Source organism: Macaca fascicularis, chromosome 19 (genome assembly GCF_037993035.2).
Source record: "Macaca fascicularis isolate 582-1 chromosome 19, T2T-MFA8v1.1".
NCBI classification, from domain to species: Eukaryota; Metazoa; Chordata; class Mammalia; order Primates; family Cercopithecidae; genus Macaca; species Macaca fascicularis.
Genome location: NC_088393.1, coordinates 49,900,100 through 49,972,188, shown reverse-complemented (window position 1 = coordinate 49,972,188; position 72,089 = coordinate 49,900,100). Strand labels below are relative to the sequence as shown.

The 72,089-nt window shown below is 41.9% G+C and overlaps 1 protein-coding gene across 2 annotated transcripts; it reads left to right on the top strand.

The window, feature by feature from the left end:
• The first annotated feature begins 53,506 nt into the window (after positions 1-53,506).
• Positions 53,507-69,199, top strand: LOC135968505 (pregnancy-specific beta-1-glycoprotein 3-like). 2 transcript variants are annotated; one of them, XM_074023763.1, is made up of 7 exons: positions 53,507-53,669; positions 54,944-55,303; positions 60,587-60,865; positions 63,562-63,840; positions 64,239-64,493; positions 66,575-66,655; positions 68,419-69,199. In XM_074023763.1, exons 1-6 carry the CDS (start codon positions 53,606-53,608, stop codon positions 66,607-66,609), a joined length of 1,272 nt encoding a protein of 423 aa, XP_073879864.1. In that variant the 5' UTR covers positions 53,507-53,605; the 3' UTR covers positions 66,610-66,655; positions 68,419-69,199. The 2 variants fall into 2 exon arrangements, with proteins under 2 accessions (XP_073879864.1, XP_073879865.1); XM_074023764.1 differs by lacking the exons at positions 63,562-63,840; positions 64,239-64,493; positions 66,575-66,655; positions 68,419-69,199 and adding an exon at positions 61,252-61,732.
• Positions 69,200-72,089: the final 2,890 nt, after the last annotated feature.

Here is a 72,089-nt window from a genome sequence, read left to right as displayed (position 1 = left end):
GTACCAATCCTTCTGTAACTATTTCAATCAATAGAAAAAGAGGGAATCCTCCTTAACTCATTTTATGAGGCCAATATCATCCTGACACCAAAACCTGGCAGAGACACAACAAAAAAAGAGAATTTTAGACCAATATCCCTGATGAAATTTGATGCAAAAATCCTCAACAAAATGCTGGCAAACCGAATCCAGCAGCACATCAAAAAGCTTATCCACCAGGACCAAGTGTGCTTCATCCCTAGGATGCAAGGCTGGTTCAACATATGCAAATCAATAAACGTAATCCAGCATATAAACAGAACCAAAGACAAAAACCACATGATTATCTCAATAGATGCAGAAAAGGTCTTTGACAAAATTCAACAGCCCTTCATGCTAAAAACTCCCAATAAATTCGCTTTTGATGGAACGTATCTCAAAATAATAAGAGCTATTTATGACAAACCCACAGTCAATATCATACAGAATGGGCAAATACCGGAAGCATTCCCTTTGAAAACTGGCACAAGACAGGGATACCCTCTCTCACCACTCCTATTCAAGATAGTGTTGGAAGTTTTGGCTAGGGAAATCAGGCAAGAGAAAGCAATAAAGGGTATTCAGTTAGGAAAAGAAGTCAAATTGTCCCTGTTTGCAAATGACATGATTGTACATTTAGAAAATCCCATCATCTCAGCCCAAAATCTCCTTAAGCTATAAACAAGTTCAGCAAAGTCTCAGGATACAAAATTACTGTGCAAAAATCACAAGCATTCTCATACACCAGTAACAAACAGAGAGCCAAATCATAAACGAACTTCCATTCACAATTGCTTCAAAGAGAATAAAATATTAAGGAATCGAACTTACAAGGGATGTGAAGGACCTCTTCAAGGAGAACTACAAACCACTGCTCAGAGAAATAAAAGAGGGTACAAACAAATGGAAGAACATACCATGCTCATGGATAGGAAGAATCAATATCATGAAAATGGCCATACTGACAAAGGTAATTTATAGATTCAATGCCATCCCCACCAAGCTACTAATGACTTTCATCATAGAATTGGGAAAAAACTGCTTTAAAGTTCATGTGGAACCAAAAAAGAACCCACATTGCCAAGGCAATCCTAAGTCAAAAGAACAAAGCTGGAGGCATGACGCTACCTGACTTCAAACTATACTACAAGGCTACAGTAACCAAAACAGCATGGTCCAGGTACCAAAACAGAGATATAGACCAATGGAACAGAACAGAGTCTTCAGAAATAATACCACACGTGTACAGCCATCTGATCTTTGACAAACCTGACAAAACAAGAAATGGTGAAAGGATTCCTTATTTAATAAATGGTGCTGGGAAAAATTGGCTAGCCATAAGTAGAAAGCAGAAACTGGATCCTTTCCTTACTCCTTATATAAAAACTAATTCAAGATGGATTAGAGACTTAAATGTTAGACCTAATACCATAAAAACCCTAGAAGAAAACTTAGGTAATATCATTCAGGACATAGGCATGGGCAAGGACTTCATGTCAAAAAAACAAAAGCAATGGCAACAAAAGCCAAAATTGACAAATGGGATCTAATTGAACTAAAGAGTTTCTACACAGCAAAAGAAACTACCATCAGAGTCAACAGGCAACCTACAGAATGGGAGAACATTTTTGCAATCTATTCATCTGACAAAGGGCTAATATCCAGAACCTACAAAGAACTCAAACAAATTTACAAGAAAAAAACAAACAACCTCATCAAAAAGTGGGCAAAGGATATGAACAGACACTTTTCAAAAGAAGACATTCATACAGCCAACAGACATATGAAAAAATGCTGGTCATCACTGGCCATGAGAGAAAGGCAAATCAAAACCACAATGAGATACCATCTCACTCCAGTTAGAATGGCAATCATTAAAAAGTCAGGAAACAACAGGTGCTGGAGAGGATGTGGAGAAATAGGAACACTTTCACTCTGTTGGTGGGATTGTAAACTAGTTCAACCATTGTGGAAGACAGTATGGCGATTCCTCAAGGATCCAGAACTAGAAATACCATATGATCCAGCCATCCCTTTACTGGGTATATACCCAAGGATAATAAATCATGATGCTATAAAGACACATGCACATCTATATTTATTGCAGCACTATTCACAATAGCAAAGACCTGGAATCAACCCAAATGTCCATCAATGACAGACTGGATTAAGAAGATGTGGCACATATACACCATGGAATACTATGCAGCCATAAAAAAGGATGAGTTCGTGTCCTTTGTAGGGACATGGATGCAGCTGGAAACCATCATTCTCAGCAAACTATCACAAGAACAGAAAACCAAACACCACATGTTCTCACTCATAGGTGGGAACTGAACAATGAGATCACTTGGATTCAGGAAGGGGAACATCACACACCGGGGCCTATCACGGGGAGGGCGGAGAGGGGAGGGATTGCATTGGGAGTTATACCTGATGTAAATGACGAGTTGATGGGTGCTGACGAGTTGATGGCTGCAGCACAGCAACATGGCACAAGTATACATATGTAACAAACCTGCACGTTATGCACGTGTACCCTAGAACTTAAAGTATAATAATAATAAAAAAAAAAAAGATGGAGTTCCTCCATTGTTGCCCATGCTGGAGGGCAATGGCACAATCTTGGCTCATCACAACCTCCGCCTCGTGGGTTCAAGTGATTATCCTGCTTCAACTTCCCTAGTAGCTGGGATTATAGGCATGCACCATGACACCAGGATAATGGTGTATTTTTAGTAGAGATAGGATATCCACATGTTGGTCAGGATGGTCTCGAACTCCAGATCTCAGGTGATCCACACGCCTTGGCTTCCTAAAGTGCTGGGATTACAGGCGTGAGCCACCACAACTGGCCCACACATTTTTACATAACAAGAGATCTTTTAGTGCACCGAAAGGCTGATGTTAGCTGCATCTTTATGACAACTTTTTCCTCAAATGTATGGAGTTTTTCTTTCAGACTTCTACTTATATACTTGCCTATTCTTCTCACTCCCTGTTTTAATTTAACGTAAACATGCAACGCTAGAAAATAGAATTGCTCTCTACCAGCTAAACAGGGGGGAGCCTGTGCAGTTTCTGACACTTCTTGTTGCACATGGATAAATATATCGGATATTATAGATACTCAGTTGTAAAAATCAACAAATGTGCTGCCTGGTTAAAATGACTAGACTCTTCTGGTTTCTTCTTTGATCTATTCTATTGTAGTTGGTTTGCATCTTGCCTAAGGTGTATATTCCAAACTCTCGATATTTTCATCCTGATAGTCATACTGGTAGTTTCCCTCATGTGGTGCAATCTACAAACATTTTTATTTGTGTGCAAATATTTGTGTGCAGCCGTCCTTCCAATATCAAATTGTTTCTCTTGGGCTGCAATTCAAAAACTCAAAGAAATGTAGGATATATGGGCCAGGTGCATTGGCTCACATCTCTAATCCCAGCACTATGGGAGACCAAGGTGGACTGATCACAAGGTCAAGAGTTCAAGACCAGCCTGGTCACTATGGTGAAACCTTGTCTCTACTAAAAATACAAAAATTATCCGGGGGTGAGGGTGCACACCTGTAGTCCTGTAGGGAGAACCCCTGAAACCATTGCTATGGAATAAAAGATGAAATGTTCCTGATTATTGTAAATACAAAATGGCTTGCAGGATTGTGTAAAGACAATGCCAGGTTGGGCTGCCACAATGAGCCAACAGTGCGTGATGTGCTTCCCCCTGCCGAGAGCCTATTAATGGACGTGTAGTCAGGGATGTTTCACATCACCAAGATTCCTATCCCAGAAAAGCAGATGTTCATAGCTCTGGGAATGGAATGCAACCCTTGTGGAGAGCCTATAAATGGACACATGAGGAGCGCCTGTTCATATGGATAAGATAGGGTTATAAATGCCCTTATTTTGCCACAGCTCTTCTAGGTCTCTGTAGGGTTTAGGCATACTCCCTTCTGATAATTTTTTGGTTTAACCAGTTGTCTAGCTTCACGCCCTGTTTCTATTGATTGTTAGCAACCAGCTTTTCCTGCAACTGTTACTGGTGATTAATATCATGCTAATCATACGATGTGGACAGACTGTGTTTCTGTATTAAGGCTCTGTTAGAAATTACTGATGCACACACTATGATGTAAATTCTTATCTCTGTATATTGTACTTGTGCATACCGATGTTATGTTAAAGAATTACTTCATCCCCATGTGACCATCTCACCTCATAATCAAATGACCCTAAATTCCTCACTAACCTACCCCCACCCTCACTAAACTTAATAACTAATGCTGGTATATCCAGTGCATTGGTGGCATCGCAGAACCAGAAGGCAATGACAACCCTGGACCCAGTTTTCACTATCATGTGTGTGTCTTTCACTTCTTGACCTGCCAATCTGCCTGGGAACAAAGAAAGAGGCCTGTTTCATTGTGGGCTGCTGGCCAGATCCCGCAATATAATCCCAGCTACTTTGGATGTTGAGGTGGGAGAATCACTTGAACCCAGAAGATGGAGTCTGCAGTGAGCCTAGGTTGTGCCACTCCAATCCAGCCTGGACCACTGAGGGAGACTCCATTTTAAAAAAAGAAAAAGGGGGTGGTGGTGCCAAATGGCCGAATAGGAACAGCACCAGCCTCCAGCTCCCAGCGTGAGCAACACAGAATATGGATGATTTCTGCATTTCCAACAGAGGTACTGGGTTCATCTCACTGTGGCATCTTGGACAGTGGGTGCAGGACAGTAGGTGCATCCCAACGCATGAGAGCAGAAGAAGGGTGAGGCATTGCCTCACAAGGGAAGTGCGAGGGGAAGGGAATTCCCTTTCCTAGCCAAGGGAAACCGTGACACACAACACCTGGAAAATCAGGTCACTTCCACCCTAGCATTGTGCATTACCAAGGGTCTTAGCAAACGGCACACCAGGAGATCATATCCTGCACCTGACTCGGAGGGTCCCATGCCCATGGAGGCTCCCTCATTGCTAGCACAGCAGTCTGAGATCTAACTGTAAGGCAGCAGCGAGGCTGAAGGAGGGGCGCCCACCATTGCTGAGGTTAAGTAGGTAAACAAACCGGCCAGGAAGCTTGAACTGGGTGGAGCCCACCACAGCTCAAGGAGGCCTGCCTGCCTCTGTAGACTCCACCTCTGGAGACAGGGCATAGCCAAACAAAAGGCAGCAGAAACCTCTGCCGATGTAAATGTCCCTGTCTGACAGCTTTCAAGAGAGTAATGGTTCTCAAAGCATGGAGTTTGGGATCTGAGAAAGGACAGACTGCCTGACACAATCCTGTCAGGACAGACAGTCCCTGACCCCTGAGTAGCCTATCTGGGAGACATCCCCACTAGGGGAAGACTGACACCCCACACTTCACAGAGCTGGGTACACCTCTGAGATGAAGCTTCCAGAGGAATGATCAGACAGCAACATTGGCTGTTCAGCAATACTCACTCTTCTGCAGCTTCCACTGCTGATACCCAAGCAAAAAGGGTCTGGAGTGGACCTCAAGCAAACTCCAACAGACCTGCAGCTGAGGGTCCTGACTGTTAGAAGGAAAACTAACAAAGAGATAGGACATCCACACCAAAACCCCATCTGTACCTCACCATCATCAAAGACCAACAGTAGATAAAACCACAAAGATGGGGAAAAGGCAGTGCAGAAATGCTGAAAATTCTAAAAATCAGAGCTCCTCTCCCCCTCCAAAGGAACGCAGCTCATTGCCAGCAAGGGAACAAAGCTGGAGAGAAAATGACTTTGAGGAGTTGAGAGAAGAAGGTTTCAGACAATCAAACTTCTCCGAGCTTGAGGAGAAAGTACGAACCCAGCACAAAGAAACTAAAAACTTTGAAAAAAGATTTGACAAATGACTAACTAGAATAACCAATGTAGAGAAGTCCTTAAAAGGTCTGATAGAAATGAAAACCATGAAACAAGAACTACGTGACAAATGCACAAGTTTCAGTAACCAACTCGATCAACTGGTATAAAGGGTATCAGTGATTGAAGGTCAAATGAATGAAATGAAGTGAGAAGAAAAGTTTAGAAAAAAAAGAGTAAAAAGAAATGAACAAAGCCTCCAGGAAATGTGGGACTATGTGAAAACACCAAATCCACATCTGATTCGTGTACAAGAAAGTGAATAGGAGAATGGAACAAGTTGGAAAACACTCTGCAGGATATTATCCAGGAGAACTTCTTCAACCTAGCAAGGCAAGCCAACATTCAATTCAGGAAATACAGAGAATGCCACAAAGATACTCCTCGAGAAGAGCAACTCCAAGACACATAATTGTCAGACTCACCAAAGTTGAAATGAAGGAAAAATTGTTAAGGGCAGCCAGAGAGAAAGGTCTGGTTACCCACAAAGGGAAGCCATCAGACTAACAGTGGATCTGTCGGCAGAAAATCTACAAGCCAGAAGACAGCGGGGGCCAATATTCAACATTCTTAAAGAAAAGAATTTTCATCCCAGAATTTCATATCCAGCCAAACTAAGCTTCATCAGTGAAGGAGAAAAAAATCCTTTACAGACAAGTAAATGCTGAGAGATTTTGTCACCAACAGGTCTGCCCTACAAGAGCTCCTGAAGGAAACACTAAGCATAGGAAGGAACAACTGGTACTAGCCACTGCAAAAATATGCCAAATTTTAAAGACCATCAATGCTAGGAAGAAACTGCATCAACTAACAAGCAAAATAACCACCTAACATCATAATGAAAGGACCAAGTTCCCACATAACAATATTAACCTTATATGTGAATGGACTAAATGCTCCAATTAAAAGAAAGAGACTGACAAATTCGATAAAGAGTCAACACCCATCAGCATGCTGCATTCAGGAGACTCAGCTCACATGCAGAGACACACATAGGCTCAAAATAAAGGGATGAAGGAAGATGTACCAAGCAAATAGAAAACAAAAAAAAAAAAACGACAGGGGTTGCATTTGTAGTCTCTGTTAAAACAAATTTTAAACCAACAAAGATCAAAAGAGACAAAGAAGGCCATTACATAATGGTAAAGGGATCAATTCAACAAGAAGAACTAACTATCCTAAATATATATGCACCCAATACAGGAGCACTTAGATGCATAAAGTAAGCTCTTAGAGATTTACAGAGACTTAGGTTCCCACACAATAATAATGGGAGATTTTAACGCCCCACTGTCAGCATTAGACAGATCAACTAGACAGAAAGTTAACAAGGATATCCAGGAATTGAACTCAACTCCTCACCAAGCGGACCTAGTAGACATCGATAGAACTCTGCACCCCAAATCAACAGAATATACATTCTTCTCAGCACCACCTCGCACTTATTCCAAAATTGACCACATAGTTGGAAGTAAACCACTCCTCAGCAAATGTAAAAGAATAGAAATTATAACAAACTGTCTCTCAGACCACAGTTCAATCAAACTAGATCTCCAGATTAAGAAACTCACTCAAAACCACAAAACTACATGGAAACTGAATAACCTGCTCCTGAATGACTACTGGATACATAAAGAAATGAAGGCAGAAATAAAGATGTTCTTTGAAACCAATGAGAACAAAGACATGACATACCAGAATCTCTAGGACACATGAAAAGCAGTGTGTAAAGGGAAATTTATAGCACTAAATGTCCACAAGATAAAGTAGAAAAGATCCAAAACTGACACCCTAACATCACATCTCAATTAAAAGAACTAGAAAAACAAGAGCGAACACATTCAAAAGCTAGCAGCAGGCAAGAAATAACTAAGATCACAGCAGAACTGAAGGAGACACAGACACAAAAAAACCCTTCAAAAAATCAATGAATCCAGGGCCTGGTTTTATGAAAAGATCAACAAAATTGATAGACTGCTAGCAAGACTAATAAAGAAGAAAAGAGAGAAGAATCAAATAGACACAATAAAAAATGATAAAGGGGATATCACTATTCACCCCACAAAAATACAAACCACCACGGGAGAATACTATAAACACCTTTACGAAAATAAACTAGAAAACCTGGAATAAATGGAAAAATTCCGGGACACATACACTCTCTCCCAAGACTAAACCAGGAAGAAGTTGAATCTCTGAATAGACCAATAGTAGGCTCTGAAATTGAAGCAATAATTCATAGCCTACCAACAAAAACAAGTCCAGGATGAGATGGATTCACAGCTGAATTCTACCAGAGGTACAAGGAGGAGCTGGTAAAATTAGTTCTGAAACTATTCCAATCAACAGAAAAAGAGGGAATCCTCCCTAACTCATTTTATGAGGCCAACATCATCCTGATACCAAAGCCTGGCAGTGACGCAACAAAAAAAAAGAGAATTTTAGACCAATATCCCTGATGAACATTGATGCAAAAATCCTCAATAAAATACTGGCAAATCGAACCCAGGAGCACATCAAAAAACTCATCCACCATGGTCAAGTAGGCTTCATCCCTGGGATGCAAGCTGGTTGAACAGACACAAATCAATAAATTTAATCCAGCATATAAACAGAACCAAAGACAAAAACCACATGATTATCTCAATAGATGCAGAAAAGGCCTCTGACAAAATTCAACAGCCCTTCATGCTAAAAACTCTCAATAAACTCGGTATTGATGGAAAGTCTCTCAAAATAATAGGAGCTATTTATGACAAACCAACAGCCAATATCATACTGAATGGGCAGAAACTGGAAGCATTCCCATTGAAAACGGGAACACGACAAGGATGCCCTCTCTCACCACTCCTATTCAACATAGTGTTGGAAGATCTGGCCAGGGCAATCTGTCAAGAGAAAGAAATAAAGGGTATTCAATTAGGAGAAGAGGAAGTCAAATTGTCCCGGTTTGCAGATGACATGATTGTATATTTAGAAAACCCAATCGTCTCAGCCCAAAATCTACTAAAGCTGCTAAGCAACTTCAGCAGAGTAGAAAATCAATATGCCAAAATCACAAGCATTCTTATACACCAAAAACAGACAAACAGAGAGCCAAATCATGAATGAAATCCCATTCAGAATTGCTTCAAAGAGAATAAAATACCTAGGAATCCAACTTACAAAGGATGTGAAGGATCCCTTCAAGGAGAACTACAAACCACTGCTCAGTGAAATAAAAGAGGACACAAACAAATGGAAGAATATTTCATGCTCACGAATAGGAAAAATCAATAATATGAAAATGACCATACTGTCAAAGGTAATTTATAGATTCAATGCCATCCCTATTAAGCTACTAATGACTTTCTTCACAGAACTGGAAAAAAATACTTTAAAGTTCATACAGAACCAAAAAAGAGCCCGTGCTGCCAAGACTATCCTTAACCAAAAGAACAAAGCTGGAGGCATCACGCTACCTGACTTCAAACTATACTAAAAGGCTACAGTAACCATAACAGCATGGTACTGGTACCAAAACAGAGATATAGACCAATGGAACAGAACAGAGTCCTCAGAAATAATACCACACATCTACAACCATCTGATCTTTGACTAACCTGACAAAAACAAAAAATGGGGAAAGGATTCCCTATTTAATAAATGCCGCTGGGAAAACTAGCTAGCCATAAGTAGAAAGCTGAAACTGGATCCCTTCCTTACACTTTATACAAAAATTAATCCAAGATGGATTAAAGACGTAAATGTTAGACATAAAACCATAAAAACCTTAGAAGAAAACCTAGGGATTACCATTCAGGACATAGGCATGGGCAAGGACTACATGTCTAAAACACCAAAAACAATGGCAACAAAAGCCAAAATTGACAAATGGGATCTAATTAAACTAAAGAGCTTCCACACAGCAAAAGAAACTACCATCAGAGTCAACAAGCAACCTAAACAATGGGAGAAAATTTTTGCAATCTACTCATCTGACAAAGGGCTAATATCCAGAACCTACAAAGAACTCAAACAAATTTACAAGAAAAAAACAACCCCATCAAAAAGTGGGCAAAGGATATGAACAGATACTTCTCAAAAGAAGACATTTATGCAGCCAATAGGCACACGAAAAAATGCTCATCATCACTAGCCATCAGAGAAATGCAAATCAAAACCACAATGAGATACCATCTCATACCAGTTAGTGTCCAGAGCTGCGTGGCCCGGCCATAGCGATTATAACTGACGACTGACGCCTGAGCTCTATACATTTCCACTTTATGCCTCCTCCCTAGATTTACTTTCTTCCCTGTTCGTGCTGTCTCATTTGCCAGTACAAAATGGCGCTCTTTCTGGTTCTTCATCACCCATTTTCCCGTGCCTGGGAAAATGATCAACTTACAGCGCAGGCGCCATCCCGCACCTGGGAAAATTACCAACCGACGGCACAGGCGCAACATGACGTCCGACCGAAGAAACCGAGACCTACCTGACCACGCCCACCGCAGGGCCACCATCATCGCCCTGGCCCCACCTCCGCCCCTGCCGGTCTATATAAGGCATTACACTGCCACCAATAAACGAGACTTGATCAGGATATTGTCTTGTCTCCATTTCTGGTGTCTCTTGTCCCCCCGAGTTCCCACTCCCTCTTCTAGGGCCTACATTGACGATCCCGTGGGACGGGACAGGTGGCACCTCAACGTGGAGCCTGGAAACGAGGGATTCCGTGAGGAAGAGGACATGAAAGAACGGTCGACCGTCAAGCTGAAACTAAACTCCTCCGATCACCGCGGGAACCTGCCGCGTCAGAATCGAAGGTAAGTGACACGTCCGAAATGGGACAAGAATTAAGTCAATATCAAATCTATGTAGGACAATTAAAAGAGGCTTTAAAGATATGAGGAGTAAAGGTTAAAGGTAATGATTTGTTTAAATTTTTTGATTTTGTAAAAGACACTTGCCCTTGGTTCCCACAGGAAGGAACTATTGATATTAAAAGATGGCGTAGAGTAGGAGATTGTTTTCAAGATTATTATAATACTTTTGGGCCAGAAAAAATTCCTGTGACCGCCTTCTCTTATTGGAATCTCATTAAAGATTTGATAGATAAAAAGGAGGTCGATCCACAAGTCATGGCCACGGTCGCTCAAACAGAACATATTCTAAAGGTTAGTTCCCGCTCTAACCTCACAAAGCCTCCGCAAGATACGGAGGAGGATCTCATTTCCCTTGAGAGCGATGATGAGGAAGTCAAGTCTCCTTCTGTAACAGATAAAGAAATGTTACACAAAAACAAACAGAAAAAATATCCAGTTTTACAAACGCCTCAAAAAGAGGAAGAAACTAATAAGCCTGATCAATCAGACATAAATTGGGATGATTTAGAGGAAGAGGTGGCTAAATATCATAACCCCGACTGGCCTCCCTTTACTCCATGCCCGCCTCCATATAATGGGACACGTAATGGGGCTTCTGCGCCCATTGTTATGGCAGTAGTAGATCCCAAAGAAGAATTAAAACAAAAAATTGCTCAACTAGAAGAACAAATTAAACTTGAGGAGTTGCATCAATCATTGATAATTAGGCTCCAAAAATTAAAAACAGGAAATGAAAAGATACCTAACCCAGATGTTATGGAGGGTTCCCTGCGCCCACCTCAGTGGCCTGGACAGCATGTTCCAAGAGGGGGGTTAGTTGCTAGCCGACATAGAGAAGACTCCTCCCCCAAAGACATCTTCCCAGTTACTGAAACCACAGATGGGCAAGGACAAGCTTGGAGACATCATACTGGGTTTGATTTCACTATCATAAAAGAGTTAAAAACTGCTGCTTCTCAATATGGGGCTACTGCTCCATATACTCTCACAATAGTGGAATCTGTAGCCGATAACTGGCTCACCCCTACAGATTGGAATACCTTAGTTAGGGCAGTTCTTTCTGGGGGAGATCATTTAATTTGGAAGTCAGAGTTTTTTGAAAATTGTAGGGACACAGCTAAAAGAAACCAACAGGCAGGAAACAGCTGGGATTTTGATATGTTAACTGGTTCAGGTAACTATGCAGACACTCAGGCCCAAATGCAATATGATCCTGGCTTGTTTTCACAAATCCAGGCAGCTGCTACAAAAGCCTGGAGGAAACTCCCTGTTAAAGGAGACCCAGGGGCCTCACTCACGGCAGTCAAACAAGGACCAGATGAGCCGTTCTCAGATTTTGTACATAGACTCATGACCACGGCAGGTAGAATTTTTGGAAATGCAGAAACGGGTGTAGATTATGTTAAATAGTTGGCATATGAAAACGTCAACCCCGCCTGCCAAGCGGCAATCAGACCTTATCGAAAGAAAACAGATTTAACAGGATATATTCGCCTTTGTTCAGATATTGGGGCCTCATATCAACAGGGTCTAGCAATGGCCACCGCCTTTAGCGGTCAAACAGTAAGAGACTTCCTCAATAACAAAGGTAAAGATAAAGGGGGATGCTTTAAATGCGGTAAAAAAAGGACACTTTGCAAAAGGTTGCCATGAAAACCAAAATAAAAATCCAGAAACAAAAATTCCAGACCTTTGCCCAAGGTGTAAAAGAGGAAGGCACTGGGCCAACGAATGTAAATCTAAAACTGATAGTCAAGGAAATCCTTTATCGTCTCAGCAGGGAAATGGGGTGAGGGGCCAGCCCCAGGCCCCAAAACAAGCATATGGGGCGGTCAGCTTTGTTCCAGCCAGCAGCAACAATACATTTCAAAACTTAGTAGAGCAACCCCAGGAAGTGCAGGACTGGACCTCAGTTCCACCTCCCACACAGTATTAACACCTGAGATGGGACCACAAACCTTAAATACAGGAATATATGGGCTTTTACCACCTGACACTTTTGGGCTACTCTTGGGAAGAAGTAGTGTCACCATGAAAGGTTTACAAGTCCTCCCTGGAGTTATCGATAATGATTATGAAGGAGAAATTAAAATCATGGCCAGAGCTATTAACAACATTATTACTGTCCCTCAAGGGGTTAGAATAGCACAGTTAGTTTTGCTACCCTTAGTTAAAACAGATAATAATATCCAACACTCTAACAGGAATACAAAAGGTTTTGGATCGTCAAATATATATTGGGTGCAACCAATTACAAATCAAAAACCCTCTCTAACCTTATGGTTAGATGGTAAGGCATTTACTGGGCTAATAGACACAGGGGCCGATGTAACCATCATTAAACAAGAAGATTGGCCCTCTCATTGGCCTACCACAGAGACTTTAACTCACCTGAGAGGAATTGGACAAAGCAGTAATCCTAAACAAAGTTCTAAATACCTAACATGGACAGATAAAGAAAACAATTCAGGCCTCATTAAGCCATTTATCATCCCTCACTTACCTGTTAATCTTTGGGGACGAGACCTGCTCTCCCAAATGAAAATTATAATGTGCAGCCCAAATGATATAGTTACTGCACAAATGCTAACTCAGGGATACACCCCTGGTAAAGGTCTTGGAAAAAAGGAAAACGGTATTCCACAGCCTATACCGGTCTCAGGACAACTTGATAAAAAAGGGTTTGGAAATTTTTTGCCTAGGCCACTGACATACCTGCACCCCAAAAGTACGCTGACCCCATTACTTGGAAGTCAGATGAGCCCGTTTGGGTTGATCAGTGGCCTTTACTTAATGATAAGCTAAGTGCTGCCCAACAGTTAGTGCAGGAACAACTGCTAGCAGGACATATTACAGAAAGTAATTCCCCTTGGAATACACCTATCTTTGTCATTAAGAAAAAGTCTGGCAAATGGAGACTCTTACAAGATTTAAGAGCAGTAAATATCACTATGGTCCTTATGGGTGCCTTACAACCGGGACTGCCCTCACCAGTTGCAATTCCTCAAAAATATTTTAAAATCATTATTGACCTTAAAGATTGCTTCTTTACAATCCCCCTTCATCCTGCTGATCAGAAAAGGTTTGCCTTTTGTCTTCCATCTACAAATTTTAGGCAGCCAATGAAACGTTACCAATGGAGAGTCTTACCTCAGGGTATGGCCAATAGTCCTACCTTATGTCAAAAATATGTAGCCGCTGCTATAGAACCAGTCAGAAAAATATGGACACAAATGTATATTATACATTATATGGATGATATTTTAATAGCAGGACAAATTGGTGACCAAGTCTTACAGTGCTTTGCCCAACTCAAACAAGAGTTGACAACAGCCGGACTGCAAATAGCCCCAGAAAAAATATAACTACAAAATCCACATACCTATCTTGGTTTTCAAATTAATGGACCCAAAATCATTAATCAAAAGGCCATTATACGTCGTGACCATCTAAAAACTTTAAATGATTTCCAAAAATTACTGGGAGACATAAATTGGCTTCGACCATACTTAAAACTTACCACAGGAGAGTTAAAACCTCTTTTTGATATATTAAAAGGAGACTCTAATCCGAAATCCCCCAGCAAAAGAAGCATTAATGGCACTCCAATGGGTAGAAAATGCCATTACAACACAATTTGTTACCAGTATTGATTATTCTCAGCCATTAATATTCCTTATTTTTAACACAGCAATAACCCCTACTGGTTTATTCTGGCAAAACAATCCCATTATGTGGGTACACCTGCCCTCCTCCCCCAAAAAGGTTTTGTTGCCTTATTATGATGCCATAGCTGATCTAATTATCCTGGGAAGAGAAAACAGTAGAAAATACTTTGGAATAGAACCCTCTACCATTATACAGCCCTACACTCAATCACACATCCATTGGCTGTTACAAAATACAGAAGCCTGGCCAATTGCTTGCGCTTCTTACACTGGCACAATTGACAACCATTACCCACCTAACAAACTCATTCAATTTTGCAAACTTCATGCGTTTGTATTTCCTCATATTACCAGTAAGGAACCTCTCAATGACGCATTACTAATTTTCACTGATGGATCTTCCACAGGACTCGCTGCTTACACCTACAGTAATACAATTGTCAAATTCCAAACCACTTATACATCAGCTCAGCTAGTCGAATTACAAGCCATAATTGCAGCATTATCAGCTTTCCCTTGTCAGCCACTTAATATTTACACAGACAGCGCCTACCTGGCTCATTCAATACCCCTCTTAGAGACCGTGCCTCAAATTAAACATATTTCAGACACAGCTAACCTATTTCTACAATGTCAACAACTTATTCAAAAAAGGACTACTCCCTTTTTCCTTGGACATATTAGAGCACATTCAGGATTACCGGGACCTTTAGCACAAGGTAATTCAACAGCTGACATGGCAACAAAAACCATAGCCACAGTCACTACAGACAATTTACAACAAGCACAAAAAGCACATGCCCTACATCATTTAAACGCCCAGACCTTAAGACTTATGTTTAAAATTACTAGAGAACAAGCCCGACAAATAGTTAAACAATGTGCCAACTGCATAACTTATTTACCCGTTCCTCATCTAGGAGTTAACCCTCGAGGACTCATCCCCAATGAAATTTGGCAAATGGACGTTACGCATCACTCAGAATTTGGCCAACTAAAATATATTCATGTATGCATAGACACCTATAGTGGGTTCATTATTGCAACTCTCCAGACAGGAGAGGCCACCAAACATGTCATAACTCATTTATTACATTGCTTTTCCATCTTAGGTATACCCAAACAAATTAAGACAGATAACGGTCCTGGTTACATAGCCAAAACTTTCTTACAATTCTGCAACACCCTACAAATTAAACATATCACAGGCATTCCCTACAATCCCCAAGGACAAGGTATAGTAGAAAGGGCTCATCTATCATTAAAAACCACTATCGAAAAAATAAAAGGGGGGAGCTGGTACTCCGTGAAGGGTACCCCCAGAAACATACTTAATCAAGCCCTCTTTATCCTTAATTTTTTAAATTTGGACAGTCACGGAAAATCTGCTGCCGACCGTTTCTGGCATTCTGAATCTCAAAAACAGTTCGCAATGGTAAAATGGAAAGATCCACTCGATAATTCATGGCATAGCCCTGACCCAGTTTTAATTTGGGGAAGAGGCTCAGTATGTATTTTCTCACAAAAAAATGATGCAGCCAGATGGCTGCCCGAAAGATTGGTAAGACAAATGAATCATAACCATTGTCAATCCAGGGAAAACAATCCTCCCTGAGAAGTTTCTTCCCTTTTGTTTTTCAGAAAATGAAGCCCAACATGAGATTCTTTTGGAAAATAATCATTTTATATAACATAGTGACAGTCTATGCAGGTTTTGATGACCCTCGTAAAGCAATAGAACTAATACGAAAGCAACACGGCCAGCCTTGTGACTGCAGCGGGGGACAAGTATCTGAACCTCCGTCAGACAGAATCTTCCAAGTGACTTGCTCGGGCAAGACAGCTTATTTAATGCCAAACCAGCTATGGAAATGTAAGTCAACCCCAAGAGACACCTCCCCTAGCGGGCCGCTCCAAGAATGCCCCTGCAGTTCTTTCCAGTCCTCTGTACATAGTTCTTGCTACACCTCATATCAACAACGCAAATCAGGCAATAAAACATACTATATGGCTACGTTACTAAAAACACAAACTGGAGGTACCAGTGACGTACAAGTATTAGGATCCACCAATAAACTTGTACAATCTCCTTGTAACGGTCAAAAAGGACAGCCTGTTTGCTGGAGCACTACAGCCCCTATCCACATCTCTGATGGGGGAGGTCCATTAGACACCACAAGAATTAAAACTGTTCAGAAAAAACTAGAAGAAATTCATAAAGCCCTGTATCCTGAAATTCAATATCACCCTTTGGCACTGCCTAAGGTTAGAGATAACCTTATGATCGATGCTCAAACCTTTGATATCCTTAATGCCACTTACAACTTACTCCAAATGTCCAATACAAGCCTTGCCCACGATTGTTGGCTTTGTCTAAAAATGGGTCCCCCTACTCCTCTCACTATACCTAACTTTTCATTATCCTAGGTCAATTGCACGGGTGACTCCTTGGTCAGTAACCCTTGTCCAATTATTTCTCCCCTCTTAGTTCAACCAATGAAGTTTTCTAACTCCTCTTGCCTCTTTTCACCCTCTTACAATAGCACTGAAGAAATCGATCTAGGTTACGTTGTATTCAACAACTGTACCTCCATAATCAATGTCACCAGCCCCTTGTGTGCTATAAATGGCTCGGTTTTCCTCTGTGGAAACAACATGGCATATACTTATCTACCCACAAATTGGACAGGGCTTTGTGTTCTAGCCACTCTTCTCCCCGACATTGATATCATCCCTGGAGATGAACCTATCCCCATCCCCGCTATTAAGCATTTTATATATAGACCAAAACGGGCCATACAATTTATTCCCTTGTTGGCTGGACTAGGAATCACCACTGCATTTACAACAGGAGCTACAGGCCTAGGAGTCTCACTAACCCGATATACTAAATTATCCAATCAATTAATTTCAGATGTACAAACCTTATCCAGTACTATACAAGATCTACAAGATCAGGTAGACTCATTAGCTGAAGTAGTTCTCCAAAATAGAAGAGGTCTAGACTTACTAACAGCAGAACAGGGAGGGATCTGTTTGGCTCTACAGGAAAGATGCTGTTTTTATGCTAACAAATCCGGGATCATTAGAGATAAAATAAAGACCTTACAAGAAGAGCTAGAAAAACGCAGAAAAGACCTGGCTGCCAATCCGCTTTGGACTGGACTCCACGGACTTCTCCCTTATATCCTACCATTTTTGGGTCCTTTACTTACCCTTCTACTCTTTCTCACTCTTGGGCCTATAATCCTTAATAAGCTTACGGCATTCGTCAGACGACAAATTGAGGCCTTCCAGGCCAAGCCTATACAGGTCCATTATCATCGCCTTGAGATGTCTGAACATGATGAGTCTTATCTGCCCTTATAAGACCACCTCCCCTGTGAGCTGAACTGGACAGTCAATGACGGGTAAGAGGACACCACCCCCAATTGAGCCTAAGACAGGAGGGCCACCCTTGCTGCTGCCTAATCCCATGACGGGCTTAAAAGGTGGGGATGAGTTGACCCAACCTAAGACAGGCGCAGTTCCCGAGGGGCTATCTCTCATCATGACATAATAAAAAAGGGGGACCTGTCCAGAGCTGCATGGCCCGGCCATAGCGATTATAACTGACGACTGATGCCTGAGCTCTATACATTTCCACTTTATGCCTCCTCCCTAGATTTACTTTCTTCCCTGTTCTGCTGTCTCATATGCCAGTACAAAATGGCGCTCTTCCTGGTTCTTCATCACCCATTTTTCCGCGCCCGGGAAAATGATCAACTTACAGCGCAGGCGCCATCCCGCGCCCGGGAAAATTACCAACCGACGGCGCAGGCGCAACATGACGTCCGACCGAAGAAACCGAGACCTACCTGGCCACGCACACCGCAGGGACACCATCATCGCCCTGGCCCATCCTCCGCCCCTGCTGGTCTATATAAGGCATTACACTGCCACCAATAAACGAGACTTGATCAGGATACTGCCTTGTCTCCATTTCTCGTGTCTCTTGTCCCCCCGAGTTCCCACTCCCTCTTCTAGGGCCTACATTGATGATCCCGTGGGACGGGACAAGTTAGAATGGTGATCATAAAAAAGTCAGGAAACAACAGGTGCTGGGGAGGATGTGGAGAAATAGGAACACTTTTACACTGTTGGTGGGACTGTAAACTAGCTCAACCATTGTGGAAGACAGTGTGGCGATTCCTCAAGGATCTAGAACTAGAAATATCATTTCACCCAATCATCTCATTACTGGGTATATACCGAAAGGATTATAAATCATGCTGTTATAAAGACACATGCACATGTATGTTTATTGCGGCACTATTCACAATAGCAAAGACTTGGAATCAACCCAAATGTCCATCAGTGACAGACTGGATTAAGAAAATGTGGCACATATACACCATGGAATACTATGCAGTCATAAAAAAGGATGAGTTCATGTCCTTTGTAGGGACATGGATACAGCTGGAAACCATCATTCTCAGCAAACTATCACAAGAATAGGAAACCAAAAACAGCATGTTCTCACTCATAGGTGGGAATTGAACAATGAGAACACTTGGACACAGGAAGGGGAACATCACACACCAGGGTCTGTTGTGGGGTGGTGGAAGGCGGGAGGGATAGCATTAGGAGATACACTTAATGTAAATGATGAGTTAACGGGTACAGCACACCAATATGGCACATGTATACAAATGTAACAAACCTGCACATTGTACACATGTACCCTAGAACGTAAACTATAAAACAAAATTTTTTTAAGACAAAGAAAATTTTTTAAAAAAAGAAAAGAAAACAATTGATGGAAGCCCAAAATTATGGTTATTGAAGCTAATGCTAATGCTTTAAGTTTTGTTCATATTCTCACCTAAGTGAGAGTACAGACACTCCAAAATAGAGCCACACATGATAAATGTTATATACTCCCACTGAAATTTTAAGGAAGCAGATAGCTCTCAAAACAGATCATATTTTTCTGTAAAAAGACGATTCCAGTCTACCTGAGTGAGCATAATAAGGAAGTCCCCTCTGCTTTAACTTCTACCAAAAAAAGTGACCTGAAGTACCCAGATGTTAACCAATCAATTTATTTCTAGGGCCTTGTTTACTGACTCGCATTTAACAAAACCCACTGTTTTGTACTTGTATTGCCGAGTAGAAGTTATCACTGTATCTACAGAGGGAGAGCTGCCCCAACTCATAAAGCACAAATAAAACACGATTACGTCTATAATGAAATTGGTTGTAATTTTGTCTTGTCAAACATGTTCACAGCAAGCAATAGCCAGTGGAGTCTCTCAGAATAAGCTTTCCATCTCAAGATACTCAACTTCATCACCGTTGAATAGTGTTTTTGCTAAGAAAAGTAAATGTATGTTTTCCAAGAGTTAGGATGTGGATTATTTTTATTTATTTTATTTTTTGCGACAGAGTTTCACTGATGTTGCCCTGGCTGGAGTGCAGTGGGGTGATCTCGGCTCACTGCAACCTTCACCTCCCAGGTTCAAATGATTCTCCTTCCTCAGCCTCCCAAGTAGCTGGGATTACAGGTGCCCGCCACCATGCCCAGCTAACTTTTGCATTTTTAGTAGAAACAGGGTTTCACCATGTTGATCAGGCTGGTCTCAAACTCCTGAACTCGTGATTTGCCCGTCTCGACCTCCCAAAGTGCTGGGATCATAGGCGTGAGCCACCACACCCAGCCCAGATGTGGACATATTTAAGAAGTCATTATTCTGCCTCATACAGGTCACTTTCATAAACATTACCCACAACAAAAATATGTTTTGCCTTCCTACCATGTCTCACTTTTCTGTCTGCACAAACCACAGTGAAACATACTAGCTCTGCTCTAAAGGGGCTGGATGACCGTAGGCCACTCCTTTGACCTCCCTCAGCCTCTTTCCTTATCTGCCATGTAAGGCTGACTCTTACTGCATCAGAAAATGACAGTGGAAGAGTAAATTAACATGTGTAAGACATTAGTCACAGAGTCTGGTGCCTGAGGAGCCCTGGGTAAACATTCCTTTCAGTCCTTTTCTTTCACCATCCCATTTTTCTTGCCCTCAACCATCTTCTCCTTCAACTCCTTTCTCTTCAGTAACTTACTCAGTCTAACCTGCCAATTAAAGAAGCCACACTACACATTCTCTCATGATTCTGATGGTGTGTTCTTGCGATAGAGTCTGCTATCTACTCAAGGCTATGGGTATTATTTATATGAAGAGGTCTGTTTGCAACAAGAAATCCTTCTTTTGTTCACACAAAACTTATACATGGTTTCTCTTAATTTATACATACCAGTTTCAATTCTCCCCTGTTATTTCATACATGCACTTCATTATTTTATTCTTCAGTCTTTCTCCTTACACCTTAAAAATTAGGATAGCACAAAAACAAAAATAGTGGCCTGGGCCAGAAGAGGGTATTTCTTTAGCAAGATGAATGCTTTAATTTTTCAAGATGAATGCTATCTGCAAGCCACCTCTTGTCTGGGTTTGGCTTACATCAAAGCCATTCCACTCTAGGACACATTCTTAGATTCCCAGGAGATAATGATTGTCACGGAAACCACACCCACTCTGAGCATTCCTACTGTTGGGTAAAGGAATGTTTACAGAATGTTGTGCATGAGTTACTCCACCTAAATTTTTCTACTCCCGCGAGTTAAGTTTCCCCACTAACCAGCTTCATGTACAGCTGGCCTGACTAGACCGTGACTGGAAAGTACCTCCCCACTCTGGATGTCCACGGTGGCAGCTTTATCTATTGCCATGTTTATAATAGCTCACAATGATGCAGCACTCACTATGCAACAGGCACATCCTAAGTGCCTTTCATGTAGCTACAGTCGTGACAAAAAATCCTAAGTGTCACCATCCCCACTTTTACAGATTAAGAAAAAAAAGCTGTGGCAGAGAAACATGTGCCCACTGTCAACTAACTCCATAATTTAACCTCATCCTCCACTTCATCTGGTAAGAGGACATGCTAAGATTTACAAGGTCTCCTGAATGACATGCACCTTCAAAAATGATTTTTGTCCCATTTCCTTTCAGGATTTCACAGCCAGCATTTTGTTTTCTGTCTCTTCCCTCACTTATGCACCTGTTCCCTAACACTACACTCACAACTGCACAGCCCTGCATAAAAGTTGACTTTAAGAAACCTCAATCTTTTTTGGAAAAAAGAAAGGCCAGGTTCCAAGTCTCACAAAAGATCATTTTTTATTCTATTGTCAACTATTTGCATGGCCACTCTCTGGACATAAGCAAGTGCACTAGAAACAGAAAGTGTAATGAGAAGAAAGTAGGAGGAGGGTGAGTTTCCAGATAGACACACAGGGAAAAGATTCCAAATCCAGAAAAATTCATGAAATGCACCCAGGGAGTGTGGCTTTGAGCAATGACAGCCCCACCTGCCACGTTCCACAGCTGTTGGCCTCTTACTTCCTTCTCAACCGGCCCTTCCTGGTTTTGCTTTCTTAAACCAGTACAAACAACCTGGGAGCTGGGGTCAGATCAGAGACACAGCACTGAGTGGTAGGGTTGGGAAAGGCAGAAAAGGAAGAAGAGTGTTTGACTTATGAAGACATGACCCACCGAGGTACACACCACCTAGGCAGGCAATACAGTACTGAAAGGTTTTGCAGGACTCACGGTTGTTTTCCAGAATGAAAGACTGAGGCAAGATTCTTGACCAATTGAGTTTTATTGAGCAAGAACTTGACGGTGCAACCTGGGAAAACATGAGTTTCAAAAAACCCCTGTGGCTTGTGTTCTCTCTGAAGAGGTTTCTGGAGGCTTAGTATTTATACATTTGATTAAAGGGGAGAAGGCAGGTAGGAAGAGATGGGGTGGGCAGAAAAACAATTGATCTAATCTTGTCTTTCTTCTGTGCCTCAGAAAATAAATATTATCAGAATGAGAGTAAAAATACTTCAGTTTTAGGAGCTAGATTTTGATTGCTCACCTAAAGTTACAATCAGCATGTCTTTCTTTTACAAAGAAATATACATCTTGAGAGTCCGAAGCCAAGAAAAAACAATTTATTCAGGCAATCATCCGGAGATGCCTGAGATCTTTGGCTTTCCTGTTTACCCCATTCTTTTTCTCTTCTTTCTTTCTTTTTTTTTTAAGAGACACAATCTTGCTCTGTCACATAGACTAGAGTATACTCACTTAAGCCTTCAACTCCTGGGCTGAAGTGGTCCTCCCACCTTAGCCTTCCCAGTGTCTGAGACTACAGACATGCACCACTGCACCTGGCTAATTTGATATATTTTGTTTAGTAAGGACGTAGTCGCCCTGTGTTGCTTAGGCTGGTCTTAAGCTCCTGGTTTCAAGTGATCCGTCTGCCTTGGACTCTCAAAGTGCTGGGATTGCAGGCCTGTGCCAGCACACCTGGCCCCACAATTCTTCAAAAGCTCTCAGAGAAAGCATTGTAGAAGACCCCTGTGGCTGTATGTTTCATCTGATCCTACATGACTAGGAAGGCTCATTCTTAAGAAGTCATGTCCCGTGGAAAATGGGATGAAGACAAATCAGAAAAGGGCAAAGGAAAGTCACAGCAACAAAGGGACAGTATAATCCTGGAACCTTATTAAAGTCACAAAAATTCTGCTTCAATTAGAGCAATGTGTTTGGCAAACATCGATCTAACACTTTCAGTTGTATGTTGGCTCACTTGTAATGTCTGGAGCAGTCTATAGACTAGGTATTATAGAGTTTCTGAAGCATCTTCCAATTGCAATGGCAATCTGACACAAGTCTATGAATTGCAGTCTGAATCCAGTGTTCATGTGTACCTTTTGTGTAGTCTACTCATCAGCAGACACAAAGGGTGTTTATATATAAGTTGCTATGATTTCTCCAGAAGTTTACATAACTCATCTAGTTTCAGCTTGCAAGGTTTAATCTGCCCATCTGACAAAAGGCTAATATCCAGATTCTACAAGAAACTTAAACAAATTTACAAGGAAAAAAAAACCATCAAAAAGTAGGTGAAGCACATGAACAGACACCTCTCAAAACAAGAAATTTATGTGACCAACAAACATGAAAAAAAGCTCATTATCATGGTCATTAGGGACATGCAAATCAAAACCACAATGAGATACCATCTCACGCCAGTTAGAATGGTGATCATAAAAGGTCAGCAAACAACAGACACTGGAGAGAATGTGGAGAAATAGCAATGCTTTTACACTGTTGACAGGAGTGTAAATTAGTTCAACCATTGTGGAAGACAGTGTGGCGATTCCTCAAGGATCTAGAATAAGAAATAATATTTGACCCAGTAATCCCATTACTGGATATATACCCAAAGGATTATAGATCATTCTACTATAAACACACATGCACACATATGTTTATTGTGGCACTATTCACAATAGCAAAGACTTGGAACCAACCTAAATGCCTATCAATGACAGAGTAGATAAAGAAAATGTGGTACATCTACACCATGGAATTCGATGCAGCCATAATAAAGGATGAGCTCATGTCCTTTTCAGGGACATGGATGAAGCTGGAAACCACCATTCTCAGCAAACTAACAGAGGAACAGAAAACCTAACACTGCATGTTCTCACTCATAAGTGGGAGTTGGACAATGAGAACACATGGACAGAGGGAGGGGAACATTGTACACTGGAGCCTGTAGGGGGGTGGGGACTAGGGGAGGGATAGCATTAGGAGAAACACCTAATGTACATGATGGGTTAGTGGGTGCAACAAAACACCATGGCACATGTACACCTATGTAACAAACCTGCAGGTTCTGCGTATGTATCCCAGAACTTAAAAGTGTAATTTTAAAAAATGATACAAAATTGAAAAGCACAGCTTAAATTTATAATATGCCAAAATGGAGGAAAAACGGAAGAAAATTCTGAGAACATTAGTTTTGAAACTTCTGGCCAGGAAAAAAGGTACGATTCAGTCCAAATTGTAGGTAAATAACAAAATTTTTTTAAAAAATGAACACATCTAAAATTTAATAACTGTTGTTCTGTTGTTTTCCTCTGAAAATAATTTTCCCCATCTTCTTCCCCATTTTATGAAATAGAAATTATTTGGGACCAATGTAATTCCAAACTAAGTTTTAGTCTTATACCTGGATTGTTTACATAAAGTGCAGCAAGAATGTAGATTCAAGGCCTCTATGAATACATATATATATATATATATATGTTCTACCATGTAGAATGGCACTAAAGTATATTAATGGCCACAAATCTGTACAAGTCTGCAGCAGCCTCAATTCTTGTTTCTTCAGAAGAAAGAATTCAACTACGGGTCGTAAGACAGAAGAAGAGACTGAGGCAAGTTTTACGGCAAGATTGAAAGTTTATTTAATGGCTTTAGAGCAGAAATTAAAGAAAGTAAAGTACACTGAAAACACGGCCAAACAGGTGATGAGATTTCACGTGTGTGGTTTGACCTTTGACTTAGGCTTTTGTATGTTAGATAATTCTGGGGTCTGCATCTCTTCTCCCCTGATTCTTCCCTTAAAGTGGGCTGTCTGCATGTGCAGCGGACCACCAGCACTTAAGAAGGGAGACTCCATAGTGTGTTTCCTGGAGTACAGTTGGAAAATGCAGACCGGAATAAAAGTTATGTATGTAAATAAAATTGGTCTAGTTATAAAATCCTCTTATAAATTTCTATCATTTTTGTGTTACCTTGGCATCTATTTTTAATCTTCCCTGAACATACCCAAATTCCTTTTCTTTCTCTCTCTCTCTCTGCTTTGAGATATAAATTTACTACCTACTTTCTCTAAAATTCAGCAAGGCCTTCCTCAGATTAATGCTAACTTTTTCTATTTACAAAAGCACCATTTAAATCCAACTGTTTTTTTTCAATAGTGAGTTTTATGGGTTCCATGCAGAAAGTTTTAAAATCAAAAATCTAAAGTATTTCTGTCTCTCTCTATCTTTATGTGCACATGTATATGTTCTATGTGGTATCACATATATGTATAAGTCAGCACCTATGTTTATATATTGTTTATACATGGTATCAAATTAATATAAAAATAAATGAGTACTCATCAATTAAGAAAATAATCTCAAATGCTTTTTAACACATGTGATATTAGTAATCTTCAATAACAGAAGAACGCCTCAAATGAGCATGCATGCCTATCTGCAGCCTCCTTAAAAATATTATCAGCCAAGAATTTTATATTCAGCAAAACTAAAGTTCATAAATAAAGGAATGATAACAGTCTTTTTCAGACAAATAAATGCTGAGAGAATTTGCCACTACCAAGCCAGCACTACAATAACTGCTAAAAGGAGCTCCAAACATTGAAACACATCCTGGAAATACATCAACACAGAACCTCTTTAAGCACGAATCTCACAGGACCTATAAAACAAAAATACAATCAATAAATGAAAGAAACCAAGGTATTCAGGCAGCAAATACCAGGATGAATGGAACAGGACCTCACGTTTCAATACTAACATTGAATGTAAGTGGTCTAAATGCACCACTTAAAAGATACAGAACTGCAGAATTGATAATAATGCACCAAGCAAGTATCTGCTGCCCTCAAGAGACTCCTGTAACCATAAAGGGTCATATAAACTTAAGGTAAATGGGTAGAAGAAGATATCCCATGCAAATGGCCACAAACGTGAGCAGGAGTAACTATTCTCCTAACAGAAAAAAACTAACTTTAAAGCAACAGCAGTTTAAAAAGACAAAGAGGGACATTATATAACAATAAAAGGACTTTTCCAACAGAAAAATATCACAATCCTAAATACATATGCACCTAACACTGGAGCTCCCAAATTTATATAACTATTACTACTAGACCTAAGAAATGAGATAGACAGTAAAAAAATAATAGTGAGGGACTTCAGTACTCCACTGACAGCACTAGACAGGTCGTCAAGACAGAAACAATGGATTTAAACTATGCCCTAGAGCAAATCGACTTAAGAAATATATACAGAATGTTCAACCTGACAACCCAGAATGTACATTCTATTCATCAGCACATGGAACTTTCTTCAAGATAGACCATATGATAGGCCACAAAACAAGTCTCAATAAATTTAAGAAAATTGAAATTATATGAAGTATTCTCTCAGACAACAGCAGAATAAAACTGGAAATCAACTCCAAAAGGAACCTTCAAAACCATGAAAACACACAGAAATTAAATAACTTGCTCCTGAATGATCATTGGGTCAAATAAGAAATCAAGAAGGAAATTTAAAAAATTTGAACTGAACAATAATGATGCATTCTATCAAAACATCTGGAATTATGCAAAGACTGTGCGAAAAGTTCATAGCCTTAAATGCCTAAATCAAAATGACTGAAAGAGCACAAATAGACAATCTAAGGTTACATTTCTAGAAATTCAAGAAACAAGAACACACCAAACCCAAACCCAACAGAAGAATGAAATTAACGAAGATCAGAGCAGAATAAAATGAAGTTGAAACAAAATAGTACCAAATATAAATTAAATGTAAAGCTGGCTTTTTGGAAAAATAAATAAAATTGATAGACCATTGGCAAGATTAACCAAGAAAAGAAGAGAGAAGAGCCAAATAAGCTCATTTAGAAATGAAATGGGAGCTATTACCATCAACGCCACAGAAATACAAAAGATCATTCAAAGGTACTGCAAACACATTTATGTGCATAAACTAGAAAACCTAGAGGGGATGAATAAATTCCTGGAAATATAAAACCCTCCTAGATTAAATTAGAGAGAGTTAGAAACCCTGAACAGGCCAACAAAAAGCAGCAAGATTGAAAGGATAATTTAAAAATTAACAACAAAACAAAACAAATTCCAGGACTATTCCACATGCTAGAGAAAGATGGAATTCTCCCTAAATCATTCTATGAAGCCAGTATCACCCTAATACCAAACCCAGAAAAGGATACAACAAAGAAAACTACAGATCAATATCCCTGATGCACACAGATGCAGAAATTCTCAACAAAATACTAGCTAACTGAATCCAACAGCACATCAAAAACATAATCCACCATGATCAAGTAGGTTTCATAATAGGGATGCAGGAAGGGTTCTACATACACAAGTCAATAAATCTGGTACACCACATAAACAGAATTTTAAAATCACATGATCCTCTCAATAGACACTGAAAAGGTACTTGACAACATCCAGCATCGTTTATTATTAAAACTCTCAGAAAAATTGACACAAAAACCCACAGCCAACATAATACGGAATGAGAAAAAGTTGAAAGCATCACTCTCAGCAGGGGAACAAGACAAGGATGGCCGCTCTCAACACTTTTATTCAACAGAGTACTGAAAGTCCTAGCCAAATCAATCAAACATGGGAAGTAAATAAAAGGCATCCAAATTGGTAAAGAGGAAGTAAAACAGTCGCTGTTTGCTGATAATATAATCGTATACCTAGAAGACCCTAAAGACCCCTCCAAGTGACCAAGCAGAGAATCAAATCAAGAATTGAACAACTTTTATAACAGCAGTTATGAAGAAATAATAACTAGGAATATATCTAAACAAGGAGGTGAAAGACCTCAAGAAAAACTACAACACACTGCTGAAAGAAATGATACATCATGCAAAATATGAAAATGCACCCCTTGCTCATTGATGAATAGAATCATTGTTGTGAAAATGACCACACTGACAAAAGCAATCTACAAATTCAACGCAATACCCATTAAAATGCCACCATCATTCTTCACAGAACTAGAGAAAACAATTCAAAAATTCGTATGGAACCAAACAAGACCCAGCATACCCAAAGCAAGACTAAGCAAAAGAACAAATCTGGTGGTGTCATCACCTGACTTCAAACAATACTCTAAGTCCATAGTCACCAAAACAGCATGGTGCTGGTATAAAAATAGGCACATCGACCAATAGAACAGAATACAGATCCCAGAAATAAACCTAAATACTTACAGCCAACTTATCTTTGACAAAGCAAACAAAAATATAAATTGGGTAAAGAACACCTTATTCAACAAATGGTGCTGAAATAATTGGCAAGGCGAATGTAGGAGAATCAAACTAGATCCCCATTTTTCACCTTACACAAAAATCAACTCAAGATGAATCAAGGACTTAAATCTAAGACCTGAAACTATAAAAATTCTAGAAGATGACATTGGAAAAATCCTTCCGGACTTTGGCTTAGGCGAAATGTTCATGACCAAGAACCCAAAAGCAAATGCAACAAAAGCAAAAATAAATAGGTGAGACTAATTAAACTAAAAAGCTTCTGAACAGCAAAGCAACAGTCAGCAGACTAAACATATAACCCACAGAGTGAAAGGAAATCTTCATAACCTATACATCTGAAAGATAACCAACATACAGAAACTCCAAGAAACTCAAAACAAATGGACAAACAACCACCCCGATAAAAAGTGGGCTAAGTACATGAATAAACAATTCTCAAAACAAGATAAACAAATGGCTAACAAACATATGAAAAAATGCTCAGTTTCACTAATGATCAGAGAAATGCAAATCAAAACCACAATGTGATACCATCTTACTCCTGCAAGAATGTTCATAATCAAAAAATGAAAAAATAATACTTGTTGGCCAGGCATGATGGCTTACACTTGTAATCCCAACACTTTGGGAGGCCAAGATGGGTGGATCACTTAAGGTCAGGGGTGTGAAACCAGCGTGTAAAACATGGTGAAATTCTGTCTCTACTACAAATACAAAAAAATTACCCAGGTGAGGTGGCATATGCCTGTAATCTCAGCTACTCCAGAGGCTGAGGCAGAAGAATGGCTGGAACCTGGGAGGCAGAAGTTACAGTGAGCCAAGATCATGCCACTGCACTCCAACCTGGGTGAAAGAGCAAGACTCTATCCATCTCAAAAATAAATAAAAATAATAGAGGTTGATGTGGAAGCAGTGAAAAGGAAAAACGTCTACCCTGCTGGTGGGAATGTAAACTATAAATGAGTGGATAAAGAAATTGTGGTATATATATGATTGAATACTACTCAGCCATAAAAGGAAGAAATTAATGGCATTCGCAGCAACCTGGAAGAAACTGGAGACTATTATTCTAAGTGAAGTAACCCAGGAATGAAAACCAAACACTGGATATTCTCATTCATCAGTGGGAGCTAAGCTATGAGGATGCAAAGGCATAACAATGATACAATAGACTTAGGAAAAAGGGTGGGAAAGGGGTGAAGGATAAAAGACTACAAATTGAGTTCAGAGTATACGGCTCGGGTGATGGGTGCATCAAAATCTCACAAATCACCACAGGAGAACTTATGTAATTAAATATCAAATCCCCAAAAACCTATGGAAATAAAAGATTTAAAAATAAAATCAAATAAAATGATAAAACTTTAAAAACATAGTTCCTGAAAAATTCTTCTAAAATGTAAAAAAAAAATTAAAAAACAAAAGGTCCTGAACGTCATATACCAGAAACTCTATTATGTTGCCTCTTAATGCATATATTTGAACCCACTGGCTCAACTTCTGAGAACTTATCAGGAAGCTGCTGATCACCTGTGTCAGGTGTTTTCTATCTATTGTGAGACTATATCTCCCTGGCACTACCTGCAACCAATTATTTCTTTAGAGAGATGTTAACAACCACCTGACTTGACCATCACGTGGTGTTGACCACTAGACATTTCTAGTGTGGGGAGGTGTAAGGATCTCTCCTGCCCGCCTCATATCTGACCAGCTACCTACTGTAACACTTTCAGGTTTCTTTTTTTTTTTTTTTTTTTTTTTTAGACGGAGTCTCGCTCTATCACCTAGGCTGGAGTGTAGTGGCGCGATCTCAGCTCACTGCAACATCCGCCTCCTGAGTTCACACCATTTTCCTGCCTCACCCTCCAGAGTAGCTGGGACTACAGGCGCCCGCCACCACGCCTGGCTGATTTTTTGTATTTTTAGTAGAGACGGGGTTTCACCCTGTTAGCCAGGATGGTCTAGATCTCCTGATCCAGCCCGCGTCGGCCTCCCAAAGTGCTGGGATTACAGGCGTGAGCCACTGTGCCCGGCCTCAGATTTCTTATTGTCAGATTTTAGGTAGGACAAACAGCTGATTTTTCTGTCCTTTGATTTTTTTTTTTTTTTAACCAAAAGTATCCTCCCAAATGAAACTATTAAGCATTAACCACGATTATGGCTTAGCTAAGCATGTATGAGACATCTCCAAAGAGGTGAAGGAGCAACTCAAAAACTCAAAAATCACACAAATATCAAAACAAATACGGCTGCTTCCCTCATCCGAAATAAAATCGAGGATGCAGCAGTAAAAGCATAAAATTTTTAACTATTCAATGACAAGGTAAAGTGGCTTTTATTCTTATTTTCTCAGAGGATCTAAGGCAAGCAGTTTGAGCTTACAAAAAAAGTTTAACTTTGTTTTACATCAGATTGTTGTAATTTAGTCAAAAGAGATTTTAAGGCTAGCCATAACACTATTAGGTGTCTTTCCTTGACATTCAATCCTCTGATCAACCGTTTGGAATAAGAGAGTTGTAAAATATTTTTTAACTTAGAAGTCTCAATTTAAAGAATCCATCTTCTGGCCAAGGACTATTAGAATTTCCAGTGGTGTATTGATTCTAAGTGACTCAATCCAACAGCCTCTTCAGTGAAAAAACAATCCCAGTGATCTTTTCCTCCACCCCAACAAAATAAAATATGTACTCTCAGGAATAGGCTTAGGAAAGCAAAAGACTCTTGTTGCCACAGCCCTATTCAAGCAACAAGACTTGGGATGACAGAAGTACATGATGGATGGGACTTCTTATGACAAGCCCTCCTGGGAGCTTCTGACTTGGTAACAAATCAAGCCCTCAAGGATATGTGACAAGGTGAGAAAAAATTTTATCCAGTACCTCCCTTTATGAACAACACTGAAGGAAAGAGGTAAAGGAAAAGACTATTTCTGGGAGGAAATGGATTAAGCAATCAAAATATTCATACCCCAGCATCACTTAAAAGTACACCAGAATTACTACACCAAGACTAGACCAACACAAATCTTCTCCCATTAATCAAAATTTGGTGGAGGAAACAGTGATTTTTACCATCCAATTGGAAAGAATGCACAGAGAGAAGCCAGGAAACTTGAGACTAATACATTTTTATCCTTTAGCTGGCTGATTATTTTTCTGCATTTCTGTATGTCCAAAATGATGTTATGGCAGGAAAACAGGTTTTAGTGGTAATACAGCTCATGGGAGAAAGAAAGGAAGTTCAGTTAGCAAAGCTGGTCTTGTGTCTGTGAAACCTTGCAGGTAGCAGCCCTCAGAGAAAATCAATGCTAAATTTTTTTACCTTTAAGGTATCAGATTCAGTCCATTCCTCCCAGATCCAGATAAGGGAAGACATGCCTGCATTAATAATGATTCTCTATTACGTAGATCTTTTTCCACAAAAGGCAACTGTGCAGGGCCATTTCTATTTGCTGGCCCTCTGGGAGACACAACAAAATTTGTCAAAGAAATATGTCGTGGGTTAAAAATATTTTTATTTTCTTCAACTAACAGGTGTTTCTAGAGGTGGAATTGGATGTTCTCCAGTTACAGAACTTTAGCCAATTTAAAGGCCTGTTTCACCAAAATGTAGAGCTCCTGATAGATTTCTATTTGACCAAGTGAAAGGGTTTTGGACGTTAGACAGGGTGAAGAGTTGGTCAAATCCAAAGGAAGAATGATAAAACCCAAAACCACAAATAGCGATTGCACTATTTACATACTGTTAAACACTGTAAGCATAAAGAGAGGTTAGAATGAAGTAGTAAAAAGCCTTATCCTGCAGCTAGCAAATTCTAAAACAAAACCCTAAACCAGCTGCTCAGTTGAGCAGGGAGCTAGCTGTAGTCTGCTTTCCATTGTCACAGGAGCAGGAAACTCACGTTCCTTTTAGGAAGTGAGCAAGGCTCCATGAGGAGAGGAGTTCCATGAAAAAACAAAACTCAGATCTCAAACAAAAAAAAATCTGAGAAAGCAGGGACCTCAAGAGAAAGTAGGATCCAATTCCCTGAAAGTCACACGATTGGTCAGAACTAAAGCTCTATAGTTGGTACTGAGCATGAACAATAGAAGAAGCACTGCAGGTCAAAGGTTCTAAACTCCATTAAGAGGACCCCTTCATGGTTGGCAAAATGTAAATTAAATTGAGTGCCCCATTCAAGTTTCTGAATCAATTGAAGTTTATTGGACCAGAGCTTGAGGGCATACCCTGGAAAAACACAAGTTGTAGAAACCCTCTGTGGCTTGTTATGTCTTTGAGGAGGTTTTCAGGAGGCCTGGCATTTATACATGTTCTTAAAGCAGGGAAGACAGGTAGGAAGGGACAAGTAGGGGGAGGAATATTTGGTCTCATCTTGTCTTTATTCTGTACGTAGAAAGAAAAAGCATTATCAGTGTAAAATCTAACAGACTTTAGTTTTAGGAGCGAGACGGATTGCACACCTAAAGTTACAAAAGCTGGGACCTTGTTTTATGGAGAATATACATCTTAAGATGAAGATGAAAATGAAGAGGAAAAAACCTGCTATGCACCGGGAACCTTTATGTTTGCACTTCATATAATGCTCACAATGACCCTTTAATCAGTTACTATTATCCCTCTATCCCAAAACATCAATGAACTTGTCCCTTATCTCACAGCCCATTAAAGGTGGAACCAGGACTCAGACTCACATATTTCTGAATCTAAAACTCATGCTTCCAGCAAAAGAAACAATCAACAGAGTGAATAGACAAGCTAAAAAGTGAGAGAGAATATTTAGAAACTATGTATTTCACAAAGGTCTGATATCCAGCATCTATACGAAACTTAAATAAATTTACAAAAAAAAAAACATTAAAAAGTGGGCAAAGGACATGGAGAGACACTTTTTAAAACAAGTTATACATGTGGCCAAGAGCACATAAAAAAGCTCAGTATCACTGATCATTAGACAAACATAAATCAAAACCACAATAAGACACCATCTCACACCGATCAGAATGACTAGCGTCAAAAAATAAAAGATAACATGCTGGCAAAGTTGCAGAGAAAAAGGAATGCTTATACACTGTTTGTGGCAGTGTCAATTCGTTCAACCATTGTGAAAAGCAGTGTGACAATTCCTCAGAGCTAAAAACAGAACTACCATTTGACCCAGCAATCTCATTATTGATTATATACCCAGAGGAATATAAACCATTCTACCATAAAGACACATGCACACAAATTTTCATTGCAGCATTATTTGCTATAGAAAAGACATGGAATCAACCTAAATGCCAATCAATGGAACCTGAATTTTTTTAATGTGGTACATACACGCCATGGAACACTATGCGTCCATAAAAAAAAGAATGAGATCTTGTCTATTACAGGAACATAAATGAAGCTAGAGGATAACTTCCTTAGCAAACTAATGCAGACTAGAAAATGAAATATTGCATGTATAAGTGGGCACTAAATAATGAGAACACATGGACACAATGGGAGCAACACACACCAGGGCCTACTTCAGGGTGGAGGGTGGGAGGCAAAACAACAGAAGAAAAAAATAATTATTGAGTGTTAGGCTTAGTACCTAACTGATGATATAATCTGTACATCAAACCCCCGTGACATGGGTTTACCTACATAACAGACCTATACCTGTACCCTGAAACTAAAATAAGCATTTTTTAAAGCCACAATGAATTTCAAACATCAACAGTTTAATCTCTAATCCTTCTCCAATCAAGATTTTAAGATTTGTTTTGAAAAGAAAACTTATAATGAGCAGAATGAATTAGTTTCTTTTTTCTAAAAGAATAATAAACTAAAACTCACATTTCACTCTACACAATTGTACCTACCAGAATTCAAAGAAAGGAAAGTTGGCTGCCTCTAACAGAAATAACCATGCAGACATCAATGAAGAGACAGGGTCTGAAATGGGCCTTAGGACAAAAACAATTAAGGAGCTTGATTGTCTGAGTCCCACCGGCAGACCCTGACCCAGTGACGGAAAAACAAATATACTCAGACACAAATATCCAGTGAAAGAGCGGGCGGGGCTGCCAAGCCACTCACCAATACCAAGAAAGTTCAGGAAAATAGTTAGCAGCAGTGACCCCAATCAGCCAGCTAAGTTTGCATTTATTTAGTACAGATTAAATGACAAACATCTTGAGTAAACACCGCTAGAGGGTAATTGATATTACCGACCTCCCGAGTAGAGAGCAATCATGCACCTGCAGATAATCAAAGGTTGTTTTTAAGACCACCTGAGTAAACTCCTCTACAATCCTATGTAGCTACACCTTTGAAGAGAATTCACCTGTCTTCAGCCAAATATTTTACTGAAGCTATGCAAACCCCCGCCTTCCAAGAAGGTTTGTGACTATTTCCTATAACCATCTTTATAATTTTTCCTCTAAAATCTTTCCCACCACACTGACTGAACCCCCACGTCGCCCCCTTTTCTGTTTCTTGTATCAGGCTTTGTTCATTGAAGAGCACAGGTGTGTGCAGCAATAGGTTTGTCAGTTGAGATGGTCATTGCTCTTATTCTGGCTTTGCATCCTAGAATTAGCAAATCACATGAGACAAACATAATTAGCAACATACTTTTCCAATCAAGGAGTGACCTGTAGTGTTACTTGGCACCTCAGTTCACTGTATGCCATTACTGAGAAACCTTTCTAGCCAAACAGTGCCATCCTTTGAGGCTGCGAAGGTTGTGTCTGCCCACGTGACAGGGCGAAAGAAAGGCGGATCTAAGATATGAGCCCAATAGAGTGTAGCAGGTACAGGTTGCAGACAAAGCGAGAGCATAAAAACGATCAATACCCTACACGAGTTGTAATGTACAACAGAGAGCATAGCCAGGAACAAATAATCTGGAGTAAACGGTGTCTGTGTCCAGAGCAGGATTCATTCAGCCTCCTGAGTTGTCTTCTTCAGCATCCCCCAAGTAATGTCTGGGGCTTGTGTCCTCTGTGGACGCCATATCTTCCTGGGCTGCGGGTCCTATAGGGTCTCTCCTAGGCTGGCTTAAGCTTTTCATCCTTTGATGAGGACGTAGTCTCCGGGCTGGTGCTGGTGTACTGGAAATTCTAGGCGTGGTGCCTGTGCTAAGAGATCCTTTATAATCTTTGTTAAAGAGCAGGTTAGTGCTTGAAGAAAAACCTGTTGTGCTTTATTTTAATGTCCAGTTTACAGAAAAACTGGAGGATACTTCTTTAGCCAATAGGTTTACACACAGAATTTCTTTTACAATTAATGTTTTAAAACTCATTTACACCTTCAAAATAAAAATTATATATTTCTTGCATAAATTCCTTTTTATAATATTTTTCATGGCTTTCACAATCTTTGACATGCCTTAACTTTCTGACTTTGTTTTATAACCTTCCTTACTAAAGGTGCATTCTTATAACTTTCTTAATATTTCTTTCTCTTCTTCCTACTTTATCACTCTATGTCTTACTTTATGTGTCTCTTTCTCATCTGTCTCTTCTAGTCTTTCTCTTAATCATTCTTTCCCTTTTAGAGGCAAAACTGCTTCGAATTGCTTTTTACTTAAAGGAATCCTGATGATACAAGGATCATAACCTAACAACTGATTGCATCGTCTGTGGCCCAAATACATGACTTTACTTATTAACTGGATATAGGGAGATAGTGTTTTTGTCCTGGTATGTGAGTAAAAATTCATTTCTAGAAAGCACAGTCCCAGGGTCATCGGTCCTGTTAACCTTGTAGGGGAGTGTTTGGTGGGAAAAACAGACAACTGAACAGAACAGAGCAGAGCTATGCCATCTAGTTGCCTGTGAAAAATGGCTTGTTCTATTTCCTCAATCTCCCTTTTTGCTGCAGGGGTTAAATATCTGAGAGAATCTAAGGTTGTATTGCCCTTTAAGATAGAAAACAGGTTTTGCAACTGATAAGTCGTTATGCCCAAGACAGGGCAAAGTCAGTTTAAATCGCCCAGAAATTTCTGATAATCATTTGAGGTATGTAAGTTGCTAGTATTTAATTAAACGTTTTGAGGTCTTACTGACGGGGAAGTTAGTATGTACCTCAGATATTTCCAAGGAGAGGACATTTGTACTTCTTCAGGTGCTATGATTAAACCTCTTAACTGTTTTTTGTTTGTTTCTTTGTTTTTGTTTTTGAGACGGAGTCTTGCTCTCTCACCAGGCTGCAGTGCAGTGGTATGATCTTGGCTCACCGCAACCTCTGCCTCCCGGGTTCAAGTGATTCCCCTGCTTCAGCACCCCGAGTAGCTGAAACTAGAGGTGCATGCCACCATGCCCGGCTAATTTTTGTATTTTAGTAGAGGCAGGATTTCACCATGTTGGCCAGGATGGTCTCCATCTCCTGACCTCGTGATCCGCCTCAGCCTCCTAAAGTGCTGGAATTTCAGGCGTGAGCCACCGTGCCTGGCCAACTGTGTATTTTTTATGACGGAGGCATAGAAACTTAAAAGTGTTGGCTCTCTTGGGGCTGCCAGTAATATATCATCCATAAAACAAATAATCTTGCAATTAGAAAATTATTTTCTACTGGGGAGCAAAGCCTGATCTATGTGTTACTAACACATGGTAGGACTATTCAGCATTCCCTGAGGAAGCACTTTCCAATGAAATCAGCAAGCTGACCTTTCATTATTAATAGCTGGTAATATAAACACAAATTTTTGTCTGTTCTGTTCTATGAGAGGAATAGTATAAAAACTCTCTTTTAAGTCAATCACAATTAGAGGCCAATCTTGAGGAATCACCACGGGGGAAGGGGTCCCATAGGCTGTAGATTAACATTAATAGCACGGAAGTCATGCAAAAGTTTCCATTTGCCAGACTGTTGAGAATGACGAAATGGGTGAATTCCAAGGGCTGTTAGATGGTTCTATATGACCAGCTTTTAATTGTTCCCCAACTAATTCATGGGCTCTTTGTAATTTCTCTCCCTTCAGAGGTCACTGTTCTACCCAAATAAGATTTTGAGAAAGCCACATCAGGGGTAGTGGAGGAAAAACAGTGGCAATGACTATAATTTAAATATAACTTAAATTTTAACAGAGAATTATAATTTGGGATGTTCCTTGTATACAAGGAACACGTGAGATTTTACCATGGGCCGCCTGGGAGCAGCAGGGCAGCGAGGCAGGTCCTGGGCAGGGGTCCCACTGTGCTTGCATAGGCAGCGTTTTTTGTCTGCACCCATCCCTCCTCCCACCGCTGGGCGGAGGCTGCCTGCCTGGATGGACCTTGTCAGCTTGGGCACTGCTGGTTTTTCTCCCACTGAGCCTTTTCTTACGCCCGCCGCCTGGTTGGCTGCGCAGCTTCGGCTTCTAATGCCTTTTCTTATTTCTTTATAAACATACACCTGGTTGCCTTTTTGATTTTGCATCACTGGGCAGGCTAAAAGCTCCCCTTCCAATGCCGCTTGCTTAAGACAGGGTCCCATAGCTGTAGTGTATGCCTTGTCTTTTTTCTTGTTTATTGGAGGAGGCGGCTCACGCAAAACCTTCCTTTCGTCTTTGTTATTTTGGCCAGGTAATAGTGGGCCTGAGGGACTCAGGGGTGGTAAAGTAGGTGATGGTTCTTTCTCCTTCCCCTTTTTAGGCTCTTCTGTGTATAATGGGACCAGAGTCACCCTCACTAAAGCCCATAGCATTAAAGATTATACTGGGACCCGTTGCTCTTGCGCATGAGGTGAGGGGATCAAGACCATCCTGGCTAACACGGTGAAACCCCATCTCTACTGAAAATACAAAAAAATTAGCTAGGTGTGGTGGCAGGTGCCGGTAGTCCCAGCAACTCAGGGAGCTGAGGGAAGAGAATGGTGTGAACCCAGGAGACGGAGCTTGCAGTGAGCCGAGATCGCGCCACTGCACTCCAGCCTGGGTGACAGAGCGAGACTCTGTCTCAAAAAATAGAAAAAAAAAAAGAAGGAAAGAAAGAAAACAACAACAACAACAAAAAGATTTCTTCCCACTTGATCCCAAAGCTCTAAGTCTAGCTTACCTTCTTTCAGGAACCATGGGTTAAGTGATACAATTTGCATTAGGTCCCTTAATTGAGCCTGCAAATCCGAGGCTCCAGTGACTTTAAGCAGCTGTTTGAATACTTTTAGATTCTGCTTCTGTTGTGCTGATAACTGTTGTCCCGAGATAAAACCCTGCCCTGAACAATTCCCTCGAACTTGGAGATCTCAAGCAGGCACCGATGACCTACTGACCTACTGACTTATCGACTTACTGGCTTACCAACCGCACAGTCTTCACCTTCATTTTCGAGGGTTCTGTCGTGATTGTTTGCAGCTATACCTCAGACCTGGGCACCAACTTGCCAGGTCCTCACATGGGGCACCAACTGTCTGGGTCCGACTGGCAGACCCTGACCCAGCAATGGATGAACAAATACACTCAGACACAAATATCCAGTGAAAGAGCAGGCTAGGTGGCCGAGTCACTCCCCAATACCAAGAAGTGTCCAGTAAAGAGTTAACAGCAGCAGCCTTGATCAGCCAGTGAAGTTTGCATTTATTTAGTACAGATTAAGTGACAAAAATCTTGAGTAAACACAATTAGAAGGTAATTGACATTGCTGACTTCCAGGAGAATAGTTCCCCCAGCAGAAGATTAAATGTTGGTTTTAGGACGGCCTGAGTAAACAAGCTATTTAGATAAACACCTCTACATTCCTGTATATCTATGCCCTAAGCTTTTAAGATAATTCAGCTACCTTCAGCCAAACATTTTACTGAAGCCATGCAAATCCCCAGACTTCCAGGAAGGTTTGTGATTATTTCCTATAACTATCTTTACAATTTTTCTTCTAAAATATTTCCCACAACCTTGACTGAAGTGCTACAGCTGAGAAGACAAGGAAGGGCATTATATAAGCAAGAATAAATTAGAACAAATTTGGCCATAAGAAAGTAAAATGGCCCCGGAGCAAGATGGCAGAATAGGAACAGCTCCAGCCTCCAGCTCCCAGCACAAGTGACACAAAAGACAGGTGATTTCTGCATTTTCAACTGAGGTACTGGGTTCATCTCACTGGTGAGTTTCGGACGATCGGTGCTGGTCAGCTGGTGCAGCCCAACCAGTGAGGGCTGAAGAAGTTCGAGGAATCACCTCACCTGGGAAGTGCTAGGGAGAAGGGAATCCCTTTAGAAACTGAGACACACAACACCTGAAAAATCAGGTAACTCCCACCCTAATACTGTATTTTACCAAGGGTCTTAGCAAACGGCACACCATGAGATTATATCCCACATGGTGGGAGGGTCCCATGCCCATGGAGCCTCCCTCATTGCTAGCACAGAAGTCTGAGATCTAACTGCAAGTCAGCAGCGAGGCTGGGGGAGGAGCACCCGCCATTGCTGAAACTTAAGTAGGTAAACAAAGCCTCTGGGAACCTTGAACTGGGTGGAGCCCACCGCAGCTCAAGGAGGCCTGCCTGTCTCTGTAGACTTCACCTCTGCAGACAGGGCATAGCTAAAAAAAATGCAGCAGAAACATCTGCAGATGTTAATGACCCTGTCTGACAGCTTTGAAGAGAGCAGTGGCTCTCCCAGCACAGAGGTTGAGATCTGAGAACGGACAAACTGCCTGCTCAAGTGGGTCCCTAACCCTAGAGTAGCCTCACTGGGGGACATCCCCCACTAGGTGCAGACCAACACCTCACACCTCACATGGCAGGATACAGCCCTGAGACAAAGCTTCCAGAGCAAGAATCAGACAGCAGCAATCGCTGTTCAGCAATATTCTATCTTCTGCAGCCTCCGCTGCTGAAACCCAGGCAAACAAGGTCTGAATGGACCTCAAGCAAACTCCAGCAGATCTGCAGCTGAGGGTCCTGACTGTTAGAAGGAAAACTAACAAACAGAAAGGACACCCACACCAAAACCCCATCAGTACCTCACCATCATCAAAGACCAAAGACAGATAAAACCACAAAGATGGGGAAAAAGCAGTGCAGAAAAGCTGGAAATTCAAAAAATCAGAGTGCATCTCCCTCTCCAAAGGAATGCATCTCATTGCCAGCAATGGACAAAAGCTGGAGAGAGAATGACTTTGACCAGTTGAGAGAAGAAGGCTTCAGTCGATCAAACTTCTCAGAACTAAAGGAGGAAGTACATAACCAGCGCAAAGAAACTAAAAACCTTGAAAAAAGAATGGATGAACGGATAACTAGAATAATCAATGCAGAGAAGACCTTAAAAGAACTGATAGAGATGAAAACCATAACACAAGAAATACATGACAAATGCACAAGCTTCAGTAACCCACTAGATCAAGTGGAAGAAAGAATATCAGCGATTGGAGATCAAAGGAATGAAATGAAGTGAGAAGAGAAGAGTGGAGAAAAAAGAGTAAAAAAAAATGAAGAAGCCTACAACAAGTATGGGATTATGTGAAAAGACCAAATCTACATCTGATTGGTGTGCCTGAAAGTGATGGGGAAAATGGAACCAAGTTGGAAAATATTCTGCAGGATATCATCCAGGAGAACTTCCCCAACCTAGTAAGGCAGGCCAACATTCAACTTCAGGAAATACAGAGAACGCCACAAAGATACTCCTCGAGAAGAGCAACTCCAAGACACATAATTGTCTGATTCCCCAAAGTTGAAATGAAGGAAAAAATGTTAAGGGAAGCCAGAGAGAAAAGTCGGGTTATACACAAAGAGAAGTCTATCAGACTAACAGTGGATCTCTCAGCAGAAACTCTCTAAGTCAGAAGAGAGTGGGGCCAATATTCAACATTCTAAAAGAAAGGAATTTTCATTCCAGAATTTCATATCCAGCCAAACTATGTTTCATAAGTGAAGGAGAAATAAAATCCTTTACAGACAAGCAAATGCTTAGAGATTTTGTCACCACCAGGCCTGCCTTACAAGAGATCCTGAATGAAGCACTAAACATGGAAAGGAACAGCTGGTACCAGCCATTGCAGAAACATGCCAAAATGTAAAGACCATCGATGCTAGGAAGAAACTGCGTCAACTAAGGAGCAAAATAATCAGCTAATATCACAATGACAGGATCAGGTTTACACATAGCATTATTGACCTTAAATGTAAATGGACTAGATGGTCCAATTAAAAGAGACAGACTGGCAAATTGGATAAAGAGTCAAGACCCATCAGTTTGCTGTATTCAGGAGACTCATATCACATGCAGAGACACGAATAGGCTCAAAATACAGGAATGGAGGAAGATCTACCAAGCAAATGGAGAACAAAAAAAAAGCAGGATTGCAATCCTAGTCTCTGATAAAACAGACTTTAAACCATCAAAGATCAAAAGAGACAAAGAAGGCCATTACATAATGGCTTCCAATCAATAGAAAAAGAGGGATTCCCCCCTAACTCATTTTATGAGGCCAACATCATCCTGATACAAAAACCTGGCAGAGACACAACAAAAAAAGAAAATATTAGACTAATATCCCTTATGAACATCGATGCAAAAATCCTCAATAAAATACTGGCAAACCGAATCCAGCAGCACATCAAAAAGCTTATCCACAATGATCAAGTGGGCTTCATCCCTGGGATGCAAGGCTGGTACAACATGCACAAATCAATAAACGTAATCCAACATATAAACAGAACCAAAGACAAAAACCACATGATTATCTTAATAGATGCAGAAAAGGCCTTTGACAAAATTCAACAGCCCTTCATGCTAAAAACTCCCAATAATTCAGTTTTGATGGAACGTATCTCAAAATGATAAGAGCTATTTATGACAAACCCACAGCCAATATCATACTGAATGGGCAAATACTGGAAGCATTCCCTTTGAAAACTGGCACAAGACAGGGATACCCTCTCTCACCACTCCTATTCAACATAGTGTTGGAAGTTCTGGCTAGGCCAATCAGGCAAGAGAAAGAAATCAAGGGTATTCAGTTAGGAAAAGAAGAAGTCAAATTGTCCCTCTTTGCAGATGACATGATTGTATATTTACAAAATTCCATCATCTCAGCCCAAAATCTCCTTAAGCAGATAAGCAACTTTGGCAGCCTCAGGATACAAAATCAATGTGCAAAAATCACAAGCATTCTTATACACCAGTAACAGACAAACAGAGAGCCAAATCATGAATGAACTTCCATTCACAATTGCTTCAAAGAGAATAAAATACCTACGAATCGAACTTACAAGGGATGTAAAGGACCTCTTCAAGGAGAACTACAAACCACTACTCAGTGAAATAAAAGAGGACACAAACAAATGGAAGAACATACCATGCTGATGGAAAGGAAGAATCAATATCATGAAAATGGCCATATTGCCCAAGGTAATTTATAGATTCAATGCCATCCCCATCAAGCTACCAATGACTTTCTTCACAGAATTGGAAAAAACTGCTTTAAAGTTCATATGGAACCAAAAAAGAGCCCGCATTGCCAAGACAATCCTAAGTCAAAAGAACAAAGCTGGAGGCATCACGCTACCTGACTTCAGACTGTATTACAAGGCTACGGTAACCAAAACAGCATGGTACTGGTACCAAAACAGAGATGTAGACCAATGGAACAGAACACAGCCCTCAGAAATAATACCACACATCTACAGCCATCTGATCTTCAACAAACCTGACAAAAACAAGAAGGGGGAAAGGATTCCTATTTAACAAATGGTGCTGGGAAAATTGGCTAGCCATAAGTAGAAAGCTGAAACTGGATCCTTTCCTTACTCCTTATACGAAAATTAATTCAAGATGGATTACAGACGTAAATGTTAGACCTAAAACCATAAAAACCCTAGAAGAAAACCTAGGTAATACCATTCAGGACATAGACATGGGCAAGGACTTCATGTCTAAAACACCAAAAGCAACGGCAACAAAAGCCAAAATTGACATATGGGATTTAATTAAACTAAAGAGCTTCTGCACAGCAAAAGAAACTACCATCAGAGTGAACAGGCAACCTACAGAATGGGAGAAAATTTTTGCAATCTACTCATCCGACAAAGGGCTAATGTGCAGAACCTACAAAGAACTCAAAAATTTACGAGAAGAAAGCAAATAACCCCATCAAAAAGTGGGCAAAGGATATGCACAGACACTTCTCAAAAGAAGACATGCATACAGCCAACAGGCACATGAAAAAATGCTCATCATCCGTGGCCATCAGAGAAATGCAAATCAAAACCACAGTGAGATACCATCTCACACCAGTTAGAATGGCAATCATTAAAAAGTCAGGAAACAACAGGTGCTGGAGAGGATGTGGAGAAATAGGAACCCTTTTACACTGTTGGTGGGATGGTAAACTGGTTCAACCATTGTGGAAAACAGTATGGTGATTCCTCAAGGATCTAGAACTAGAAATACCATATGACCCAGCCATGCCATTACTGGTTATATACCCAAAGGATTATAAATCATGCTGCTATAAAGACACATTCACACATAAGTTTATTGCGGCACTATTCACAATAGTAAAGACTTGGAATCTACCCAAATGTCCATCAGTGACAGACTGGACTAAGAAAATGTGGCACATATACACCATGGAATACTATGCAGCCATAAAAAAGGATGAATTCATGTCCTTTGTAGGGACATGGATGCAGCTGGAAACCATCATTGTCAGCAAACTATCACAAGAACAGAAAACCAAATACCACATGTTCTCACTCATAGGTGGAAATTGAACAATGAGATCACTTGGAATCTGGAAGGGGAACATCACACACCAGGGTCTATTATGGGAAGGGAGGAGGGATGGCATTGGGAGTTATAACTGATGTAAATGACAAGTTCATGGGTGCTGACGAGTTCATGGGTGCAGCCCACCAACATGGCACAAGTATACATATGTAACAAACATGCACGTTGTGCACATGTACCCTAGAATTTAAAGCATAATTTTAAAAAAGAAGAAGAAAGAAAGAAAGAAAAAGAAGAAAGAAAGTAAAATGTTGGTCAGGTCTTTCAACACAGATCAAAATAAAAGGAGATTAGGGCCATGCTATGAGGACATTGAATGGCAGACCACATAATGGGAACATCATCCTACAGATAAGAGGAGTCACTGGAAAGCTTTGAGAAGGTCACAAACATGACAAACAGCATTTCCAGGAAGATTACTCTGACCAGTATTAGGCAAGATAAGTTGGGAAATGATCTTCAACTTTGGAAACTTAATAGAAATATCTAAATGGTCTATGTTTCTTTTCTTTACTTTTCATGTTTAATTTTGAAATAATTTCAGACTTTCAAAAATGTTCCAAAATTAGGCAAAGTCCTCATATGCTTTTCATTCAACTTCCCCAAATATTAACATTAAAGATATGCACCTAATAATCAAAATCAATAAATGATTATTAACGCTATAAAATGAATGCCTGTACAGACCTTATCCAAATCCCCTCTATCTTCTGACTAATGTCCTTTTTCTGAACCAGGATCCAATCTAGCATCACGTATTGCTCTTCATTGTACTGTTCTCTCATCTCCTTTAATCTGGGAAAGTTAGGATTTACCTTTAAGACCTTCACATTTTTGAAGAGTATTGGTTACTTATTTTGTAGAATGACCCTCAGTTTGGACTTTTCTAATATTTTCTCATGATTAACCTCAGATTATACACTTTGTACAAGAATACCACAAGGATGGTGCTGCACCTTCTCCATCCATTATATTAGAATGCCCTAAGATGTAGTTATCTCTGATTACTAGGGATGTTAACATTGATCACTGGGCTAAAGTTCCTCCACTGCAAAATAACCCTTTTCCTTGAAAGCATTTGACTGATGTATGGGCCATACCATACATCAGTCAAATCAGATATGCTTGAGGGATGGTACAGGCCTTGGTAGGCTTTAAATGCCCTACAAGTAACTCTAATCAGTATCCAGAATTGCAAAATTATGGCTTAGACAGTGAAGATTAGAATCCTGAAAATCAGCTAGGAGACCATTCCTAAGGCTTCTCTTTAAAATAAAATAAAATAAAAAATCTAATGCTAAACAAAAGCAAATACATCTAGATTTTGGCATGGACATATGGTAGAGAAATAGAGGAAAAATAGAAATCACCTGATGGGGAAAGAGATGAGTGAGTAGACTGCAGTCCAATTAAACAAACAAGCAAACAAAAAAGGCAGAATCAGGTGTGATGACACTTGCTTGTAATTCCAGCATTTAGGGATTGAAAGTGGACAGATCACTTGAGCCCAAAAGTTTCAGACCAGCCTGGGATTTCACCAGCCTGGGTGAAACCCCAACGCTACGGAAAGAAACACACAAACTTAGTTAGGCATGGTAGCACGTGCCTGTGATTCCAGCTACTCAGGAGGCTGAGGCAGGAGGATCGCTTGAGCTCACAAGGTTGAGGCTGCAGTCAATTATGATCTTGCCACTGTACTTCAGCCTGGGTATGAGAGTGAGACACTCTTTTTAAATTTAAAAAAAAAAAAAAACAGTAAAAGTAATGATCTAACGTCAGATCTAGTACAAAAACTGCATATCATTCTGTGATGTTTAGATGCTATAATTAAAATACAATATGGAGGTGTTTCCATATGAATAGCTGAAAGATTCTATACTTTTTATGTAGCTGCATCATATTCTATTGTGTAGATATAAGGTAACCTCTTTAAATAGCATTGTGCTGGTGAAAGTCTAGGTTATTCCCCATATTTTGCTGTTAAACAAACAATACAGTGAATAACCCTGATTAGGTGTCATTTTTTATGACTGGGACTGTAATAAATTTTTCCCAGTAAAGTTTGGGAGGCAAAAAAATGTATATTTAAATTTTCACATGCATTAAGAAATTTTACTCTACAAGGTTTGTACATATTTTTATGTTCCAAAAAAAGTAGGGGAGGGTAATATCACCTCAGTTGCTCTCACACAAAGGTCCTGAGTGACAGGACCTTTAGGGACACAGGCACAGGGCCATATCTCTGGTGCCCACACAGGGCAGGGGCATCTGGATCCTGGGAAGCTCCTGGAAAGATGAGGGTGCCCTCTAGAGGACAGGCTGCTAAGGATCAGAAAGGGGCCAAGGAAATCAAGAGATTACAGCATGTCTTAAACTACGGGCAAGTTCAACAGGAGGGCATTAAAGTTCCAGGAGCAACCTGAGGTGAGAAAGTGGTAGAGACTGATTAAAGGAGAAAGTAAAAACCTCCAGGGAAGCTAGGGGAAGCATATCAGGGCTCTCCACTCCTCCTCAGCATTGAACTTTGTAGTGGTCATGCTGGTGGGGCTCTGTGAGCTCTAGAATGTTCAGCACTCTCTGGGGACTCTACCCACTCAAGGCCAGCAGGACTCCCTCCCCCAGCTCTGACAACCAGCAATGCCTCCAGACTTTGCCAAATGCTTTTCCCAATGAAAAAATTGCCCCTGGCAGAAGCATTAATCTTCACTAATCTATAAAAGCAAATCACCACTAAAATCCATCACCTCTTGGTAGAAGAATTACAAGTGTGAGAGGGGTAAAACGGAGGTCTTCAATATCTACTGAAATGACTTTCACTTATTCAGAAATTTGATGTCCCAGAAGGCATGTTTAGAGGTGATGCCGCATGGCGGCCTGTACCTCACAGCAGAAAGGGTATGGGTTTTCCAAGGGTCTGTAACCGTGAACCGGAAAGGTCTGTAACTACGAAAGGGAATGACACCCACTGGGTTACATTAAAAAGTAGGATGTAGGGAATTCTGTAGATATTGGGAGGAAAAAATACACAACATAAACCCAAACCCCATTCTGATTCTCTCACTATGTTAGGGCTATCTTGGCTATCTATGAATGGTAGCATAGGGATTTTTGTATATTTTCAAAATTGTATACTGTTGGACCATTTTTAAAATAGGAATAAATCCCAAACTGGACCAAGTAACTGGACACTGCTGGAGTCTCACTTTTGGCCAGGAGAGCTGACAACATCCTGCTCCCCCTGGCCTGGACACTGTCTGACTCAGGGACTTAAATGCTCTCTTATTATGGAGAAAGAGGATGTTTTGAATATTCTCACCATTCACACATTCACCTCTCACACCTGTCGACCTCTCAAACCTCTTGCCCACTCTTGGATTTCATTCTAAATTTACTGAACTCTATTCATGTCCCTTGTGCGTTCCAATATGTGGTGGGTTCAGCTGGTGGCTTCTGCCCACGATTTTGTAAAAAAAAAAAAAAAAAAGACTCTCGAAATGACTTTCCCTGATACCTCCTTGAACTGACCTCTACCTGCAGCCCCATGATCATACCAGCAGCATTTGGACACTTTTTCTGGTAGTCAGATGCTTTCCATCTCTCATTAGGAAATGTGACTCTCTCCACCCTGCATAAAGATTTCCCAGTAGAAATCAACACAGAGATACTGCCTGTGTGTTCCCGAAGAAAATGATTTCTCTAAGAACATGTGAAAGCTGCAATTATAGAAAAGACCACCTAAAACATACTTTACGTAGATGATTCTCACCATTCCTTTAAGAGATACATTGCAAAACATGACATTAATAATTATTTGAGAAGAATAAAGCAAGCATACTGTTTTCTTAAATTAATTTTAATAAGGTGGTTCCTCCCATGTGCCCAGGCTGGGCCTCTGAACAAAATTCTCCATCTTCAGTGGCAATGTCTGAGAGGATGACATGGACTTCGGCCTGATATGCAGCCATTCCTGTCTACCCTGACCCTGATGCAGGACAGTATCAGTTCAGGGCCCACATCTCCTGCTGAAGAGCTGAGAGAGAAAATGGAATATCCAAAGCCTCTTACCTTTTTCCAGTCCACTGCAATGGGTAACAGTGTAGTCCATTTGCCCCTGAGGACACTCACCTGCTGGTCTTTGGCTTCTAAGAGTCAGACCTCATTGGCTTCTCTGTGTCCTGGCTGCTTTCACTCTGCTGAGCCCTGCTCTTTCCCATGGGGGTCACTCTCCTGTCAGGCATGTCCTCCAGCTCCAGCTGATAGGTCAGCCAACCCAGAACCAAGAGAAGGAACAAAGATTTCAATATCTAGTATGTCCAGCAGAGATGTAACCTGTACAAAAAATAAAGAAGTAGAGATGCACACAACTCCCTTGACAACATTTTGTCCCAAAGCAATGTCTTCTGTGCCCCTCATTAAGAAGCTCACTGTCCCTCACCACATGGGCAAGTGCTTCCAGGGTCTCTCAATTCCTAACGGGAGGCAACACACATTTTAACACAGTATCTCAGCAATGGAAGTGGTGATAATTTACCTACTTTGATAAAGTTACTGAAAAGATCTCTAGACTACAAAATTTTTCTCCGAAAGAAGACAGAAAACGCTTTCCCAATTGCAAAACATTGGCCTCCTTGCTTTTCAAAAAAGTACCCTTGAAAGAGTCAAAGCAATTTTGCCAAAATAAATTGCAGAAATTGAACTTTCTTTTTTGAAATCTCACAAAACATTACAACTATTAAAAACAGAAGCTGCTGGCATAAGAATACAAATAGAAACCAAAGGGATAGAATTGAGAGTCCAGAAATAAACCCTCACCCTTATAGTTCATTGCTCTTGCATAAGGGTGTTAAGATAATTTAATGGAGGAACAATCCTCCTCTCAAATATCGGTGCAGAAAGAACTAGATAACCATATGCAAAACAATAAACTTACAGAACTATACTTCCAACCATATCAAGCAATTATCTAAATATGGATCAGTGAGTTAATTATAAGTTCTATAACCATAAAAAATCTTAGAAAAAGATATAGGGGTAAAACTTAATGACCTCAAATGTGCCATGGATTCTCAGGTATGACTCAAATGCATGAGAAACAAAAAGGAAAAATAGATAAATTGGGCTAAAGATGTAAGCCTTTTATGCATCAAAAGTATTATCAAGAAAATAAAAAGAGCAAACACAGAATGAGACATAATAATTGCAAATCACTCAGACAATGGTTTCATGCCCAGAATATATAAAGAACGGCTACAACTCAATAACACAAAGACAAACCCCCCAATTTATATAAATGGGCAAAGGACTCAAATAGACATTTCTACAAAGAAGATATGCAAATCATCAAGAGGGACATGAAAGGAAACTCAACATCACTAGTTATTAGGAAAATACAAATTCAATGTCACAATGAGATACCACACTACACCTACAAATATGGCTACCATTATTTTAAAATGTTAAATAACAAGTGAAAGCCTTATGTAGAATTTGGAATCCTCATACATTGCTGGTGAGGTTATAAGAAGGTACAGCCACCAGGAGAAACAGTTGTGCTGTTCCTCAAGAAGCTAATCATAGAATTCTCATGTGAAACAGCATCCATTCCTGGATATGTACCCAAAGACTCAAACAGGTACTTACATAGGAATGCTGATTGCAGCATTACTCACAAAAGATAAAATATGAAAACAATCCAAGTGTTCATCAACACATGAATAAACAGATGTGGTCACACATACAACTGAATGTTAATCTGCCATAAAGAGGAATGAAGCTCTGACATCCGCTGGAACACGCATGGACTTTGGAAATCTTATGCTAAGTGAAATATGTCAGAAACAAAATAGCATATATGTATAATTCCATTTATATGAAACATCAAGAATAGGCAAATTCATAGAGACAGAGTAGAGGTGATCAAGGTCTAGGGTGGAAAATACAGGGAGTTATTATTTTTTAAAAGATACAAAGTTTCAGTTTAAAATGATAACAATTTTCTAGGAAAAATAGTGGTGATGGTAACTGAACACTCTGCATGTAGTTAATTCCACTTGAGTGCACATTTTAAAGTGATTAAAATAGCAAATTATTCACAGAACTGTGAAAAATCAATTTCTATTATTTAATTCACCCCGGCTAAGGTGTTTGTTATGGCAGCTGAAGCCCATGAATATATCATCTGACCCAGTGTTTTCCATGAATCGTATCAGTTTTTCAATCAAGTTAACTGGAAGCTGTGGGGAAAAGAAAGATCAGACTGTTACTGTGTCTATATAGAAAGAAGTAGACATAAGAGACTCCACTTTGTTCTGTATTTGAGATGCTGTGATCCTATCTCCAACCTTGTCCTTGCAAGAGACATGTGCTATGGTGACTCAAGGTTTAAGGGATTTGGGGCTATGCAGGATGTGCTTTGTTAAACAAGTGCCTGAAGGCAGTATGCTGGTTAAAAGTCATCACCATTCTCTTAATCTCAAGTACCCAGGGACATGTACACTGCCAAAGGTTGCAGGAACGTCTGCCTAGGAAAGCTAGGTATTGTCCAAGATTTCTCCCCATGTGATAGTCTGAAATATGGCTTCGTGGGAAGAGAAAGACCTGATCGTCACCCAGCCTGACACCCGTGAAGGGTCTGAGCTGAGGAAGACTGGTGTTAAGAGGGAAGAAGGCCTCTTGGCGGTTGTTGGCGCTTGAGATAGAGAAAAGCATCTGTCTCCTGCCCATCCCTGGGCAATGGAACATCTCGGTGTAAAACCCGATTGTATGTTCTGTTTACTGAGAAAGGAGAAAACGGCCTTAGGGCGAAAGGTGGGACTTGCTAGCGCAATGCTGCTCTTTATGCACTAAAAAGGTTTATGGAGATGTTTACATATGCATATCAAGGCACAGAACTTTTCCTTAAACTTATGTCACAGAGATCTTTATTCACACGTCTTACTGCTGACCCTCTCGCTACAATAATCCTATTATCCTGCTACATCCCTTTTTCTAAGATGGTAAAGATAATAATCAATAAATACTAAGGGAACTCAGAGACCAGTGCCACCGTGGGTCCTCTGTATGCTGAGTGCCAGTCCCCTGGGCCCACTTTTTCTTTCGCTATACTTCATCTCTGTGTCTCATTTCTTTTCTCAAGTCTCTCGTTCCACCTAACGAGAAACGCCCACAGGTGTGGAGGGGCAGGCCACCCCTTCAGAAGCTCCTGTGCCCAGCAGAACCAGAGGTCCCAAAACAAGAGCTCCAGCAGGGGCTCAACCAGCACAGGTCCCATAGGGCAGCCTCGATGTCAGGCTATGGATGGCATGTGAGGCTACAGTGATACAACCGCAACATGAAACTGTAAGACCCTGCTCCCCTTCCATTGATCCTCCCGCCCTGCTGCTCCCTCTTCTGCTCCAAAGCCCATGTGCAGTGCTCAGCCCCAGACATCACTACCACCAGGGCATACACAGTGCCGCCTAGAAACACAAACTCACAGAAGGTGACAAAAATCTGCCTTTGGGACATCCGATTGTGAAAACGGGAGAACAGTGAACGTAGAGTCACAGAGACTGGGACTCACGGGGCTGGAACGTGATGGAGCTGTAAAATAACATACGGGTGACCTCATGTGAAATGTGCAGATCCTTGTGGAATAAAACACACAGCCTGGCCTGGGACTTCGGCCACCCACACTTCCCTTCCAGTCCACCAGGGGGCGGCAGAGGCACTCCCAGCCTGGAGCCTTCCCAGGGGATGCCGACCTCCCTCAGCAGAACCCAAAGCGGAGAAGGGTCCACCCTCACCAGGGTCACCTAGGCCCTCCACGCTCCCAACACGGACTCTGTCAGCTCCTCCCTGACATGCCGGCCGCCAACCTGACACCACTCCCTCTGCCGGCGGCTCCTGCCCCACACACCTGCTCCTTCCCTGGGATCAGCTAAAAAGACATCTCCCAGGGCAGCGATGGTGCACGTGACGCCACATTGGGCGCTTTCCCCTCATTACCTCCCTCCATCCTCATCAACTCTTTCTGTCACTGCTCCCAAAATGCCCGCCCGTGCTCCAACTGTCCTGTTCTCTGGGGCATCCCAGGCCAACCCTAGCGCTGCTACAGAACAGCGGCTGCCTGAGGACCCACAGCCTCCCTGGGAATCAATCAGGCACCCTGTGACCTGTCTGCCCGCTGCACCCCGTGGGGCGCAGAGCGCGTGTGATGGTCACGCACAGGCGCCATCCAGGATGTGGCCACCTACCCCCGGCTGTCCCTTGGGAAGACAGACCTCTCCTGTGTCCCTGCTGGGAGAAGGAGGTATTATTGCTCTTTGCTCCCAGTACACAACTCACACCCAGCCACCCTCTCAGGGGTGAGCAATGTCCCTCCAAACAGGATCTCTGGCGACTGCCTGTTCCTTCTCTACAGAGAGCAGCTTGGCTATGTCAAAACCCTCAGGACAGACTCCTGGGTATGTCAGCACATGGAGGGCTGAGCCCATCATGACCACGGAGTAAGTTGGGATGATCTCTCCAGCTCTGAAACCCTGCTCTGTCCCAAGCTCCCCTTCCTGCGTCTCAACGAGCCATGTTCCACGGGGTTCCTGGGTAACTCCCCACTTCCTCCTGCACCACCATGGGGAAGGTGTGGTAATTACAGGACACTCAGATGGGCAGAGACGAGAGGACACCAAAAATGGTCAGGAAGAAAGGAGAAACCCTGAGCCCCAGCTCAGCCACCAGTCCCCAGGGAGCAATAGAGTGACTAAGAACTGTCCTTTGACTATGGAACTCACAGCCCCCACTGAGCAACCAGCACAGGCCTCTCCTCACAAGAGGCATGAAAGATTCACCCTGCACACCTCCAGGAAGGACACTTTTCTCTGGGACACCCAGGTCCTGAATATCCATCCTTGGAAGCTGCAGCCAAGTTAGACACAATTAGAGAAAGGAAGGGTTCCTGTCATCAGCCAACACACAACTCACCCACAGCACAATGGGGTGTCCCTGTGACAGGGACCTGGTGCAGCTCCAGCCTCCTGCACTGAAGGGGAGAGCCAGATGGGGAGGAAAGAAGGCAAAGGGCGTGAATGTGCACCCGACCCAGACCCATGGGGACAGCAGGAGGCTGAGGCCCAGGACTGTGCTTGCCCAACCTACAGGGTATGTGTGTGACTGTGTGTGTCTGTGTGTGTCTCTTTTGTGTGTGTGTGTGTGTTTCTGCACATAGTGTGTGTTGAGGTTTGGTGACAGAATCACTGCTGAAAAAGGCAGAGGCCTCCACAATTCCCAGGGACCTGACACACAGACAAAAGGAAAAAGAGAAGGAGGGACAAGGAGGCAGGACTGAGAGGGGAAGGGACAGAGAAGTGTCCTGGGCACAGACCCCGCCCATGAGCCTGAGAAGTGCTCCTGCCCCGGGAAGAGGCTCAGCACAGAAGGAGGAAGGACAGCACAGCTGACAGCCGTGCTCAGAAAGTTTCTGGATCCCAGGCTCATCTCCAGAGAGAACACGCAGGCAGCACAGGCCATGGGGCCCCTCTCAGCGCCTGCCTGCACACTGCACATCACCTGGAAGGAGCTCCTGCTCACAGGTGAGGAGAGAACTTCCTGGGAGAGGACAGGAGGAGGAAGCAGAATGATTGGATGAGGTTTCCTGGAGAGGATGGGGTTCTAAGAAATAAAAGAAACCAGCACTTTGGGAGGCTGAGGTGGGCGGATCATGACGTCAGTTCAAGACCAGTCTGGTCAACACAGTGAAGCCCTGTCTCTATGAAAAATACAAAAAATTAACCAGCTGTGGTGGTGTACTCCTGTAATCCTAGCTACTTGGAAGGCTTAGGTAACAGACTGGCATGAACCTGGGAGGCAGAGGTTGCAGTGAGCCAAGATCTTGACACTTCATGCCAGCCTGGGTGACAGTATAAGACTCCACCTCAAAAAAAAAAAAAAGAAGAAGAAAGAAAAAACAAAAAACAGAAAAGAAGGCTCTGTTGGAGCCTGGATAGGGGAAAATACACCAGAGAGGGACATGGGTCAAAACAGGAAAATCACATTGAACCAGAATTGGTAAGAGGTAGGAAAATCTCAAGTGTTCTGTTTTCCTGGTTAATCATCACTGGACACCACATTTTGAAAAATGACAATAATAACTATTATCAGATGACACTTCAAATGAAAATATAAGTGTGGCATGAAACACTGTCCTCAGCAAAAAACCTCAACAATTGGGGAAAGAATAAAAGAAACAACCCAGGCATGGAGGGCCCTGGGAACTCTCACATCTACAGAAGTCTGCAGCCTGTCTCAGACACTGGGGTACAACCAAGATCACAAAAGTCCCTGTCCTCATGGAGCTCACGCTGTCATGGGAAGGAAGACAGACATGCAAAGAGATCTAGAATGTGAGGTCAAGTGTTGACAAGAGCTCCAGAGGGAGCAGAGCAGGGAAAGGTCAGAAAGGGAAGACCCAGGGTCTCTAAAGGACGTATCAGGAAAGAAGTCTAAGGACGCCCTGATGTGAGCAGAACCTGAGGGTGGTGTGCAGGGAGCCATGAAGATCCCTGGGGAAGAGGATTCCAAACAGAAAAATGCCAAGGTCAGAAGGGTTGAAGGAACGGAGGTCATGCTGCTGACCTTCACCCAGTAGGACAGTAGGACACACACACACACACACACACAAACACATACACAAAAGGGGTGTGTGTGTGTGTCCTACTGTCCTACTGGGGTGTGTGTGTGTGTTTGTATGTGTGTGTGTGTATCTTCAAGGCTGATGATTGAAGAGATCTTCTCAGGACCCAGGGCCCAATGTTTTCACCCCCATACATAGGTCTCAATATTGACTGATGCTCTCTCCACCTCCTAGCATCACTTTTAATCTTCTGGAACCCGCCCACCACTGCTCAAGTCACAATTGAAGCCCAGCCAGCCAAAGTTTCTGAGGGGAAGGATGTTCTTCTACTTGTCCACAATTTGCCCCAGAATCTTACTGGCTACATCTGGTACAAAGGGCAAAAAACGGACCTGCACCTTTACGTTACATCATATGTAAAAGATACTGAAACAGTTATAGCTGGGCCTGCATACAGTGGACGAGAAACAGTATATTCCAATGCATCCCTGCTGATCCAGAATGTCACCCAGAAGGACACAGGATCCTACACCATACAAATCACAAAGCGAGGTGATAGGACTGAAGGAGAAACTGCACATTTCACCTTATATCGTGAGTGATTCCACATGATCCCTGGGTGTTGGGGGGCGGGGTCACTTCTACTTTGCACACACAGGATTGTCAGGCCTGGACTGTGCCTTTGTCCCTCTCTGCATTATGTCCCATGTTGGGGTTTTGGTATTTAGTGCAGGACACACACAGAGGAGACAAACTTCAACATATCAGAATTCCTTTCCTGCCTCCAGACCCTGCAGACACTTCTTGCACAAGAAGGACAGTCTGATGGGAGGTGCTCAGCACGAGGAGATCAGCCTCAGCCAAGCACCTCATGCCCTCTTCATAAACCTTACCCTGAGAAACACCCTGGAGAACTGAGTAGGGCTTTGCCTAGGGGGCAAAGATACTCTCAAAGAAGCTCAGCTCTAGAAGCTTCAACCCCAGACCCCTGTCCCTTAATCCTTACTCCAGAAAAAGCTGAGGAGCCTGTGCCAGGGCTCAGTTGTGGCAGGGCTTACTGGGACCAAGGATTTACCAGCTGTCTGAGGACTGTGTCTCCTGGAGCTGCTCACCAGCCAGGGCTCAGCCCTCAGAGCCTCACCTGGGCAAGGACAGAGCTTTCTTCACCTGAGACTCAGAGTGGAGAGGACAGAAAGACAAGCTTTGTAGGCCATCAGCCAACTGCCTTGCAAGGCTTAAGACACTCCATAGAAACTCTAATGTCCCCAGAAGCAGAAACAGAAGAGAGAAAATGTACCTGGCAGCAGCTTGTCCACAGGGATCTGACCTAAAGGTGCTCTCTCATGGAAGTGAATAATAATAAATGCTGTTTGTGTGAACACCCCCACTGTGCCAAGCATTAGGTCACGTGACTGAATAATTCACAATTTATTCACAGATAGTATGAAAAGCCACAGTCCATTTGCCATTTAGCTTATTTGACTGAGAGAAAACTGAGGCACAGGAAGGCACAGTCACTGAACCAGAGTCACACAAACACAAAAGGCAGATCAGGGTCACATGAGGTCGTCTGCAGCCACAGGCCCATCCTCTCCTCCACCAGAAGTGACGAATCATTCGGTTCCAAGGACCCCATAGTCAATTATTGTCTCAAATCGTCTCTTCTTAGGCATCCAAACCTCAGAGGAGTGAGAGCAAATGGTCAGCTGATTAGTTTGTTCTCCAGAATTAAATCAGCTGCCTCGACTGTCAGAGTCAGTGCAAAAAATGTCCAGGCCTCCCCCTCAGATCTTCAGCTCTATCACTGAACCTGAAATCCTGTTTCCCAAAGTGTCCATGTCACTGGCATGACAGGATAAAGGAGAGAATCTTTTTTTCTTTCCCCACTCACACCCCGCACCAGCACAGGCCCAGTGAGAGACACACACTCAGGAGCTCTTGCATAACAAATGAAGGAATTGAATGAAGAAATGAATGGTCCATAACTGCTTTACAGAGTGGACCTCAGACGCAGGATCCTAGGAGGTCTAGTCACACCTCTTTCTTGTCCTTCAGAGGCTGACACCCATGTTTCATCCCCCCACTACCTCTTGCCCCTAAAGACACCCCATCTCATGTAACTCTGAAGCTCTTTGGGCACTGGAGGGTTTTCAGGGCTCCCTGGTCCTGGACTGTGGAAATGGGGGCACCTGGTCCCTGGGGCCTCTGAAGTCACTGTAGCCCCCATTGTTCACTGCCAGGCTGTCTCTGCCTCTCTCTGCTTCTCTGTGTCCCTCATCTTCCTCCCACTTCATTCTAACTGGCAAGCCCTGTCCTGCACAGCTTCTTCCTCCACCCCTAGGCCTTCCCCAGACACTCCCTCTAACTAGGCTGACTGTTCTATTATTACTCAAATGAGCCTCCCTAGTGGATCAGGGGTTAGAGATTTTCAAGGATAGTTTCAGGGGCACAGGACTAAAAAAAGGGTACTGCTGATTGTTTGGGGGATGGAATCATGGGGGTGGAGGGAAATGATCTGTTTGTGCTTGAATCCACCTCTAGGTGGGGACCACGGGACTGGCTGAACCATTAGTCATGGGTATGAATGAGGTCAGCCGTTGCCAGAATGCAAAGAATGAGAAACATCTCAAAAGACCAATCTCAGGTTCTACAATAGTGATGTTATCTATAGGAGCAATTAGTTACAAGTTTTGTAAACTCTGACCAAATGACATTTGAGAAGTAAGGGATTATAGAAACTATGCCTACATTTTAGCAGAATTCAGTTTCCTCCTGTAATCTTACTCTCATGGTCTTTCACCAGTTTTACAAAGGCAATCCCTGGGCAAAAGAAGGGTATTAGTGTTATGGAGGAACTATTATCATTCTTGCTTCAAAGTTAAACCATAAACTACATTCCACCCATGATTGGCCTGGCCTATGTCCAGGAATGAGTGAGGACAGCCAGCCTGAGACTAGATGCCAGATGGAGTCAGCCATGCTAGTTTGCTGTCACTGTTGTAATCTTTGCACTGACTCACCAGGGTGTCAGAGGCTGGAGAGGTCTGCAGTCTCCAAAGCCCATGGACTGATTTCACCCATTTCACTCGTGACTCCATCCTCAACCTACTGTGGAGCTCACATTCTCCAGTCACTTCCTAGAGACTTCTGGTTTCCTGTCAGGCATATAACAAACTTGAAATTTGTCACTCGGTTCTAACAGTAAGTAAAAAGCTGAACAAACTCAAAAGTCAACAACTCATTAAAATCGCTCAGAGATGGCCAGTCACAGTGGCTCACGCCTGTAATCCCTGCACTTTGGAAGGCTGAGGTGGGTGGATCACGAGGTCAGGAGATTGAGACCATCCTGGCTAACATGTTGAAACCCCGTCTCTACTAAAAATACAAACAAATTAGCCAGGTGTGGTGACGGGCACCTGTAGTCCCAGCTACTCGGGAGACTGAGGAAGGAGAATGGCGTGAACCCAGGAGGCAGAGCTTGCTTGAGCCACGGTCGTGCCACTGCGCTCCAGCTGGAGCAACAGAACAAGACTCCGTCTCAGATAAAAAAAAAGAAAAAAAGGGGCTGTTAGAGAAATGTAGAATGCTTTAGATGATTACTGGTGGATTGCACACAGCTGAGGAAAAAATCTTTTAGCTTGAGGATGTGTCAATAGAAACTTCCAAAAATGAAACAGGAAACTTCAAAAAAGAGGGGGAAAGAAAGTGGAACAATATATTCAACTTCATATTTAATACTTCGTATTGACAATAGCAATTTTTAAATGTTGTAGTTGTGGGACAACTACCAAGGCTGTAACATACACGTAATGGGAATACTGGTGGTTTCAGGGACCTGTTGAAGTTGGCCAGGTGTGTGCTATCTGATGATTTTACTGCCTGTGCCACATACGATTGTTTCCTCATGATGATGCCATTTTCACAAGTTGGGATTCTTCGTGTGGGCGACACATGAGCCGTTGGCATCACACTTAGACTCTTCCTAATTCACACAAACTTAACCTCCAGTTGTATTTCCTGAGTTAAGAGAAAATGAAGAAATAATTTCACATATCTGTTTTGGGCTCCTCCCCATTTTTCCAAACTGCACAGAAATTAGAAACAGGGAGCTCTTTTTATATTTACTAACATAACACACATCCCTTCTTTTAATTCGGCATCATTCCTCCCTTTATGTAATAGACACACTGGCCAGTTCTGTCCTTTTAACGGGACTCCCTCTACTTAAGGACTTGCTAATTTCAAATCACCTTTGGCATCTTTTTTGAGCATAATGTGATCCTGCTGGAATTCACCCCACACCTAAACCTTAATTGGGTATCAAGAGAAGTACTACTACCAGCAATTTATCTTAGATATTTGGACCATCAGTAAAAATTTCCACTTATGACAACATTTTAATGTTTCCTCCAAACTTTTTAATGTTTTGTTACTAGAGTCAGAACATAACATGAGGTCTAAACTCCTGACATTTTATGGGAAAATTACAGTATCACAAATTGAGCGTCCCAAATGCAGAAATCCAAATCTGAAATGCTTCAAAATCCAACACTTCTGACCACTGATGTGGTGCTAAAAAGAAGTGCACACTGGAGCATTTTGGATTTTAAATTTTTCAGATTTGGGATGCTAAACCATTACATCTACTGCAAATATTCCAAAATAAAAAGAAAGTTAGAAATCCAAAACACTTGGTTTTAAGCTTTCTGCATAAGGAACACTTTATCTGCATGAACTATAGGCATGAAGCTGTACAGGAGATCTCTAGAACCTCCTCATCCTGCATAACTGAAACTGCACACCCACAGAACAATGCCCTAGTCCCCCAACCCCAGCTCCTGGAAACTACTATTCTACTCTCTTACTCACTCTGGAATCCACTGCTATTTGGTACATAGAGTAGTCAAACTCATATAATCAGAGAGTAGAATGTCTAATGAGAGAAAGTACCTGCAAGACTTCTTCCCAAATATTGGTCTAATAGTCACCAAACACAAATGGTCCATGAGGGCCAGACTTCCATCATCAGTTCATGTTCGCCCTCTCCATCAGTCAGTTCTGCATTTGCAAACATCCACATGTATTTCTAGAAAGATCCACATGGTCCTCACCTGCCCTCTACAGGGGGAAGGGAACATCATGGACCCAGAACAGGGAACATGGTCTTGGTCCAAAGTTATCAGCTCTTGCCTGTCCCCTTCACTCTTTGTAGGTCATTCCTTGGACTCTGCTCTATCTTTAGAGGTCACTGGCTAAAGTCAGTCACTATGAGACAGCTGGGAAAACTGCCCCACCTTGTGGCTCCACTACCTGATGACTGAACTGACCTCCAAGCTTGACTCTGGTCTCCCCTGTGTTATTTCTACTGAAGTACGCAGTCCCAGGCCAGGCTTCACAGTACTCAAAGGGCTTAAGGACAATGGGAAGTTCCATCATCTATATCTAGGATGTCCTTGGAAAGGGAAGCTGCAGAGAAAACATACCTTGGGGGGCAAAGTAAGACTGAAACTAAGACGATTCCAGCACCACATGCTCCAGGTGAGGACCACAGGGTGGCCAGGCAGGCAGTTGGAGAGGGAGGGACTCAGAGTCACCAGGGGCTGTGACTGCTGGTCCTGTGTCTTGCCATGACCCAATGCTGCTGCTCAATACACACTTGAGAAAGTCTGTGCTTCTCACACATAAAGCAGGTAGCCTCACAATCTCTGAGCCCTCAGATTGCCATGCATCTGTCTTGTAACACACACACACACCTGCCATGGGCTTTTAAGGAGTGGGGTGCGCTGAGAGGTGGGAAATGCCATCTCCGATTTAAAAATGTCTTTGGAGGAATCAAAGGTGCCATACAGGGCAATCTTCTCTCTGTTATCTGCATAGTGGAGACTCCCAAGCCCTACATCTCCAGCAGCAACTTAAGCCCCAGGGAGGCCGTGGAGACTGTCATCTTATCCTGTGATCCTCACACTCGGGATGTAAGCTACCTGTGGTGGATAAGTGGTCAGAGCCTCCCTATCAGTCACAAGTTGAAGCTGTCCAAAAACAACAGGACCCTCATTATATCTGGTGTTACAAACGATACTGCAGGACCCTATGAATGTGAAATGAAGAACCCAGTGAGTTCCAGCCGCAGTGACCCAGTCACCCTGAATCTCCTCCGTGAGTATTTTCTGTTCCTCTGTGTGTCAGGTTGCCATCCCAAATACACATGGCCAGAGGCCAGGCCCCTCAGTCCCTCTCAGGTGCAAGTACGGAGACCTTTACCCCTGGACATCAAAGCTGGCCATGACTACTAAGAGTAGGCTTAGGCTTGATCAACAATGGGAGAGAAGAGGCTGCTCCTGTCATGGGAGACTCAGGGTCCACAGCTTATGATGGGAGAAACAGGGGAATGTCTCAGGCTCCAGATCAGTGAACACAGCAGGGATTTGGCTGGGACTTCAGTGTTGTGACTTAGCTCATAGGGTCACTGTGGCCCTTCCATAGACCAGGATTTTCCCTTCCCTCTGACAACATCAGCTGTGCCTTTATTCTCTTTGCTCCAGATGGCCTGGATGCCCCCACCTTTTCTTATTCATACACCTATTACCATACAGGGGAACTCCCCAAGCTCTCCTGTCTCACAGACTCTCTGGCAGAGCATTCTTGGCTAATTGATGGGAAGTTCCAGCAATCAGCACAAGTGTTCTTTATCCCCCAAATCACTAAAACATATACAGGGGTCTATGTCTGTTTCATCCATAACTCAGTCACTGGTGGAACAAATCTCATAATCAAGAAGATCATAGTCCCTGGTAAGTGGATCCCTGGAGCACTGGCAATATGTTTTCCAGTGAAGTCTATCTGGCTATTCTGGCTGTCAGAAAAGAACCATCTTCCCTCTGCAAAGGGAGAGGGAAAATCAAAAACCCAGGACAGGGAATATGTTTCTGCTCCAAAACCACCGGCTCTTCCTGTCGCTTTGCTCTTTCTAGATCATTCTTTAGACTACATACTAACAATGAACAATGTGAAAGGAAATTAAGAAAAGAATTTCAATTTACGTTAACATCAAAAGGAATAAAATATTTTGGAGTAAGTTAAACCCAAAAGTTCAAAGGGTTATACCCTGAACACTCCAAAACATTACTGAAAGAAAGATGACATCAATATATGGAAATACATTTCATTTTCATGGATTGGAAGAATCAATACTGTTAGGAAGACAATACTACCCAAAGTGATCTGCACATTCAATGCAACCCCTACCAGAATCCCAGTAACATTTTTTGCACAATTGCAAAAATCTGTCCTAAATCTCACATGACAGGCTCTTATTAATGACTGCCATTACAGAGACACTGAGAAAAAGATGCAACCATGAAAAGGTGGAAAGATTTGATGACGTAGAAAATAGCAATCAGCCTTTCTCACATCCCAAAGCCTTCAAAAATATACTAGTGCAGCATGGCCAGTATGGAATTGACCTAAAACTAATCACCAAGCTAGAAATGTGGTGTGAGAAAAAAAAAGGGCAAGAATATATTTGGCTTATCACCTCCCATTTTTGCATACTAATCTGATGCTGAAAAGAAATGCTCACTGGAGCATTTTAGATTTTGAATCTTTCAGATTTCAGATGCTCAACTAGTAAGTATATGACAAATATTTCAGAATCAAAAAAATCACTTTTTGTCCTAAGTCTTATGCATAAGAAATACTCAATCTGTGTGAACTGTAGGCATCAAACTGTACAGCAGATCTCTAGAACCAGCCCATCTTGCATAACTGAAACTGCATACACATGAACAACTTCTAATTCTCCCCACTCCCAGTTTCTGAAAACCAGCCGTCTCTTCTCAAATTCACTCTGGAATCCACTTCCATGAAGTCCCTAGAGTAGTCAAACTCATGGAATCAGAGAGTAGAGTGTCCAATGGAAGAAAATATTTGCAAAACTTCTAACCAAATTTGTCTCATATCCATCAAACACACATGGTCCATGAGGACCAGATTTCCAGAAGTTATTGCCACCCTTTCCGCCAGTCAGTTCTGCATTTGCAAATATCCACATGTATTTCTGGAAAGATCCACATAGTCCTCACCTGTCGTCTGCAGAAGGAGGGGAAACTTAAAGAACCCAGAACAGGGAACATGGTTCTACTCCAAAGCCACCAGCTCTTGCCTGTCTACTTCACTCTTTCTAGATCATTCCTTGCACTCTGCTCTATCTTTGGAGGTCACTGGCTCAAGTAAGTCATCATGAAACACCTGTAGAAAACTGCCCCACCTTGTGCCTCCACTGCCTGATGACTGAACTGACTTCCAGGGTTGACTCTGGTCTCCCCTGTCTTATTTCTGCTGAAACATCCAGTCCCAGGCCAGGCTGCTCAGTATCTTCAGGGTTTCAGGACAATGGGAAGTCCCATTATTACTCATCTCTAGAATGTCCTTGGAAATGGAAGCTGCAGAGAAATCACATCTAGCGGGGCAAAGTAGGATGGAATTTGGAAGAGATCCAGCAGTTACACATTCCAGGTAAGGAACCCAAGGTGAGCCAGCGAGTCAGTTGATTAGAGAGGGACTGGAAGGGGTACCAGGGGCTGTGACTCCCACTCACGTGTCTGTCCATGACCCAACACTACTACTCAATTCACACTTGAGAAAGTCTGTGATTCCCTAAGACAGAGCAGGTGGCCTCACAGTCTTTGAGCCCTTAGGTCATCATGCATCTGTCTCGTGACACACACGCCAGCTGTTGACTTTCAAGGACTCAGGAGGGCTGAGAGGTGGGAGATGCCAACTCTGATTGAAGGATGTCTGTGGAGGAATCAAAGGTGCCACACAGGACAATCTTCTCTCTGTTATCCACACAGCGGAGCTGCCCAAGCCCTACATCACCAGCAACAACTTCAACCCCATGGAGAATAAGAATGTTGTAGTCTTAACCTGTGAACCTAAGACCCAGAACTATACCTATGTGTGGTGGGTAAATGGTCAGAGCCTCCCGGTCAGTTCCAGGCTAAAGCAACCCGGTGAAAACAGGATCCTCATTCTAGCCAATGTCACAAGGAATGACACAGGACCCTATGAATGTGAATTATGGGACCGATTTGGTAGCATCTTCAGTGACCCAGTCACCCTGAATGTTCTCTGTGAGTACCTTTGGTTCCTCTGTGGTCAGGTCACGAGCTTAAATACAAACAACCAGAGGCCAGGCATCTCAGTCTCTCTCAGGTCCAAGTACAGACACTTTTATTTCTGGACACCTGAGCTGGCCATGACTCCCTGCCCTGGGAAAACCTGGGTAGGCACAGCCTTAACCAAGAATATAAGGGGAGGGGATGCTCCTGTCATGGGAGACTTGGGGTCTACAGCCTGTGATGGGTCTAAGCCTGAGAACCTTAGGCCTCATCTCAGTGAACAGAGAGGGGGTTTGCCTGGGACTTGAGGGTGTGTCTTGGCTCAGAGGGACACTGTATCCCTTTAAGAGACCAGGAGCATCCCCTTCCCTCGGATGACATCACCAGTGGCTTTATTCTCTTTACTCCAGATGGTCCAGACTTCCCCAGCATTTTCCCTCCGTGCACCTATTACCATTCAGGAGAAAACCTCACCTTGTACTGCCTCGCGGACTCTAACCCACCAGCAGAGTATTCTTGGACGATTGATGGGAAGCTTCAGCAATCAGGACATAAGCTCTCTATCCTCCAAATTACTACAGAGCATAGCGGGCTCTATGGTTGCTCTGCTCGTAACTCAGCCACTGGCAGGGAAATTTCCACATTCAAGAAAATCAAAGTCTCTGGTAAGTGGATCCTGCATCATTGGCAATAGGTTTTTAGGTGGAGTCTATCTGGCTTTCAGAGAAGAGTCAGGAAAACATTTTTATTCCCAGCCTGTGTCCCATGGGCAGAAGCAAATCCTAAATTCTCCTCCTGAACCCTCCCAATTTGTCTCTACAGACTATCTTCTCCTTGTTTTACTGTTTTCTCATGGTTGACCTTGTGTCCAGCCTGAGAAAGGTTGGGAGGGGGCTTTGTCAGCCCTGAGCCCTATGTGGTGGAAGAGGCTTCACAGAGGGACAAGAAGGAGAGTCCTCAAGATCAAGTTGCTTCTCGCTGTCACCGACACATCCCTTTCTGCCACATCTTTGTTTTCTTTTACCTACTCCCTGAGCTAAAAGGAACACCTGAGGCTTTGAAACAAGCTCACATTTTTCCTCCAAATAAGAGGAGGAAGGCCCTTGCATGAGGGAGGAGCAACTCAGACTGCTCCCTGTTTTGCTCCGGGCTCCTCTGGTGACGCCCTGCCTGACTCCACCTGGGGTGGGACCAGCATGATGGAGAAAGAGCCCTGGTGGCCTGTCCTGAATTCGGCTAAATCGAGCTGCCAGTTGAAGTGAAGCCTAGGCTGCAGGGAAATAAGAACAGAGGGAGCCTTGGGGCAGACTCTTGAGCTGTGTCCTGGCTCTGAAATCACTGGCTGTATGAGGTTGTGGGCATAGCACGTGGGACACAGCACAGAGGACAGTGAGTGATGCACACTTTGAGAAATAGGGAGATTCACCTCTGGGGCGCTGCATGGCAGGAAAGGGGCAATGCCAAAAAGTGTATATTTATAGAGAGGGTAAGACTACTGAACACTTCATATGTATCTAATATAAGACTTATCATTAACTATTTCTAAGCGTGCAATTTAGTGTTGTGTAACCGTCACACTATCCATTTCCAGAACTTTTTCCTTTTACCATATTAAACCTCTGTACCCAATAAACAGTAACTGCATCATCGGCAATAGGGTTTTAGGTTTTAGTAGTCATATGACACCAGGAAAGTTTTCACACTACTCTAAGCTTCTGTCTTTTCATTGGCAAAATGGAAATAATGTCTACCTAACAGGATTATTGTGTGAATTAAATGAGGTACAAGTAAAGTATTTAGCACACGGCCTGGCACACAGGACATGCCCCTCAACAGTAGCTAACTGTTTCCATATACATACAGAAAAAGAGGTAACACATAAAACACTAGGACATGGTGACTGACTGCTTGTGGGAAAGAAAGGAAAAAAGCTAAGTGCAAAGAATCAAGCCTGCTATGTTAGTTTTTACCAACTGACATGAATCCAGGATGGGATTAGACATACAAGATAATTTATCAGGGAAGGCACTTGTGAAGGAATGTGGGGCAGGCAGGAAGGTAGTGTGGGAGAACACACAGACAGCTATGCAAAGCTGACTCCTCTGAAAAAGAAACAGAAAGCAATTTTAGGTTACAATGCAGTTCTAAGAGACTTTTTGCAAGGCTGATAGGGAGTCCTCCAACCAGCCACTCATTAGAGTTAAAGAGAGCCTCAGAGAACTAGGCTTGATTTCACACTCTTGCTGGGAGCCTGTGGGAAGGAAGATTTCTGTACAGAGGAGGTGGTGAATTTGAAATGCACTGACCTGGGCCTTCTGTCAATCAGGTCCCTTTCATCCATATAGATATAAAACTCTTAGTTCCAATGAATAAGACCTGGCAGGGTCTTATTCATGGCTGCCACAAGAGAGACACTGAGAAAAAGATGCAACCATGAAAAGGTGGAAAGGCAGAAAGTTCTAACGACATAGAAAGTAGCAATCAGCCTTTCTCACATCTGAAAGTTTTCTGAACTATCTGAGTGCAGTAGAGAATTGGCAGAGGACTGATCACCAACCTAGAAACATGGTGAGCGGGGGAAAAAAACTGCAAGAATATAATCATCTCCCATCAACTTTCCAACAGAAATGATGTATTCCTTTAAAAAACAATTATAGAGTACCTCATGTTACATCCTTGTTCCTGAGGCTCCCCCCTGTAAAATAACATCACCTCCATTCCATCTTCTCTTTTCTTTCCATGACAGCTCCTTCAGGAATAGGACATCTATCCTGGGCTTAATCCGATATAGCAGCCATGACGTCATTTCTGTATTTCAGGAAGACTGGTAGGTATGATGGCCTTTCTCTTGTCCTTTTTTGTGCAGGGCCGACTGCCTGCTCCCTGTACCCCACTGTCTTTTAGACATAGTTATCTCCAGCCTCTGCTCGTTTGTTTCTCAGATTCAAATGAATCTCTTCATTTGAAACCCTCTTCATTATTTTTCACATCTCTCAATAGTGTAATTCTCTCCATTCCCACAAAGCTCAAACACTTCTCAAAGTGTTGCTTGACTTCTTGTCTCCAGACTTTGAAACGTTCCTTGCAAATGACTGCCTCATTACCTTTCTAAAATCTAGTTAATTCACTTAATCAAGAATCTCCAGGAGTCTACTCTAGCCTATTTGGTAACTTCACATTTCTTCTATTTACTAATCCTTCTCACTTCCTTTACCTCTACTTCCTAGTATAATTCCTCCATCCTAATTAGAACTGTCTTCCTACACCACCCTACCCTTTCACCCATATAGATATAAAACTCTTAGTTCCAATGCTATGCCTAAAAACAGGGTGAACTCCCCTCCACCATCTGCACTACAGACTTAACCACACCCTTCATCACAAGCAATCTCTGACCTCGTGGAGAACAAAGAAATTAGGATTAACCTGTGAACCCGAGACTCACAGCACAACCTATGTGTGGTTGAGACCTTTTCCTGATGACCAATTCATGTGTTCCAAAAAGATACAGAAATGAAGAAGGCAAGGTCCGTACCCCAGGGGACATAAAGCCTAGGACAGGAAATGAGACCTGAAAATAATCATGATACTAAATAGAAAAAAGTGAAGGCCACAAGAAATCAGAGAAATATGATGGGAAATAAAACCACACATTGGAATCACTAGAATACATTTTAAAAGTGGATACTCAACCCTCACCCATGAGTTCCAGTTTAAAGGTCTAGAGAGGGACCCAGGCATTGGTAATTTTTAAGTCTTCCCTGACACTACAAACATGCAACAAGGATGGAGAATTCTTGTTGTAATAGGTAGAACTTAAAGCTAAATCAATGATTTTCAGCTAGAAGTACTGGAATTACCTAAGGACCTTTTCCAACATACATAAGACTATACTTTTTTGGCCCTAAGTATTAATGGGCTGCACCAAGAACTCAGTAATCCAGTTGGGAAACAGAAGCTAAATGGAAAAGCCACCTTATTTGATATGTTAAAATATATATAAAGCATTTTCAAATGAGTGATGAGTGATGCTAAACCTTCTCTAAATAATATTTATGGGAATGTTAATACTATGAGTATTCTACGCTGGGCGAGGTGGCTCACACCTGTAATCCCAGCACTTTGGGAGGCCAAGGCGGGTAGATCATGAAGTCAGGAGATCAAGACTATCCCGGCTAACAAGGTGAAACCCTATCTCTACTACAAATATAAAAAGAAAATTAGCTGGGCGAGGTGGCAGGCGCCTATAGTCCCAGCTAAGCTTCAGGCTGAGGCATGAACCCGGGAGTCGGAGCGTGCAGTGAGCTGAGATCGTGCCACTGCACTCCAGGCTAGGCGACAGAGCAAGGCTCTGTCTCAAAAGCAAAAATAAAATATAATAATAAAAATAAAAATAAATTTTAAAATGAGTATTCTAAAAAAACTATATGAAATTTCTGGAAATCGAGTATGTTATCAGTCATAGTGTCATATGCACAGAAGTAACTAGATTACTAGATTTCTATGTGAGCTGTGTCTTTACCATAATAAACCTAATAAAAATCTCATTAGATTTTTCACCATAGTCATTTTAAATCTTTGTCATTCCAGGACTGCTGCTTTGATTCTTCTTTGAAGTATTTACAATCAGCTACAGTCCAAAATTGTTTTTACTTAAAGAAGATATATGGAAAAGACTCTGATGACAACTCTTGAATACAAGTTTCTGATAACTTCAAGATCATACCACTGGACTCTCTGAGAACTTTCAAAATTTTAATGAACAGGCTGATACCTTCATGAAATTCAAGACAAAGAAGAAAAAAACCTCAATTTTATTGGACTGAATCATCAAAAGGATAATGTTTTCATAATTTTTTATTTGAAAATGTACTGATTCTTTGAATGTTTTATTCTCCAGATTTATGAGATTTCTCTTTGAAGCTATTTATAATTTACAGCAATTTGGTAAAGTATACTTTTGAAAACAAAAATTGAAACATTTGCTTTTGCTCCCTATCTGAGTGCCCCAGAATTGGGAACCTATGCATGAATATTCATATGCTTATGGTAATAAAGCTATTTGCACAAGTTCAGTAAGAATCTACCCTCTTTATAACAGGACACATATGAAAACATTGGTTATATTACCAAGGCTTTGACTGGGAAGTTCTATTTGACAATACACATAGAATAAACCCATAGGGAATGCAGGCAAAGTCTAAAGTTGGCCTTGGTTTGGCTTCCTAGCCTCAAGAGGTTTTTAAAAGTTTGATCTGAGATTCTTATAAAACTTCTATCAAGCAAACTTTAAAAAGAGCCTCTATGGTCCATTACTACTCTTGCTGCACTTAGGAAAATAATCTAGGCAAGTTTGGTGAGACTCAACCTATTTGCAAACAAATTCATTCTACCGGAATTATCTTTGGTAAAATAGACTCCTATATAGAGAAAAATTATGTTGAAAAGAAAAACTATAGTACACCTGTTACGATATTGAATCACTGTTCATTATCTTTGAGTATTTATAATCCACTGGTAGAATGGACTGGATCTTGAATTCTTTTAGTTCTTCCAATTCAATTTTCTCCAATGAAATCATTAAGAACAAGAGCAGCTCTACTTTTGAAGCCATATAAGTTGGAGGTGGACAACTCAATGTAAATTTCATGAGAAATGCTCCTGTCAGAGGTGTGGGCCATTCAGAGCTCACCAAATGTTCAACGCCATGACATAGAGACACTTAAACTGCAAACCACGACAACACGTTGATGACTTTACACTGCGGATAGCTTTCCTCAAGATGTCAGAACAAGACTCAATCATGATGAGACTCTTACCTCTCTTAATTTGTCCTTGCTTATGCCTGTCTCCTTTGCTTCCTAGAATAATGCTGTACTTAGGATTTCATAAGAAGTAGTTTTTGAGAGTAAGTTAATAGCGTCAGATATATCACATCAACCACACTTTTTTTTTTTAAAGATGCAGTTTCTCTCTTCTTTCCCATGCTGGAGTGCAATGGCACAATCTTGGCTCACCACAACCTCCGTCTCCAGGGTTGAAGTGATTCTCTTGCTTCAGCCTCCCTAGTAGTTGGGATTACAGGCATGCGCCACCACACCCGGATAATTTTGTATTTTTAGTAGAGACAGGGTTTCTACATGTTGGACAGGCTGGTCTCGAACTCCCAACCTCAAGTGATCCACACACCTTGGCTTCCCCAAGTGCTGGGATTACAGGCGTGAGCCACCACAACTGGCCCACACATTTTTACATAACAAGAGATCCTTTAGTCCACCCAAAGGCTGACATTAGCTGCATCTTTAACACAACATTTTCTTCAAATGTATGGAGTTTTTTTTAGGCTTCCACTTCTATACTTGCCTATTCTTCTCAGACCCTGTTTTAATTTAACATAGGCATGCAATGCTAGAAAATAGAATTGCTGTCTACCAGCTTAACGGGGGAGCCTGTACAGTTTCTGACACTTCTTGTTGCACATGGATAAATACATCGGGTATTATAGATACTCAGTTGTAAAAATCAACAAATGTGTTGCCTGGTTAAAATGACTAGACTCTTCTGGCTTCTTCTTTGATCTATTCTATTGTAGTTGGTTTGTATCTTGCCTAAGGTGCACATTCCAAACTCTTGATATTTTCATCCTGACAGTCATACTGGTAGTCTCTCTCATGTGGTGCAATCTACGAACATTTTTATTTGTGTGCAGCCATTCTTCAAGTATCAAATTGTTTCTCTTGGGCTGCAATTCAAAAACTCAAAGAAATGTGTCGTTTATGAGCCAGGGGCAGTAGCTCACATCTGTAATCCCAGCAATTTGGGGGGCAAAGGTGGGCGGATCACAAGGTTAGGAGTTCGAGATCAGCCTGGTCCATATGGTGAAACCCTGTCTCTACTAAAAATATAAAAATTAGCCAGGAGTGGTGGCGCCCACCTGCAGTCCCGTAGGGAGACCCCCTGAAACCATTGCTATGGAATAAAAGATGAAATGCTCCTGATTATTGTAAATACAAAATTGCATGCAGGATTGTGTAAAGACAATGCCAGGTCGGGCTGCCACAATGAGCGAACAGCGCGTGATGTGCTTCCCCCTGCAGAGAGCCTATAAATGGACCTGTAGTCAGGAAGGTTTCACATCACCAAGATTCCTATCCCAGAAAGGCAGATGTTCATAGCTTGGGAATGGAATGCAACCCTTGTGGAGACCCTATAAATGGACACATGAGGGGCGCCTGTTCATACGGATAAGATAAGGTTATAAACACCCTTATCTTGCCATGGCTCTTATAGGTCTCTTTAGGGTTAAGGCATACTCCCTTCTGAGAATTTTTTAGTGTAACCATTTCTCTAGCTTCACTTCCTGTTTCTATTGATTGTTTGCAACCAGCTTTTCCTGCAACTGTTACTGCTGATTAGTATCTTGCTAATCATATGATATGGATAGACTGTGTTTCTGTTTTAAGGCTCTGTTAGAAACTGCTGATGCACATACTATGTTGCAAATTCTTATCTCTGTATTCTGTACTTCTGCATACCGATGTTATGCTAAAGAATTACTTCATCCCCATGTGACCATCTCACCTCAGAATCAAACGACCCTAAATCCCTCACTGACCTAACCCCGCCCTCACTAAACTTAATAATAAATGCTGGTATATCCAGTGCATTGGCGGCATCACAGGACCATAAGGCAATGACACCACTGGACCCAGCTTTCACTATCTTCTGTGCGTCTTTTATTTCTTGACCTGCCAATCTGCCTGGGAACAAAGAAAGAGCCCTGTTGCATTGTGGGTTGCTGGCCAGATCCCACAATACAATCCCAGCGACTTGGGATGCTGAGGCGGGAGAATCACTTGAACCCAGAAGGTGGAGGCTGTGGTGAGCCGAGAGCATGCCACTGAACTCCAGTCTGGGCCACAGAGCAAGACTCCATCTTAAAAAAAAAAAAAAGGTGGGGGTATGGCGCCAAGATGGCCGAGAGGGGCACCACCAGCCTCCATATTCCAGCATGAGCAACACAGCAGACGGGTGATTTCTGCATTTCCAACTGAGGTACGGGGTTCATCTCACTGGGGCATGTCAGACAGTAGGTACAGGACAGTGAGTGCAGCCCAGCAAGTGAGAGCTGAAGCAGGGCGAGGCATCACCTCACCCAGGAAGCACAAGGAGTAAGGGAATTCCCATTCCTAGCCTAGGGAAACCGTGGCACACAACACCTGGAAAATCAGGTCACTCTCACCATAATACTGCACTTTACC

Excerpts from the sequence above, each read along its gene's own strand:
- LOC135968505 (XM_074023763.1), top strand. The coding sequence starts at position 53,606 with ATGGGGCCCCTCTCAGCGCCTGCCTGCACACTGCACATCACCTGGAAG. Across the intron at positions 53,670-54,943 it reads GAAGGAGCTCCTGCTCACAG|CATCACTTTTAATCTTCTGG; the intron begins GTGAGGAGAGAA and ends TCCACCTCCTAG. Across the intron at positions 64,494-66,574 it reads CAAGAAAATCAAAGTCTCTG|CTCCTTCAGGAATAGGACAT; the intron begins GTAAGTGGATCC and ends TTTCCATGACAG.